This window comes from Chanos chanos, chromosome 8 (genome assembly GCF_902362185.1).
Source record: "Chanos chanos chromosome 8, fChaCha1.1, whole genome shotgun sequence".
In the NCBI taxonomy this organism is placed as follows: Eukaryota; Metazoa; Chordata; class Actinopteri; order Gonorynchiformes; family Chanidae; genus Chanos; species Chanos chanos.
In genome coordinates, this window is record NC_044502.1 from 10,123,711 (window position 1) to 10,195,799 (window position 72,089).

General features: G+C 41.5%; 1 protein-coding gene across 1 annotated transcript; it reads left to right on the forward strand.

The window, feature by feature from the left end:
• Positions 1–18,258: 18,258 nt before the first annotated feature.
• On the forward strand, positions 18,259–58,728 carry septin9b (septin 9b). Its single transcript, XM_030781242.1, has 11 exons — positions 18,259–18,313; positions 24,036–24,656; positions 47,787–47,966; positions 49,464–49,592; positions 49,836–49,917; positions 50,011–50,148; positions 53,526–53,643; positions 55,531–55,626; positions 55,913–56,009; positions 57,990–58,041; positions 58,148–58,728. Exons 1-11 carry the CDS (start codon positions 18,259–18,261, stop codon positions 58,314–58,316), a joined length of 1,737 nt encoding a protein of 578 aa, XP_030637102.1. The 3' UTR covers positions 58,317–58,728.
• Positions 58,729–72,089: the final 13,361 nt, after the last annotated feature.

The following is a 72,089-nucleotide window of genomic DNA, read 5'->3' on the forward strand; positions in this document are numbered from 1 at the left end:
AATCACTAGAGATAATTCACTGATTACCTTCACTGGTGCGGTCAAAAATTCACTAGCATTAGCAACAAAGTTTCCAAATTGGCGGCACTGATCACAATCAAGCCTTTGACTGGGCATCTGAAAATTTGTTGGAGTGTGAAAGTGGATGTTAGAATCATGAATGCAGATGCAACTTAAATTTCAATATATTAAACAATAGCTTGAGCTTGAATTCTGTTACTGATTGTAAAGTATATTGATTCCTCACATATTTCAAAATGAGTATAGGATGTCTGTTCCTAACCTTGCCAAGTGTACACACACTCACACATACATGTACACACACACACACGCACACACACACACACACACACACACACACACACAGACATACTTCTATCTTTGTGAGGACACTCATTGACATAATGCATTTCCTAGCCCTTTATCCTAACCTTAACCACCACCAGTAAATGCCGAACCCTTACCCTAACCCCAACCTAAACCTAATTCTAACCTGAACCCTAAAGCCAAGTCTTAACCCTCAAACAGCCCTTTGAAGAAGTGAGGACCAGCCAAAATGTCCTCACTCTCCAAAAATGTCCTCACTTCCAAGGTCTAAAACTCAAACTAGCCCTCACAAGAATAGTATGTACAAGTACACACACACACACAGACACACACACACACATACCGTAAGAGAGAGAAGAAAAACATGAGCTGTTTCTGAAAATGAAAGCTGCTCTCATTTTGATTCTTTCATTCCACCTAGCTAAGGAAATATCTGAAGAAAAAGCACACTCACCTCCAAGAACTGTCAGACACTGCACATGAGGATCTGCCACACAGTCATAGCTATGCCATACAGGGCACAGCCAGCCCAGTCTAAGCATCAGTCCAGCGGAACAGAGAAGAATCTGAATGATCTATCTGCACAAGCAGAATTATACCACTGTTATGCTAAAAATGCACTGAAGTCCTTAGCATCATTGTCAGAAACATGTACATGGTCAAAATGTGTTGAATGCAGTCAGAACACTGTTTTCATGATATTTGTCAAAGTGACAAAATGTCAATCCCCATTGACTCTCTCACTCTCTGTCTCCCCAGTCAAACATGTGTTCTGATGTCTTTTCCAGTTTTCTCCATCTGTGTGATACTTTTGGTTTTTCCTCTATTTTAAATGAAGCCAGTTGTACATAGGCATCCAAACTGCTCCAAAAAAAGGACCATGACTGTATGTGTACGTGTGTGTGTGTGTGTCTGTGTGTGTGTGTGTGTGTGTGTGTGTGCGTGAGTATGTGTGTGAATCAGACAGGTCTGCATGTGCCTTAGGTGCTAAAAAGTATTTTTATTATGTTAAATAAATAAATAAACAACTTTGAAAAAAAGCTTGTGTTGCTAAAGATGGTCTTCTTTCTTTGAAATTTAAACCACAGATGCCTCAAAGCAAAAGGTGTCAAAACACTTGCCATGTAGCTGCCGAGCAATGGATGCATTTAGACAGCAAAAGCGATAATATCATGAGAAAGTATTCCTTTTATTGTAAAGACGCCTTGTGGTTACATTCTCCCTGTCTGCGTCATATCCTGAGAGTTGTAATGCGAATGCTTATGAGATGCATGCATACTGTTTTTGAATACAACAACTTCATTAAATCTAACGTGAGATACATTTTTATTGCTTTTCAAGTCTATAACTCCTTAGTTATTTAGGGTGCTCTATAATGTTAGAAAGCACTTTCAAAGAAGAATACTTTCAGTTTCCATTAATGTCAGTCGGGGAAAACATGCCTGAAGAGAAAGCAGAAAGTGAAAACACTAACACATGCTGTGACAAATCAGCACTAATCATTTAGTTTAGCCCTTGGTCATTTCACAACACGATTTTTGTTTTATGCTAATTGTTTGGCCATGGTCTGGCACTGTTATGGGGATTCAGAAGAAAAGCTTTACTGGCAAGCACACTTTATGGGGACTTTGTCTAGCATTGGTGTTTACTGTCTAACACTGATGGTTACTGGCCTGATGCTCTGTGGCCAGTTTTTTATCGTGCTCTCTTCCTGCTTCCTGCCTGTAGTTTCATTGTTTCTCCTTGTGAAGACTTAAGGCTTTCATACTTAAATCTTGTGACAGCTTCTCTCTGTCTCTCTCTCTCTTTCTTTCTCTCCATCTGCCCCCCCCCCCCACACACACACAGACAGACAGACAGACAGACAGACAGAGAGAGAGAGAGAGAGAGATAAGCTATCACAAGATTTATGAAAACCTGAAGCATTCTATCTTACCTTGCTTCTCACTGTCTCAGTTGCAGGGTTGAACAGTTACCTGAAGGTTATATCTTCTGAAAGATGAAACATCTTACCCATGTTGCCCGTTTATTATTAAGTGACCAAAATCAACATTTTCTTACAGAAATGGTTGTAATAGTACGCTAACATGCCGCTAGAGGACAGTATACACCAGCCTGTGTCAGTGTCTTGATACCACTGATGTTATAACTCTCAGCTGGTAAACACAATCCAACACTGGAGGGCGCCAAAATGTGACGTTAAATGTGTGTCGTTACCATCCCTGCATAGAGGCAAGAATAAGAACACATTAAAAAAACAGTATTACCATGTACCGTGTTTAACAGAAGCAGAATTAGTCACGACTTTATAGATACATTCTGGACAACTTTAACATATTTTGTTTAGGAACTTGTATTGTACACAGCAATAATGACGTTACTAATCTGGTCTGATGAGCCGCAATTCAATACATATTGTATCCAGGGCCTTCTTTCCTCTGTAAAACACTGATATTTATTTTTTGATGATTTCCAGAAGGGTTGAATGCCTGTCTCCATATTTGTTCAGTGAAATTTTTGAAAGCTCTGATACCACAGGACAGTAAACATTAATTGTGGCGAGATATTCTAGTATATGGATAAAATAAAACACTGGAGTTAAATGTAAACTATAACACAACTTCACGTTTGTAGGCTTCATTACGCTTGTAATGATGCCAAATGTGGTAACACTCGAATCACTCACTGCTCTTTGATTCACAGACTTTTCCAGAGAGTTTTTCTCGTAGTGTGCCAGAGTACTGAATTACATTGCTGCTTACTGTAGCAGCACTGTGCTTTATTATTTTCTTTGTTGCTCATAGTTTTGAGGGACAAACGCTTTGATTTGGGTAATTACTGGATTCTGTCTGTCACCTACAGAGAATCCGTTCATTGTTAATTTGAACAGGAGTGATTCCATCGAACGTTCCAGCATCACTACTGGTAATATATGACCCCATGTAAAACTGAAATAATCTGCACAGACTAAAGAAGTGATGGTATCGCCTGAAGTAAAGTGTGCGTAAAAGGCACGCGTCCTTTTCCATTAGCAGTCCCCCCGCGCTTGATCTCATACGCACGCTCATTTTCCAGCTGAAGAAACTCTCCGTTCAAACCACACTCTATTTGAAGTTCCCCGCGTGCTTCAGTGGCAAGTGGATTTTTTACACATTTAAAATCAAAGCATTTATTAAAGTACTTGGATAAAACAACCTTCGGAGGTAAGAGGAAATATCACATCTTCAAGTTTACACAGCCAGAGACAAGACTTTAACATGAAGAAAACGACCTCTCAGTTAGGTAAGTAAGACCTCGCTGATATACCTTATTGCCCTGGAACATGAACTTCTCGAGTCATGTTGTGGGCTCCTTCAACATCGTGAGGTTTTTACTCTCTCAAAGTTTTTTGAATGATTAAGCTTACTGTTCTTACAAGCCGCACGTTCCATAAATTTCTTTTTGTCTTAATGTGTTTAGCATACGTTGTTGCAATAATGGAAACACGGAGAACTGTTAAATTAGTCATTTAAGGAGATTTACTCATTCTGCTATTAAATCTTGCCACAGGGTTCTAATCCCACTCATTGTCGTTTTAGTTACAGAACGCAGGTTGGAGATCGCAGATATTATGATACGAACTGAAGGTTAATTATCTTCATTGACTGTAGTGAATACGTTTGGAACTGCTATTTTGCCCCAAGTGTTTAGGATTAGGTGTGAACTGACTCTTCCTCATTTTGTAATAAATTATCATGTTTCAATACGACTACTGTAGGAGTATGATAAATTTAGTAAAGTGGTGCAAATAGTAACACAGCTGATCTGTATTACATATCTAAGTATTGATGGATGGTGGTTTTTGAGTCTGTTTGTAAATTAGTTAATTAATCGTTTATTTCGTTACCACTGATTTTTGAAGATGATATTTATCATAAAAATAACTTTTTTGAGTACTGTGTAAATTTTATGGTTTTTGGACAAGGATTAACATTATTCTCTTTGAAGGACTCTTTGGTTTGGTACTTAACTGTGAGTCTCAAAGAAACAGAGATGAACTATGTGTTCATTTATATCAACCACTGATATAATTAGCTTTTACTTAATATGAGAAAGAGACTCTCTCTCTCTCTCTCTCTCTCTCTCGCTCTCTCCCTCTCTCTCTCTCCATGCCATAGGGAACATCCTGAATGGTTGAGCCATTAAAGCTGTCTCATTATGGCCCACTCTCCTGCTTGTCTAAAGCCTGGCCTCCTCAGGCCAAACCCCAAATAGAAGAATCTCTATTAATACATGTACTGAGATGTTGCCAGCTGACCTGGCACCCTAAAGCACTGGGCACTAATGGGATCTGGAAATGTAATCAGCACAACTACAGGTTTATTTGCTGGCCCACAATGTAAAACAAACTATTCCGCATGCTAGGATGTGGAAGAACTGTATAGTCACAGAATTTGGAATGCTGCATATATATGTTTAATTATAAAGTCACATCATTTGGAATGCTGCCTCAGTTTTGTGTGAGAAATCTTGTCCTTACACACACAGGGCCCTGAGGACCATTCTGTGCAATTCAAGCACTGCTGATTTCTCTGTAGGTTTTTGACATTGTTGTCAGTACATACACTGACTTTTGGGCGGCTTCAAAGACAAGTGACTCTGTTCTTCTTTTCAGTGACCCTGAAATGACCTCTCACATTTCCACATTTCCAAGTTCAGTTCTCAAGACTTTGCTCTAGGCCAGCACACCCTCCACGTGTTAATATTCGTAATGGCAGTTACATGGTGTAACCTCTGTGTAGCGAAAACACTCTGATGTGGTACTCCTGATATATTATTCGGAAAAAAAAGATCAAGGGAACAGCATTTCAGTGGTTGGTTTTGAATAGAATAATGAGTCTTTCCTTTAGGGAATCCAGTTGCTGTAACATCTGTGCATTGCTAGACATTTAGCACTAGCAGCTAGTTTGTTTGTTCATTGGATACCTTCTTTGTGTGACCTTTTATGATTCTTGTTCATTGTCATGTAGCTTTTTCTATGATACTCATATTACAGGCTCAGATTGATATGTATGACAAGAAATTCGACTCTGCTCTCAAGGGACTGTCAGACCAGTTGAGTCCTATAAAATCAATGGAACCACCACTGAAGCTTTCTAACATACAGAATTGGGGAAGGGTCCAGAAAGGACTTTTACTGACTACTTTTTAGGCAAAAATCCCTTAATCTACTGTCTGCATCTTTTGTGGATCAAAGGCTTTTATTGACTACTCAAGTGCTATTTTTGGGATAGAGGACAAACATTTATGCATATGTGTGCATGAATATGTTGTCCATTCCTGCTGTGGTTGAGTGAAAGAATAATACATTTAGCACAAAAAGTTTACATTCAGGGCAAGAGTTGTTCAAAGAGGATATACAAACACTGTGAACTAATGGGCTAATTGGATTTTACCAGTTACTCCACTGAAATCATTGGTCTTTGTACATTCAGTGGTGCTGTATACTTTGACCGGTGCTGCCCCGTGCTCTTTTAGTCTGCACCCTGCTCAGAACCATCAGAACCATGATGTTTGACAAGACTTTTTTGTCACTTTGTTGTTTAAAAACATGCAGAGTGTTACAGACACATCTGATAAAGTGACCAGTGGATTCTTTGCTCTCACGCTAATGGTTTTCAGCCCTGCCCTAGATCCAACTGGAGGACTGAATGCTGAATGCACCATGTACGCATGAGTAGTCGCTTTCAGCTGCTAAAGCTTGATGTATTTGTTCATTTAATGCACCCAGTTCTAAATGGACCTTGTATACAAAAAAAAAGGCTCAAAGAAGAGAGATGTTAACATCCACCCTGATACTGAACAGTAAGTTATGGAAAACAAGAAAAAGCAACTGAGAGCCCTGATTAAGTTCAGTGGGAAGAATTTTATCACTACTACCTCTGTGCTTCCTAATATACAGTACATCTGCTACAGGAACCCCCCCCCCCCTTCTCCAACACCCCTGCAGCAGTCAGACATTAGTAAATTCCATCCGTCTCTTCATGACTGTCGGTAAGTATATGTCTGAGGTTAGACTTCAAGATTCTACACCATGACCACTGGACTTAATAAGCAGCTGGGCTGGAGTCAAGTGACTGCTTGATCTGTAGTCGGCTTCAGTTTTTAGATCCCAGGGAAGGCTTCCTCTGGAGTAACCTGGATGGTACGTGCTAAATTATAGGAACCTTACCTTGTTTCACCTGAAACAACTCCCCAGTACCTTCAACTACGTTTTCTGATCCCATTAATTCATCTTTAAAAGATAGAGACGGGATATTCGCATTACTTTGTATTAACGAAACAAAATTCAGATTTGAAAAAGGACAATAGAAAAAAAGGTCTTAACATCTTGCAGTGGTGATTATGTACATGACCGCCAAAGGCAACTGCTCAGAGTGTTTTTGAACGTTTTTTTTTTTTTTCTTTGGGTCACAGACTTTTGTGTTTCATCTTGGGAGAGTGACTCAGTCCTACAGTTTGTACATTCAGATTTGTTTTGCTGCAGGCCCTTTCCTTTCCATCCTTAGTATCTTAGTTGTTTATGTTTTTTTTCAGATTCTTTCTTTCCTTCCGCACATCCCTCTCTCTTTCTTAAGATCACCTCATGGATGTTTTGCCCTCCCACTGTCCTCAAAGACCCCTCTTAGAGATTCAACACAAAATGGCAGCCGAGCAGAATCAAAAGGCCTATTTATTTCTTCCTAACAATGATGCTCACAGTGCAAAGTCAAATTCCAGGAAAATTACTCATATCTTAGTCATATATAGTGTTTCCACAGAAGAATCTTCTCTGTTAAACTACCCTTTAAGGCAAATGGTCCCTTCACATCAGTTTGGTTTTTCCACTGAAATCCAAACAGTGATGAATTGATTCTAATCCTGTGCCAAGGAGCCCTCATTTTTCAGGTATTCAATCTTAAGGGGTATATAATCAAATTTAAATCACTTCCATATAAGAAAGAATTTTAGAGTGATACCCAAACCAAAGGAAATGATTCATGACTCATTAATTCCAATTAGCTGCTTACCATTGTGGAGATTCCTGAGGGAGATTAAGCACGAGTGTACTCGTTTTGCAGGAATGTGACCGATGCTTCCGACCAGTGACTCCTACAGAATACACAATTAACACCAAGTTCACCGTGGCAACTGTGTCAAAGTTTGTCTAAATATAGCACAGATGAGGCATCAGCCCCCCAGATGACGTTTCATCTCCAACATCTTGGAACAGATGGGAGAAAACAGGTCACGTCATTCCTGTTTACGTTAATTTGAAATAATCATGCATGAACGTTTCGCCTAGCATCGTTTAAAGACAACTAGGGATGTCAGATGCTCGTCAGAGTCATCGCTGGGATTTGCTTTTGTTTAAGTGTAAATCAGGGTCGAGATTGGCCAAAGGCTATGATGTCGTCATACTTCAGACATTTCACGATTACTTCTGGGACCATTTCAGAGAGAGTGCTGTAACTGAGAAAACTACTGATGGCCTTCCCAATTAATGCTTACATAACTCCCAAGGTCAGGCCACGTATAGCATATTTTATGTTCTCTGGCTTCATATTTAGAGCTGTGGACTGTGCCAAAATTTGCAAGGCTGTGGCCAAACTTCCTATGCGCTGAGGTTACCACAGTACTCTTGTGTCTGGAATTGGAAACCCCATGTTTGCAACCCTTTTAGGCTGCTTCTGCAGATTTAGACATCAGCAGTTTGGCATGCTGATTAAAGAGGCAAGAATTCCCAGTTTGCCGCAGTTTCCGCCACACTCCTGCATGTCTTCTGTACACGAAACTAAACCTTTTGCTTCGTTGCTCTCAGGCTGTTTAGAGCAGGGTCTGACACATTTATGCTTGTGCAAACTGTTCTTCTTTGTTTTCGGTTCAGATAGATTTTCTTTGAGGTAATATGATGCATTGGATGACAGCTTGAGCGTATTTACATCAAATCTGCAAACAGGGGATGTTCAGAAGTGTTTATAATTTATGATAATAATCGCTTTATCTGAAAATGGTCAGCAAAACCCTAAACAGCATCAGGTGAAGTGGTCATTTGAAGAAGAAACGCTGCAGTTATCATCCTCCAAATATCATATGCTAATGAAACATGAATATCAGCTAATTGTGTGTAAGCACTTGTCAAGTCATAGCCTCAGCTGTGGGCCAACATTCAGAAGTGTCACTAATGATATTTAGCCAGGGAAAGACTTGGGGTTGGGCCAGAGACAGCCATACAGATCTCAAGACTTGAGGATATCCCATTCTACTGACTCGGCTGCCAACTTCCCCTGGAACATAATGAGTACCTTATGGCAAGGGAAGTTCTTCAGAAGAGGACAAGCAATGGTCAAAGCACTTCTGCCAAAATTGATTTTGTCCTTTGCATTCTGTCTCTCTTACTAGGTCCTGCCCTGACAGACAGCCTCATGATTGAGTACTTTGCTGACTGGAGTAAAAATATCTGAACATCCTGTTGGATACCACCCAGCTATTCATTGTGAAAGGCCTTTTCAGGATTAAATTTTTTTTTGTTGCTTTATGAAGGGGCATATTCTGTGCTCCTCAGTCCGGGTGTCACTTTTGACATCTTTTGAAACTGTATTGAACAAGCAAACTCTTTTTTAGCTACTACAGAATGATGGAGCAGTGGGAAACCCAATGGGAAATCTATGTCATCCCTTTTGGTTAAATATGGAACCTGAAACTGACAGCAGTTTTGTAATCAGAATTTTCCAGAATCTGAGTTGAGGACCAGGTTAATTGCGTAGCTTCAGAGAAGGAAATGGCAAAGAAAACAGTGAGTAGGCAGAAGAAAGAAGAGGCAGATCCACTCATTGCTCGTTTCAATATCCCTCTGTGCATTTGGTGGCCATCAGCAGAAAGTGCCGGAGCATTTGGCAGCCATCACTGCATGAGAGATCAGAACAAATCAAAGGTTCAATCAGCTAGTCCGGGCAGTGGAGTAAAAGGGCTGATTAACTCGCGGTGTGGCGTGAATGTGAAGAACTCTACTGGTTGTGGTAGAGAAGAGTGGCAGGCAGCCTCGTGTCTGTCTCTTGGGGGAGGAAGCGTAGCGCTGAGATGAGGTCATTGGTTGTGAGCAGCTAAAGAACCGTTTCTGTTTGCTCTTTCTCATCACTCTCTCACTCTCTCTATTTCTCTTGCCCCCCCCCCCTTCCCTGTACCACTGATGGAAACAGGACTGACTGGCATTTATATTAATGTCTGTGCATATCCGTGTTGCTGACTCCCAATACCTCTTTTTAGCGTCTTTATATAAATTGTTTCCTTGTGTTCATTGGCTCCGCTTTCTCTCCTTTCACTACCCCTTCTCCAGACTCTCTTCCTTTTCTTTTCTCTTCTTGTGACTGTTCCCTTTGCTTCACTGGATACTGCTGCCCCAAAGTCATCCCTTTAGTGTTGGCTGGCTTGGTGGACAAGCTTATGTAATGTAAATCTGCATGTTTGAGTCACGCGTTTTGTTCATAGGTCATGCTTAAAAGCGACAGTTTCCATTAATGTGCACCTTTGAGGGCTTTCAAACGCGTGGCCTAGCTTGACTCATTCTGCTTGATTTTTTTTTTTGAGGCACACTATTTGTGGAATGCATGTGTGCATTGTGCATGAATGCACTTGCCCACGTGTCTGTCTGATGCTTTTACCCATCTGCTTCAATAAGGGGGAAAAAAAAAATGTGTATACATATGTGTGTATATATATATATATATATGTGTGTGTGCGTGAGTGTGTTTGTGTGCTTGTGTGTGCGCACGCACGTATGTGTGATATATGTATGTAAGGATATATGTATGTACGTATGCATGTATGTACATATAAGTGTGTGTGTGTATGTGTTTTTGTCTGTGTGTTTGTATCTGTGTATGTGTCTGTGTGTTTGTGTGTTTACAGGATGTACTCTCATGTGGCAGGAATCTGCCTGGAAAACAGGCTGAAGGGACTCAGGGGGTTGGCTTGTGCGCTCCAGCAAGCAGGTTGGCTTGATGGACGTGTTGAAAGGTATGAATGAGGCCCTCTCCAAGTGATAAAGACTAAGGGAGCCATCCTCTCCAGACTCTAGGCCCTGTATGTAGAATGGATTTATGGATGCAGTATTTGAATATAACTATATTGGTTATTTTGCCATTAATTTCAATGAGGTGTCTAACTGATACCCCTACATCAGGGCTATGAATCCTTCTAGAAAAATCTGTTTTTATTGACTCAGTGGTGTGTTATCAAACTTACCAGTCTTACTCAACTGCTAGATTAACCGGGATGTGGAAATTTTAGGGGGAAAAAAGTAGAAGTTTTGTTTGTGACATACTGTAGATAAATCAAACACATGTCAGTTCCTCCCGGTATATGAAATTCAATACTTATAATGTGTTTAGTATGTCTGATGTACAAAAATCTGAGAGACATCTGGACACCAGCCTGTGTCTTGTCTTGTCTTGTCTATGATATAGGGTTCAAGTATGGTGAGTTATTTATAATTTCCTGAGAATCATTCCGCTACATAAACTCAAATTTACCCTGGTCAAAATAGCTATTGGCTGCCCCTGTAGATTTAAATAAGTTATCTACATGTTGGAGCCATTTAAAAATAGGTGTCTTATCTGATATCTCTCTGTGGAATTTCTATCTGCATGCTCTCTTCTATCATGTTCTCTCCCAACCTCCAATGTCGCCCCCCCCCCCCCTTGAAGGGGTCCTGAGCTCCAGTTTTTGTCAGAAGACTGGATGGGGAGTTGGACATGATCACTTTAAGACAAAGGGTCGCACCAGGCCACATGGTTTTACTGAAACTCACTAAAGTCTTATAGAATTTTTCTATGCCAGTGAGTTTTACGAGGCCCGTAAAAGAAATGTTAAAAGTCACAGAGAGCACATTTGTGAGTGTCTGAATTGTTATGAGCGAAAATTAACATAAACATGCTGACAACAAAAAAAAAAAAAACCTGACAATTTAAAACTGATTTCATTTTTTTTCACGGAAAGCAATGAGTTTGAACCCCAAATTATCCCAAACAAATCCTTTTTCCTTTTTTCTTATCTTTTCTTTAGTTGCTGTGAAAAAAAACAACAACTTTAGACTCTTGATTGGGAAATATGGATTGGAATTTGGAGACGTGAATGATAAGCAAGACCTTGGACAATGTATCGCAAAACCATCCAGCTCCGTAACCGATAGCCAGACACACAAAGTGTATTGAGCAACGGCAACTGAATTAAAAGCTCATCTCTCTGTCTTAGGTATACAGTATGTCAGTGCACTGACCACTCAGGTCATGCAGGACCATAGGGAAGAGGAGGGAAATCGGATGTTTGGAGACTCTTTGAACAGACATGGCCTTGTTTGTCACTTACCAAGTCCCAGGCTTGCCAAACAACCTCTTAACCCTATCTGAGCGTGAGGGTGATGCTGCAGGTCGGAGGTCGTCGTCATTCCATCTTGACCAATGACGCGACAGGTTAGGGGGAGGATGTGGAATGCCCCGGGGTTTGTGAAATGATTCCGCTGTTTGTTTTGGCTGGTAAATGAGAATCACAAGGGCCCAGTTTTCAGATCTTTCTTGCATTTGAAAAGTGCCACGTGTGATCTGGGATCTTCATTGGATTTATGACTGCAGTGTAAGTTTCCTCCGAGCTGGGGGTTTTTTTTTCCACCCTCCAGTCACTTGCAGCTACCCCCACTGCCCAAGGCTAAAAGATAACCCACAGGAGATCCTGAGTGATTGAGTCTCTGGACCCTTCTAGCAATAAGCGAAGGAAGCTATTTTCAGATGGAGAATTAGCGTCACATGGTTGAGTCTCCATTTCAAAGACACAATACGGCTTCAGTGTGAGACGAGGTTAAAAAAAAAAAAGAGAGAGAGAGAGAGAGACAGAAACAGGAAAAGGAAAAACGACAGAAAGGAAAGTCCATATGATCAGCACATGGCCATGCAGTAATCCTGGATGTACTCATTATCACAGCACATTGAAGACATTAAACTCAGCCCAGAGAGAATAACAGAGACGAGACAGAGGGAGAGAGAGTTAGAGAGAGAGAGAGAGAAAGAGAGAGAGCATGCGAGGAGGGAGGGAGGGAGGGAGAGAGTGACTAAGTGCACACACACACACACACACACACACAGCAAAAGGGGAAGTCTCCAAATAAACGGAACGGTGAAGGAAAAGTAGATTCTACATGTGGCTGTTTGAGGCTGTATTCGAATTATGGAGAGAGACAAAATAGCCGGTAAGATACAACTGTTTTCCTTTGACTAGAACTTTCTGTTTTAAATGTAACGGTTAAAAACTATTTTTAGTTTTCACTGTGCGACTTTCTGTGAACTTTTTTTGGCTCTCGTTTGGTGACAGGCTGCTTGTACTCTGTCTAGGTTTTACTTGGCTGCCATCAGTCGGCAAATACTATGAATTATAGCCCTTGTTTCTTCTTTGCCAGTCTCTCTGTGCCTTTAACAAACCAGTTGCTGATTTAGCAAATGAAGTTCCCATATCGCCTTTTGAAATGAAATTGTACTCAACTTTCTTTGTGTAGATTTCCGTCATTTTCTAGAACTTTTAGAAGGCTATTCATTTTTGTGAATCTTAAAAAAATGAATGGCTAGTAATGATTGCGAGATGGTCGCATTGGCTGCTTTTTGTTTTAATGATCCGACTCGGAGAAGAAACACATGACATAAAATCTGGTTGTGCCTTAAATATGTTGATGTGGAAAGCAGCCCAGAATTGCATGCTCGGATTTTTAATCTAGACCATATTGTGTGAACTTGCTTATGAAGCACTTCTTTCTTTGACTTCTCTCTTTTTTCGGGCATTTTATGTTACTGCATTCATACACTTCTCTGTAGCTGTTAGCAAAAAAAAACCCTGCATACTTCTAAGGAAATTCGCCTGAAAAGCAAATATACGGCGTGTGTCAGCTCCACAGTTTGGGTTGGTCCTTTGTGAGATTTTGGAAAACACATCTTTAATAAAGAGCTCTCATTGGGTTGTTGTGTGTAGTCTACTTAGTCAGCAGAATGCCCTGATCATTAGGATACAAAGGCTGGGCACAGCAACTGCTGAGGGAGGGGCCACTGGCATGAGATGGCTGAAATCTTTGGGGGTCCTGTGGTTTTTGGAACAGATGTTCAGCTGTCCCTTGGCACTCGCTGTGTATGGGTACTTCCTCTCTAGACCTTCAGTGTACACATATTGTGTTTGAATAGGTGACTGCGCTCTGTTATAGCACAGGAAGTAGTACTTATATTGGACAATAACAGCGTTGACTGGATTAAATAGTCAATTATTTACACTATTTGGAGTAATAGTTGACTGAAGAATGAGGTTACTCATTCAGATAATCATTGTGCTGTAAAATCTCTTGGTCCCAAAATAAAGGAACTGCTGAGGTCTTTCATTTTACTGTAATTCTAGAGGAGGATTGGAATAGTAGAATGGTATGCTGCTGCATTAATTGTCTGACTGAATCAGTTAGGGACACCCCCCCCCCCCCCCCAAAAAAAAAACCCCAGTAGGGCTCCATCACCATGACAGGATCACATGACCATAGCAAGAATGTCATCTGTCATTCATTTTCTCCGAGCTGCGTGAGCCCAAGAATTACTCAATCAGTTGGCTGCTGTCACTCACAACATTTCTGATACATGTCCCAGTACTGCTGTCTCCAGCTCCCAGTGCTAATCTGTACTTATTTCCCCGGTTTAAACGAGCTGTAGCCGAACCGTCTCAACGCTCAATCAGATTTTTAAAAGGATTTTCGTCTGCATCCAGCTGATAAGTAGCTAGTTCAGCAAATTCAAGGAGATAGATGATATTCCAGTAAAATGCTGATTTAGATTTGAACGTGTCCAAATCATTTTTAAAGATTGCATGTACAGAGATGCCCTGTAGTTCTGAATATTGCCACTGTGTGGCATTGTGGGCTCTCTGTTGCAACCTCCTTAACGCTGGAGTTCTGAATAAACCCTTCTCTTGATATTGTGATGTACTTAACATTTAAAACATGCTGTTAGTTATATGGGGGGAGTTAATACTGTACTTAGAAAACGAGTGCACCTGGCACAACTCTGTGTGTGTGTATGTGTGTGTTTGTGTGTGTGTGTACTCTCGTGTCACAACCGGGCAGGGAGAGGTTTCCGAGGCTGAAGCTCAACACAGTTTAATGGGGGAAGCTGTGGGCAGAGCAACTTCCTGGTCCTCCTTTTGGTCTGGTTTGGAATGGTTGCCATGACGACTAACAGACGACTCTGTTTTTGAAAGTGATAAGGCAGAGATTTCTGAAGCTTTTTTGGCCCCTTGAGCTAGGCCTTTTGTTTTCCTTGGCCCTGGTACTCCCGCATGAGGGTCATCCACCATGTCAACACCTTTGTGGGATTAAGCTAATGCACACAGTTAGACGAATCATCAATCATCTATTCGTATGGCTCACACATCAACTTAATGTGAAAAAGAGATTACTGTGCATTCTGCGTTCACTGCGTATGACTGGTAAAAAAGAAAAAAAAAACCAACCTAACACCGTTGATACAAAGCCTGTTTCTGTGTAACATACAGCAGCAGTACATCCTTTGTGGGATAATTGAATTTTATGGGTGAATTGATAGACCAGATGGGTTTGACGTTTAGCGAGAGACACCAATTGGGATTAAGCTCACGTTGCACATAAAGTATAACCACATTAGATACGCATAAAACAGTCATAAATTTTCACAAGGCGCAAAAAACCCCCCCCCACAAAAACGGGATTACGACAGCTATTCGCTCGACACGTTTGTAAAGTGCTGTTTAAGTGATGATGCGATGAGGTGTGAGAAGTGGTAAACAATGTTAAGCTCCCGTTTAAACAAACAGACAAAAACATTTCCGTCAATGCCCCTGTAGCAGTTACTTGTGCTTTGTTTGCTTCATTGGTTTAGACTACAACGGTTTGTGTACGAAGAGCCTGAAGAATGAAAGGCCGACTAAAGAGATGAAAAACTCTAGAGCAAATATAAAAATAGCCTCAGATAGGTGGTTTTTAGTCTCTCAGCCTGGCTCTTCCTGTCTCTCTGTGTCAGTCGGTTGCTACGTGCAAAGATGATGATGCATCCTTGCTGGGCTGAAAAGAATCATTGCTCCAGTCCTCTGACTCTAATAGACAGAGAAAGAGAGAGGGGGAGAGGGAGAGAGAGAGAGAGAGAGAGAGAGAGAGAGAGGGAGAGAGGAGCTCCAAAACAGCTGTAGGACTGTACATCTGCACAATAACCACAAACACAAAGAGCTCTGTTTGTCTCTCGGTGTGTGCATGTGTGTTCGTGTGTGTGTGTGTGTCTGTGTGTGTGTGTGTATGTGTGTGCATGTGCATGTGCATGCATATGTTGTGCTGTTTATTTGTGCGTATGCACACAGCTGTATTCATGGGTCAAAAAGTTAAAATATTAGAATACTGTCATCCTCCATGATCCCAGCCATCATTGCATGTTTACTCTGTGAAAAGTTTCTGGAGTTGAAATATGTGCGTGTATTGTTCATGCCTGCGAAGGTATTCACGGAGCCAAACCGAACATTCTCCTCCCAACCATCACCTCACAGGATGCTGGACCGAAGTGCATGTTCCCTAAACGAAGCGTCTGGGATATCCTCTATGACTCATAGCTCTGCCCATTCTCCTCTAGGCTCTGAGTATTGCTCTATTATTTCTAACAGTATCAGAATAAGCTATAAAAGCCACTCAGGCATTGTCATGCAGGAAACCTGGCAGTATGGGCTTTTTGGAAACCGCACCTCTGGTGGTGAGAGTCACTGGAACTGTTATATGTTTTCTTAGTTATGGAAGGTAGGGAGAGCTGTTAGAATCAGTATAACACTAGACCTTATCTAAAGGGAGTGGTCACTTCATGTGTGAAAATATTCATTTTAAACATGATAAATGTTTGTTGGGGGGTTTTGTGTGTTTGTGGGTGTGTGTTTGTGTGTGTGTGTGAGACAGAGAGAGGGAGAGAGAGTGTGACTGTGTATTACTGATCTATATGACTTCACTACTCCACTGCCAGGCCTTTGTGTTCAAACAGCCATGCCATACAAAGACTTTTATTTGAAATGTCAAAATTTTTATTTTCGCTTTAATGACACAGTTTTCCACTACCCACCATGCTGAACTGATATGTCTGCTGATCTTTGGGTAGCATTTTAATACGGTGCAGTAACTTTGTCTCAAACTTAAAAAGGTCAGAACAATCAAGTCTATTTAAGTGCACTACTCAATAATAAAATCTATTCTTAAGTTTTATTAAACAAAACTAAAAATGGAATAAAGACAGACAGCCTTTTAAAAAAAAAACAAAAGAAAAGAGAAAAAAAGAAAAGAAAAGAAAAGAAAAGAAAAGAAAAGAAAGGAAATCCAAGGAGTGGATTTCCTTTGATGAGTTCTGTGTGCTATGTGTTCCAAGAGGTGAGCCCATGGTATTTAACCGCTGACAGCATAGAGGGAGACAAGTGATTGGTGAATGTCTGAAGCACCAGATCCACAATTTGTAGGACAGCATCCCGGTAAAGAGCGTTCACTCAGCTCATAACGAGGTGAAGAGTCGCCACAGCTACCGTTAGCCAAATTGGAAATCAAAATACCGCATTCTTTCTCTCTTTTTCTTCTCCTTTGACACCTAAACAATCAGAACTTTGTCTGCTTCCCGCTGCATTCTCCCTGGGTGGTGAAATGAACTGTTTTATTACCAGAAGTGAGTCAGAAAAAAAAAAAAAAGTTTCCTCGTGGCTACCTTTTAGTCTGTAATTAAATCCCTCACTGTTGAGACAATCACTCACTGCTAATTATCTTGACATTGTTTGCTTTATTTCACCGGCGATAACGTTTTATAAGGTATCCAAAGATTAGAAATCTTAATGGACTCCTAGAGGAACACATTCACTCAATGACAGGAAAAATGATCTTTTTTTTTTTTTTCATTACTGGGTGTTTTTCTTCACGCTGCGCTAACAGGTCACTCAACCCCCTTTTTGCTTGTCATTCCTCTAATTAAGACTCATGCACGGGATGTTAGAACACAGTTGAGCTCAGATGCTAACATGTCTGCAATCATGTTTTCAGCACTCTGTTATTTGTGATATCCACTGAACTGGACTTCCTCTGTTCCTCCTCAAAAGTCGTTTGATGGAAAGCCAGGTTACTCTTCTCACAATCCCCCCTTGGGCAAACAGGTTAAGGGAAAGGACTGGAGAATTTTAAAAAGGGTGCTTTTACAAAGCTGTTTAGACCTTCCTCATACACCTCTTGAACAGAAGCCAAGAAAAGCAATGTTTCTGTGAAGGTCTGGTTATGCAGTAACTCGAACGCACGCTGCTGAAGAGTTCTATTGAGGTTGCGTGTACCAGATGCCAGGTGTGGGCGTATATAATATCTCTCACTGTATGCATGTCTGTGTTAGAGGACCTGGCTCAAAAAGACTAGGGGTGGTGACTCTTATATTTGCCACAAGTGTTATGTGTGTGTGTGTGTGTGTGTGTGTGTGTGTGTGTGTGTGTGTCCAGGGTCACCACAATTGTTTGGTGCTCAGGCAAAGAATCTGATCGTTCACACAGAACAGTCGTGGAGGCTTAAAGAGTAAGTGAAGACAGAAGGAGAAAGGGAGGGAGCAAAAGAGAGCAAGAGAGGGGTGGGTGAGGTGACTGGGAGGGAGGGGAGGGGTAGGGGTAGGGGGTTTGTCTTAAACTCTCCTACTCCTGCTGCACTGATCAACTGAGCTGAGGAGTGAGTCAGAAAACACACGCGGCTCCTTTAAGAAAGTTGAGTGTGACTAAGGCTACATAGCTCTACCTTTTCTTCAACACACATTTGACTCCTAATTTGGGATTTGTTTGAAACAGAAGGAGAGAGGACACTTACCCTTTAAAATAGTCAACGAAAAAATGTCTGATTCCACTGTAAATCAGCACTTGGAGGGAATTATATCTGATTTTGAAGGTTTGTACATTTTCATGATTTAATTTTTGTATTACTCTCTCTGAGTCTTTATTATTGAAGTGTTTATAACTTAATATCTAGGATAAACCTGCCTTTGTAATCCAAAAGAACCTAGATGAGGGTTCTCTGATATCTTGACGCTTCGCTGTATGCATTTGTATGAATAATAATAATGTGATTAATATATATTTATCTTTTTTTTTTTTACTACATTGTTGTTGATATTATGAAAATGATATGGGTGTGTGAGTGAGTGAGTGTGTGTGTGTGTGTGTGTGTGTGTGTGTGTGTGTGTGTGTGTGTGTGTCTGTGCGTATGTCTGCTCCACCTGATCTCTGTGTCATTTTTAAAAGTGGACAGCATCAGGGCATTAGCATTAGCAATGATGTGTAGCCACGGGAAGTCCTCCTGTGAAGAATAAGAACTTTGGATAAGGATGGGAAGTGCCTCAGCTATAATGTAACATCTGCATCTGTCCTAGACCCCCTCCTCCTCCCTCCCCCCTTAACTTTACCTGTACTGTGATGCTGTGCATTGCTCTTTCATTTGACATGATGCTGGAATCTGTCTCTCCAGTCATTTCCTGCCATCATCCTCTCCTCTCTCTTCCCCTCCCCATTTACTCCATACTCAGTTTAAGCATCCACTTAAAGATTCAGACCCAGATAAACTCAGATTAAACATCCGCTGCTTCCGGTCTTCATAAATATCACTAATATAATAGACTGGTTCCAGACTTGTTTAATGTCATTGGTGTCATACAGTAGGCCATGCTTCTTTCATATCAACGATTGGTAGAATGTGTTGCGTAGTTTGGAAGATGACCTTGTGCATATGTACAGGAAACTGTTGCAAATTGTTGTGGGATGTGTGGTTTTGGTGTGATGGTGATCATACACGAGTTGGATGTTGTATTACTGAGCTTTTGCAGACATCAGAGCGCTGCTACTGTCTGCCTGTTGTTCTCATATGGGGAGAGGGCGTTTGGACAGGGAGAGGAAATTCCATGGAAAGTGCAAGTTTTCTGGTGCCAAGAATGGGCATAAAGAGTGTGTGTGTTCTCGTGCCTGCTCGGCCTGACTGGGTGAATGTGTGTATGCCTCTGTGTGTGTGTGTGTGGTGTGTGTGTGTGTGTGTATTAGCATAGAGCGTATTAAAAATGTAACTCTTTAAAAAAAAAAAAAGGCAAATGAATGGTGGTTCCATGATTGATTCGCAGGGAGATATCTGAATGAGTAAATCACATCTTCACTCTTATGAAACAATAACACAACAGAGACATTTGGACTGTGGGCTGGTTACATACTTTTATCTTGCCTGGCATGTCAGTGGGTGCCTGAAATTGATTATGTGACAAGATGTGACATTTTGTTGGTCTTTCCCTGACACAAAATGGTGTTCTGTCAGTCCACTGCAGACTTCATTATCTCTGTCATCTGTGATTTTGTCAGAAGAGGTGTCAAGCTGACATCATGATAAGGGCTAAAGTCAAGGAAGCGTCAAAAGAAAACTGATACAGTAGCATCACACTGTTATTGTCGGTCAAACCACTCGACTTACCAGTGGATCAAGTAATGCCAGATCAAGTAGCGCTCAAGTCACTTTCTGTAGAATTGCCTATCTGTTTCTGTTTTGATTTTTCTAAACAATCAGTGGACACGGCAGACTCCAGGATTTCAGTTTGTCACGAGTGTGTTTAAAGCTATCAGGATTCCAAGGAGAGAGCATGTCCTACCCGCTGATGAGCTGAGGGGGATTATGAGGGCCAGAAACCAAACAGAACAGAATTCCAACAGCTTAACTATTATCTTAATTGTACCCCTAGTTATCTGGGCCTGGCAGACTCTTGCTTGTATTAACTCTGATTCAGGCACGGTGAGTGCCAATCACGTTAAATGATGTAAACTGATATGAGGTTCATGTGTTTTATACGTATAATTATGTGTAGACTTGCTAGGTCATTCTCCTTAGGATTTATTAGCTTAAAAAGAATGTGAACCAATAAATGATAAATAGGAGTCACTGAGAAATCATATTGTTACTTGACATTTCCAATTTCGTGAATTGTGCTGGGCTTCTTACTAACCAATTTAGCCCTCCCCGCCCGAGAACTTCTTTTTATTTTCACTTTTCTCCCTGTGCGGGTTATCATGTGATATTTGTGGAGAAGCCAGTAGTGACATATTAACAGTGGTTATGGTAAACAGAGGAACATGATTGCTTGTAAAGATCCTAGAGTCTGCAGTTTGACCTTCCTCATTTACTCTGAGAAAGGAACAGTGCAGCAATGTTCACATGTAATTGCGCCCCATTAGGACAGTCACCTACATATATATATATAAATATAAAAAATAACTACTTTACAATGTGTAAACGCGCCCCCCACTCCCCCACCCCCACCCTCACACTCACACTCACACTCACACACACACACACACACACACACACATGCTTGTAAAAACACACACTCAGATTAACATGATTAGATGAACTGTGGCATGCAGACCCCAAACTCCACGGCCCCAGGGACAGGCCCTTCCACTCTTTCAGCTGTGGTGAGCAGTTGTCTGGGACTTCTCTTTAAGGACGCCTGCTCCACTGGTCACCCAGGATCCAGTTAGTGGGCTCTGTTAGCTGTCTGAGGGCCCCCGTCACCGTGGCGTCGCTCGTTAGCGCACATCGCATTTGAAGATGTGATGTTGACAAGCAGTGAGGTTGTGTTAGGACTCGACTGCTAGAGACGTCGCTCATGTCTCAGTGTGCTTTAATGTGCATTCAAGACACCCCCACAGATGTCTGCATGTCAAAAAAACTCATTTTCTTTGAAGCTGATGATCTTACATTACCCTGAGAATGAAAGAGGTACACCGTCTAGTCGATAAGTGACCTTTGGCAGTGGATCAGCATTACGTGTATACAGACAAGGATCTCGTGAAAGTGGCAGCGGATAAGTGGGTGGAGAGCTGAACGGTTCTTTGTTGGAAATCCGAGAAAATAAAACTCGAAGTCCTAAACACTGCTGGAAAATGGCAACGGTCAAATGTAGTTCACTTCTATTAAAAGCAGCGTTGAGTGTATTAGAGAGTGAAAATTACTCTTTCGTTTTTTTCTTATATATGGAGAGAGATGTCCCAAGTGATGGACTCTTCCTTAGGGAGACTCCCTCTGTTCCCACCTCATAGTCTGGGAATGCCGCTTCACAGGGGATAAAAAAAAAAAAGAACTGGAATGGTGACATCTCTGCAGATGTGTAAGAGGAATAAAAACGATAATGGCAGAACGCTCTGCTTAAAGTCCAGAGGTTGTCTTACTTCGTTGACTCTCTGAAGAAAAAAAAAAACACAAATTTACCACAGAGAATGCATTTCTGATCGAGAGCTGTTGGGAAAAATAGCATAGACCAGAACACGCTTAAACGTCCCAGATGTTGGAGTCGTGTTAAAGGAGTGCGTTTTTAAACTAGATTTTTAACGTTGTCAGTAGTCTTCTCGCGTTTATGTAGCGTAATGCACAGTATCAGCTACTTGATCTGTTGCATCTGTTAAGTGAAGAAGGTAAACAGGGTTTTGTTGGCCCTTATGAACCAAGCAAACTTCCTGTGCAGCACATCCGTATGCCTGGCTCCGCTTCAGAGGGAATTTTCCTTTGGAATCTCACCACAAAGTGATAAAACAACTGGGTGGTAGGCATATTGAGTTCTGAAGCACGAATGGTTTGGACATATGTAAGTTTATGCATAAATTTATGAGTTGTAACTTCTTCTTCTTCTTTTTTTTTTACCACACTTAAACATTAAGCTTTATTACAAATCTACTCAAGTCTACTGCTCTGTGGTGGCAACTAAGGTCATGCACAAAATTGAAAATGGGAAATGCAGGTTTTATGTTGTCGTTAAAAGCCAAGAACTGACTTTGTAACGTGTCAGAGATGTGTGCATGGGAAGATAGTTTCTTCCTCTTGCCCTGGTCGAAAAACAACACACAGTTCACTTAGGCTTCAGCTAAATCGTGAGTGCATGTGATTAGACAGATGCACTGAAAAGTACTCCTGCACAAGAGAGCTAGTCAGTAGTAGAATCCGTCTTCCCTTTTAGTGCAAATAGCTCTTCTTACTCAGCCTCTGTAAACAGTAGAAGTGGCTAGTCATACAAATTCATAAATGTGCATTATTTACCTATACTTGGTTTCATTGTGGTAGGTGTGAGATTTGTGTTTCTGTTTATTTGGTGAATTAGATAGGCAGTCATTGGGATAGGCAGTGGTTGTGATATTTGTCTTGTTCTATTTAACACTGAACATGTTTATCTCCTTGAAGTTGTGTTTCTATGTCGGTTAGAATTATGTGCTTCATTGACATAGGCATGATATTAGTTTGCTGACTCATAGAATGCATCTCTGTCTAACATCTCACCCCTCATAATAAAAGTAACAATTTTTTTTTTTTTTTTTTTACACATATAGTATTACTAATACCTCTGAAACTGATATTACTGCCTCCTAAATGAAGACAGTAGTGTGAAAGATAGGACCACAGACATTAAAAGACAATCTGGGCATCTCTCTGCCGCACTGTTTGTGCTTGGCAAGAGCACTATTTGTGCTGAGGAAGAAAAAAGTATCAAGTGTTAGAAGTGGTTTAAGTTACTGCTTAAACCAGTAAATTGGATTAAAACCGTGGCCAGTGTGGATTAGGGAACCCTTTGATGACATCGTGTGCAGTTGTGGAATCATTACAACTCTGGAGTTTAAAGAAAGGGCCCTGAGAGATGATACTCTGTCATTTCAAACAACACACACACACACACACACACAAACACACACACACACACACACACACACACACACACACACACAGACACACACACACACACACAAACACACACACAAACACACACACACACACACACACACACACACACACACACACACACAGACACACACACACACATGCACACACACACACATGCACACACACACACACACACACACACATGCACAAGGTCAAGTTCAAGCACTAGACTGTCCAAGAGCAATCCTTGTTTGACCCATTTCAGGACACTGTAACTCAGCGGTACAGTGAGAGACCCTCAAGCTTATTAAATTTGCCATTTATATCCTATATGAGTAACCTTCTACTTTTAGATCTAGGACGGCTTCTCTAGGCAACACCAGACATTAGGCGTGTTACAGAGACTGACAGATTCACACCCATAGGGGACAGCTGAACTTGAGTGTATGAGTGCATGCAGACCCCAATGTGATGTGAGTGCCTGCTTGAGACCACTTCTCGGTGTCAGGATGTGATGTCAGTCGGTGTGTAATCAAAGTTGCTGTCTTTGGCTGATGTTGAATTACATTTTCCACCTGACTTGCTGCTCTGCTGTGGAAACAGTACATTTCCTTTGTAGCTCAGCACGGTACTGGAGAGAGTTATCCAGATTCCTTGATAGTCTCTGGTTGGGAAAGTTTACTTTGATGTTGACTCGCTTTTGGTTGTGGTAGGTGTGAGATTTGTGTTTCTGTTTATTTGGTGAATTAGATAGGCAGTCATTGGGATAGACAGTGGTTGTGATATTTGTCTTGTTCTGTTTAACACTGAACATGTTTATCTCCTTGAAGCTGTGTTTCTATGTCAGTCAGAATTATGTGCTTCATTGACATAGGCATGATATTAGTTTGTTGACTCATAGAATGCATCTCTGTCTAACATTTCACCTCCCCAGCGTTAAAGAGGTCGTTTGAGGTGGAGGACGGTGACAACACCTCCACAAACTCCTCTCCCCACACACGCCGCACGCCAAACTCCCAGCAACGTCCGGCCATCTCTCCGACCAGCCAACGTTACCACGAGATAGGGGCACGGCCCGGTCACGACAGCATCCCCAAGCCGTCCGACGCATCAAAGCCCAAGGCCCGGACCCCGGAGCCCGTGTCTCGCCGCACTGAACTCTCCATCGACATCTCCTCCAACAGCAGCAAACCGGTGGACGGCTCCCCTAGTCCCGGCATCATTCGTTTTGGCCTGAAGAGACCTGAGGTTCTGGGCCACAGTAAGACATCAGAGACCACGCAAAAGCATACGGTCACCTTCAGCAGGCCCCTGGAGACCAACGTCCAACCCGCTCGTGCCCCCGCTGCCGTGCCCCACGCCAGTGCCAAACTCCCAGAAACCACCTTCAGGAGGAACGAGCCCCCGAGCCCCGGCGAGACGTCGAGCAGACGTCCGGAAATCAGCGTAACCAGAGCGCCGGACAGCAAAGGACAGGACAATCACCACAACCCCACTATCACCACGCGTTGCTCTTCTCCCAATCACGCCGGCCGCAAGTCGCCGAACGCCGACGGTCACAGTAAGTCCACGACCCACTCAACCTCTGCTTTTTATTGCTTTACTGCTTCATTTTTTCTCCGACACCACGTTTGTACATCTGGGTGAAGGCCTGAGACTGAGTTTGTGTGTAACAAATCAAACATTGTGACACGTTTTATAGAACGTTAGCAGGTGGGGGGAGCACATCCCGCCAAGTCTTTGCTCTGGCAGCTCGGTCTATTCGCTCCAATGTTTAGCGCGTTCGGCAATAGAAAATATTTAGTATCTTAAAACATGTTCAAACACAGCTGCGCGGTGACAGTCCCTAACTCTCCGGCGGGAACGTATTTGGGAGCTCTTTGTTGTCAGTACGCTAGCCTTCCTCTAAAGTTCAGTGTACTCGCTGGGGTGCGCGTCTCTATGGAAAGCAATCTCACGTTGAGCACTGTCACTCTCTTTCTCTCTCTCTCTCTCTCTCTCTTTCTCTCGCTCTTGTTCTCGCTCTCTCTTTCTCTCTCTCTCTCCCTTATTTGGCGCCTTGCCTTCAGAGTCATTTGTCGAGATTAAACCCAAAGCTAGAGGGGCTGTGTTTGATCTCTGCTGGAGATCGAGCGAAGTTGTGTACAGGCCATTGAGTTTTTGGCGCGGCCTCTTCCATGAGAAACTGGAGAGGGTCAAATGAGCCATGGAAGAGAGCAAGCCAATCAAGCAGCTAGAGAATTCTCTAACAACACGGGGGATTTGAGCTTGGGCCATTCTCTCCAGCTGTGCATCTGACATGCCCTCGTACAGGCACATACAGCCACATAAACGTTAACCACATAAACAATAAGCTAACCCTTGTGCTTGATGTAGTGAGACAATGGAGTGATACTGAGCCATAGTTGTAAACCCAAAGTCGTTTTACTGAAATGCGTTTGAAGATTAGGTGGCTCTTCCCAGAAACAAGATAAATCTGATTTCGTTTAAATGTAATAGCACATAGCCAGTCTAGCAGGATTTGATAAACGAGTGCCTTCAGGACTTAACAGTTTGCAATTTCTTCCTAAGTAACACGTGACAAGTGGGTAACATATAATTAAAATCAAATATTTAGGGTAGTGCAGCTGAGGTTTTACTGTTGTCTTGTGCTTAGTTTTGAAGTTGCTTTAACGTGATTTGGTTAGGAGGCTGAATTAATGGCAGAAACCTCAGTGCGGGGTTAAGTTGTTGCTATGGCAACGCATGTGAGTGGTGAGTCATTGAGGGAATATCAGCCCTTGCCACCATTAAATCAGTCCACATCTCAGAGCTGCCAATTCCAGCAGACTCTCTGTACACAGATGAAAAACTTGTCATTTTTACATGAGCTGAAAAGAGTGGGTTTTTTTTTCCCAGATGACCATATATAGAACACGTTTAATTAAACCTCTTGTGCAGGCGTAGATCCAGACTAGTGCAGCATATGTTCTAACCTTCTGTGACAACACAACGCCATCATTTTCATATGCACACAAACCCTTGGAGTACATGGTCCAAATCACTGTCGAGCGTGTATTTCAAGTAAGCGAGATGCATGACAGAGATATGTGCGGCGTGACGTCATGCATTAGATTGTCAGATTACATGTTAGACATGAGAAACTGCATTCTACTGAAGGATTAACAGTGAGTACGTGTTATGACCCTTGAGTGATCTCACACAGGGAAAACGGGGGTTCGCTCATTGCTCTGAGAATCAGTAATGGGAGCTGATTGTTTGATTAAAGCAGATTGGGTTCCTGTCTGTCAGCACTCCCCGTCCTGTTCAGCTCCAATCTGCTCCCCTGAGCTCAGATTTTCCTCTGCTTGTGTAACTTTACATGTGAGGAGGAGGAGGAGGAGGAGGAGCAGCAGGAGGAGGGACAGAGCCTTTTGAAGGGAGCACTTTTTGACACATTTGGATTTGATTACAGCAACCCCCCATCACACACACACACACACGCACACACACTCGCCCTATTCTTCTTTTCCATGAGCACATAATATATACATGCCCAAGGCTCACAAAACAAACACAAACACATACACAACGCTTTTTTGGGTTTTTTTTTTTTTTTTGGGTACATTTGTTCAAATAGACAATTGTACAGTTAGGACAGAGTATAGTTTTTTTGGCCCATACAGACGCATGCTAGCAGATGGAAGGTCTCGAGGGCCGCGTGAGGGCCACAGCCACGAGCCAATGAGGTTCCTGTAAACTCCATGGAGGAATAGAAGACAAGAGCCAACTATGATCTCATGCCTCAGCACTCAGCCGCGAGTGTCCGCAGTGTGAGGTCTGCTCCTCTCCATACGAATGCGTGGTAAGACGAGATCGAAACAGACCTGTTATTGTCACTCAAAGCATGACCGTGTATCACCGGCGTAGTCACCATTTGCTTCAAGAGGCTGATTTTGACTGAACAGTGGGCTTCCTAAACTGCTGGCTATGAGTGAAATGTAGCAGATCTGTTTTGAATAGGGGTCTATCCGTGTTTGTCACCATTATTATATCCGACAGTTCGTTGCAGACTGTGCGGCCAAGAAGGAAGGCAAGCGGGCCGAGAACACCTTGTGAGTTTCGCCTCAGTGTGAGTCAGATACCCTGTGTGTTGAATGACTGCACACTCCAAATTCCAGAGTAGAACTCTTAGAATTACTAAACAGAGCTCCAGTGTCAAATGTGGCTACATCATTTCAACAGTTTGATTGGCTATTTTTTCCAGTGCTTCTCTTTAGCAAGGTAACAGCCTGTTCATTCCATGACAGACCTTTCCTTAGTATGACTCATATCCCTCTGTGTTTTTCCACTCCGCACTGCAGGACCAGTCCTTCACCATCCAGGAGGTCGGTCCAGTTATGTGCCTGTAGGGATGTCTTTTATTAAGGCCACTTTCTCCCTAAATTAAGGCTGACCTGCCCTGCAGGCTCTTTGGCCCACCCTGACAGAGGAGCCTGTCTGACAGTGTTCGTGATCAGTATCAGTGAACCAGAAACAAAAGAAATGTACTACTAATGGCTCACCAGTCACATATATGTCATTTGCAGCATCAAATTCATTTAGATCTGTGGTATTACTGTCTGTTTGATAGTGCCCTTCTTCCTACTGGCTCGCGTGAACTGGATCACATCCAAATGTGTATTAGATCCGCAGCCTTATTGGCTTGCAATGCATGGAAGAAAGAAAAATGCGGAGGTGTACGGCAGTAAGAGCCTGGCTATACTGTTAAAGTCATTTACCAGGAGCCTCTCCAGCCAGGTTTTAGAGGCTGACATAACGAGGACTCTTTTTCCACTCAGCTATGAGTTTTACTGACTGTATTAGATAAGCTTTTTTCCTGTCCATTCAGTTTTTCTGACAGGAAATGACCTCACAGGCATACACATCAGTTTCCTTCGCTTCCTGCCTTCCGTTTGTTGCCGGTGCGATTGTTTCCCTCTCGTCATGACCTCCATGCTGCTCCCCTGGCCTCCGAGCAGTCATGTGATCACAGCAGAACATTCTCCCAGCCTTTGAGTCATATACACAGCCTTTCTGTATGACCCTCAGCTTCCCACATAGTGTGCAACCCCAGATGGCTTTATTAACACAGTCTGTTTGAACAGAACCTGCATGCATAGATTGCCTCTGTATGTAAACGTCAATGACTCTGCACGGCCGTTGTGCTTAAGTGCTGAACTGAGAATTTTACAGTCGCATTGGTAAAGACTGATGTCCATTTGTTTGTGTTTGCACTTAATACAACATCTAATCCAACCTAGTGATACTAGGGAGAGGGGGGATGATATTATAACTGGTGGGATGTATCCGCAGCCTTGGTTGACTGGATGACTCAGATGTCCTTTTTTAATATAGCATAGTGAATTCTCTGAGGAACAACCCCGACGCTGACGGGACCTAGATCTTACTGAGTGTCTGAATTATTTTCTATTTCAGTGTTTCCCAGTGAAAGAACCGTAACAGATTTCCCGCTTAAGCCCATACCTATCTGTAGATTCAGAGGTCGATCTTACAGTAAATAAGTGATATTTTAAATAAGTGAATAAGTGACTGGTGTGCTGTGTTGAGAGAGAGAGAAAGAGAGGGAGAGATAGAGAGAGAGAAAAAGAGAAGGAAGAAGAAGAAAAAGAAGGAGAGAATGACATAAAGTTAGAACTAGGGACAAAAGTAAAGTTTAAAAAAAATAAATCCACAAGCAGTTACTGTGGTTCAGCTCAGTTTAAGAAGATGGAGGAGTTTTCTCCATTCTCTGTTCCATGGCCCATAACCCAAAACTTGTGGCCTAGTAATTACTAGAGTAATCCCTCTCCCCCTCTCTCTGCTCTGGACTTAATGCAGGCAAGCAAGCTGACAGAACAGTGACAAAGAGCTCTCATCAGCCATGAAGTCTCCTCTGCTGCTCCAGGGTCACTCACACACTGCTCCAACTAGCTCTGTGTTTTGTCTGGCTCAGTGCCTCATCCTGTGTGTGTGTGTGTGTGTGTGTGTGTGTGTGTGTGTGTGTATGTAAGTGTGCGTCTGTGTGTGTGTATGTGTGTGTGTTTGTGTGCGTGCGTGCGTGCATATGCACATGTGTGTGTGTGTGTGTGTGTGTGTGTGTGTGAGAGAGAGTGTTAACCTTTTGAGCTTCACAGTTCAACCCAAGAGAGAGAGAAAGAGGAGGGGACATGGGAAGCAAAGCAAAAAGACAGAGAGATATTGTTTTGGTGCCTTTTTCGCCCCATAGTATTTTGTCAACACCTGGAACTTTGACATTTTTCACATTTGCGCGCACATAAACTACGAAGCAATACTGAAATACAAAATGAAGCACATTTTGATGTGAGTGAGAGAGAGAGAGGGACAGAGAATATCAGGATAGAGAGAGAGAGAGAAAGATAGAGAGAGAGAGAGAATTTACATAGAGATTTTTAGATAGAGCTTCTTCTGGAAACTTCTCAAGGACACAACACTGTGTCATAGCTATGAGGCATGCCATTTTCTGTCTCGGCAGTCTCACGCAAATATGCTGTCTCGGTCTCTCAGACATCTCTCATAGCCATCTTTTTCTTCCCCACTTTCACCCACTTGGTCCTCTCTCTCTCTCTCTCTCTCTCTCTCTCTCTCCCTCTCTCTCTCACGTGCACACACATCTCCAGACAGTAATGCCCAATAGCATTTCACCTTCAAAAGCCCTTCATTTCTAGTAAAGAGCTGAGTGAAAATGTCCTGATCAGTATCTACATGAGTAAGTAGCTATAGACAGGAAGATCTGGTTCCCATTATGTATTCAACGGGAGACTGAACTCTGAAGCTGGTTTTATAGACCTTATTGTCATGTCTTACTGTAAGCGAGGTTTTGAGCAGGGCTCTTAACACAACATGAGATTTTGGGGGATATATTTGTGTCCTCATTGGGTATTGCGGAAAACCTTAATTTATTCTAGGTCAGGTTATAGCTTACATAGCTAATTGTCTCATTTCAGAGATGTGAAAATAAGAGTAGCGTCACACATTTCAGCGGTTTTGGTATTTTTATGATAGCCATTATTTTTCGACACGAAAATAGGACTAAAATGTTAGCTTTGCTAACAGCTGTCTACTTGCCACAGTCTGCTGCTCATGGTTTTTGCTATTCTGATGTTATGAAATGCTATTTTCTCGTTGATGACTCATCAGAAGTCAAATGTAGAAACATTTTCTCTGAAATTCAGTCACTTTCTCTCTCCCTACGGTAAGAAATGGTTTTCTGCATAAAAGGCCACATTATTTTTTTGACCTCAGGCAGTGGTGTGTGCGAGGTCAGTTCTCTGGCTGTGTAATTGCAGGCTCCAGTGATCCATAAGCATTACTCAGTGCATCCTGTTGAGTAATTGGCCTTGCGGAGGTGGCGATAGGAAAGGGGGGGGGGGGGGGTGATGGAGGAGGGGAGAGAAGGCTGGAGAGAGAAAGGGGATAATTAAGAATGGTTAGTGGTAGGGAAAGGTTACCTGCGGAGAGTATGTCATCATACCTAATCGTGGTGTACTTTATGGCTCTACGTTCCCTTCAGGCTTAGTTCTTTAAAGAGGTTCTTGCTAGCGTTGGATAGTAGTGGTTGAGATTATGAGGTAACTACACCACGGATTTAGAATCACTTTCAGCTGTTGGAGATGTATGATTCAGGCTTGCAGTAGACCTGTAGAGCTCTGTATTGACAGTGGGGGGTGCTGTCACACAGGTGAATTATCTCTGGACAGGTTGTAAGATGTCTCTCACAGGTGATACTATACCATATCTGTTATGGATTCACTGCTTATGAATATATATGGTGTTTGTAAGCCTTGGTTTTAATTGAATAATACTCATATTTATTATATTTATCATATTAAACAGTATATGTACTATTTATTATACTAAAGCTTGGATATACCACTGCCTGAGGTGTAAAAAAAGTGGCCTTTTATGTACTAATATATCTTGCTGAATCAAACATTCAAAGTAAAAAAAAAAATGCGGTTGAATTTCAGAGGAAATGTTTCTACTTTTAAACTTATTACTTTTGAGCTGCCATGAATGAAGAAATGCTGCCGGGCTATGTGATTGTCCTGTCAATCACCTAGAGAGTAGCCACATGATTTAATCTATGGCGTATGATTATGAACACCCATAGACCAGGTTTGAGTAGGAGAAGATGAATGATTGACAGCATGTTGATTCACTGGAAACAGTAGTGAGGTTGGTGAAATTCTCTTTGCCTGTCCAAAAAAGGGGTTGTTGTTTAAAGATATATCTTGCATGTGCCTTTTCCCAGAACATATATTTACTGTGGAGCAACTCTTTTGTTGCAGTGTAGTACTCTTTTGTCTTTGAGGATGCTGAGTGACTGTAGTGGGTGTTGGTCGATTTGACGGATTTGATACAAAAGTAGTTCCAATAGGGAAATTGGAACTGTGTTGTTTATCATAATTCTTATTTGTAATTGTTTTATTTGATTCATTGTAGACAAAATATTTTTCAGTGACACGAATCTAGCGGCAGCTCATTAAATCGATGAAACATTAGGAATAAACAAGAAAAACAATGAGGCAATAGCAAGATAGTCAAAACGCTCATTGCTATGTGTATATCTAATGTCCTCCACCTATGACTTATACACTCTAGAAAAACAAAATTTCCACAATAAAATGGTTCATATAGTCCCTGCACGGTGTCATGTTCAAATATTGATAGCAGTACCAGTCATTCTGTGTAAAAATATTTTACATTTTAAAAGCAAATAGCTGTAGATACTGAAACACAAATGAAAAGCCTTCAGTCACATGACAGCTGTCAGAGGATGGGGTCTTCAAACACTGGGTGGAGTTAAGTCAATGGAAAGATGACAGCCTCCCTCAGATAAGGTTTCCGGAAGCATCTGTTTACTCTACACTGCGGGGGGATGTCTGTCAGACATTTCCCACCATGGTAGAAGACCCTTGTCCCCCCCCCCCCCCCCAGTGACAACATTTTGGGGCCCCTTACCCCCCTGTCTCTTTCCACTGGAATCCATTCCACTCAGCTTCCTCTTGAAACAGCCAGAGCCCCTCCAGTGAACCAGGCCTTTCAGTCTTTAGAGTATATAGCTTACACATTTATGGAGCTACAGAGCAGGCTGTGGTGAATGAAGTAGTCAGACTTCCTGTCTGATGTGTGGCTTTGCCCCCTGGCTTAATGGGTATCAGATCCTCTATATATTACACAAAATTATAATCTTTTTGAAGGTTCAAATTCAGTGCAAGGTAAATTTAAAGGCCCGACGGTCTTATCACTTCAAGTAGCAGACCAACTGCTGTTTCATACCACTTTAATCATTTGGTTAATGGTTTAAAGTCTGAGATGCCATACCAACAGGAGGTAATTACGCCCTTTGAAACTGGAGTCATGATAATTTAGTGTTTTTTTATGCAGGAGAGCTTCTGTAATTTTGAAACATAAACCAATTCCCATTGTAAAGAGATAGTGGTAATGTGTACACAGGGAACTGTGTTTCCCCTCACTAAGGCTGCAGTTCTGTTTTCTCTTGAGTAAACACTGAGAAAATGTGAAATTGTATTCAACATCCTTAAATATGACAACTGTAACTTGTTTATATAAAATCCAATAATCATGCCTCTATGCAATTTGAAGAGCTTCAAAGCTCACCTGACATATTGATACTTATATATTTTGGGTGAGCATGTCCTTTAATTAGAAAAATCAGGGAGAACTAGAGAGGAAAGCTTCAAGACAGCTCAGGGATAATCAAGGTGCAACAGTTTTTGGTTTTCAAACACAGTTAATTGGAAGGAACACACATATCACACCATGTGATCAGTTTATTCTTGGAGACACTTTTAAAGTATGACTTGTAGGCTCCATGGAGAATTAAGTTTTTAAATCAACTTACTTTTAATAGCAAGAATTTATTTTTTTATATATCAGAAGATAAATTTCATTTTAATTAAGGAACTTGCTGCCAAAAAACTGAATTCCTCAAAAGAACCAAACTCGGTCGCCTTTTAACTGAATCAGGAGGGGGAAAAAGGAACTGACATTGTATTCACACTGTTCCTCCATTCAAAAGAGGATGTTTGCTGGTTCACTCTGATTCTGAACCCGAAAAAGGTTATGCCACAAGAGGTTCTGAAAACAAACCAATTGGCAGAGTTTTGTGTTCACAACGCAAGCAAAAAGAAACCACATCACAAACTTAAACAAATGAAACTCACACCAACTCATGAGATTGCCTGAATTTTGTTCATTTCAGATGGCTCTCAGTTCATCTGGAGTGTTTATATATGTCTATAAAAAAGCAACCACTCTGAATTAGCAAAAAACTGATTAAAAGTGAGCCAATGTGAAAACATCATTGTTTGCTGAAGCAATGTGGGACAGTGCACTGTTAGTATGAAGCATGGAAAACTATGAGTCAAAGTCATACAGACCTGATGGACCCCCTCTTCCCTCACAGTGCTACATTTAAATTAACGATGGAGACTTTGGAACAACCCAGGGTATAATTTTAGATAACTGTGCACTTGCTTAAATGGTGGGTTTGAGGTTATGGGGGGCGGTAAATGCTATGTGTGTTTACTAGAGTATGGCAAATCTATTTATTGCACCCTCAACACTGTGGAATACAGATGAGAATACCTGAATGACATATGTTTCCCAGTAGGACTTCTCTTTGGCAACAAAAATTTGTAGACTTTTTAGTAAAAGAGAACAACATGTTTCTGGGTTCAACGTTAAACATTACATGTTTAACAACATAGTATTATAACCTCAAGGTAACAGAGTTCTTTAATAAGTTCTTCAATGCTTGACTGGCTGACCATTTTTGAACGCTGATATCTTTTTGGGGGGCAAAAAAAAATCTGAATTAGCTATTCTCAAGTAAGAGATACTGGCAAGAAAACAATTGTACAAATTTCCTCTTTGTTGTGCATTGATGGAAAATTGAAAGCAGAAATTTAATGTGCAAGCAGAAACTGCCGTGCAATAGGAAGCATGTGGAGTTCGAACTTTCTCGCCGTTGCCTGAAATTGTCTACAGCCACAACCTTAAGTACATGACAAAATCCCAGAAGGTTCTAGAAGGATTAAGACGAAGTGGTTTCATGTTTTCCCATTCCACTTTTAGTTAGCACTGCCAAACACTTTCATCTTGTCCCCCCTCAAAATTGGAGGATTCTATTTCCGATAATTAGCATCACAGAGGAATGTTTCTGGAACAACCACTCAGGGCTGTAATCCCAGGTTCCATCCCATCCCATCCCATCCCTCCCTACGCTGTGTTGAGTCTCTGTGCTCCCCTGGCTGTGTTGAATTAGGGGCAGGGATTCCCCCGGAAGGCCTGTCCATGAAGTTGAAGTGTTTATTGTGTGGGGGGCTGAAGGCGGAGGAACCGAGCTCTGTGTGTTCTGTGCATTGCGACCCGAGAGCTTGCAGCTGTCAGAGCCAGGACGGCAGAACAGCAGAGAAAAATCCTCCTCCTTTTTTCGGGACCGTCTCCGTTCTCCTGCAATCCGAGTAACATGGAACACGCGGCTGTTTGTGTCGAGGTCCGCAAGAGTCCTGATCCAGAACCCCTGCGTGAGTAACAGTGTCTATTGTTGGGAGACTTCAGCTTCTACAACTGGTTTGCATTAGAAGGCAAACATAGTTACAATACAGTGTGTCTTTTTTACTGTACCTTAGAGAGAGAGGAAATGAACAAACTGTCCCAGGATGCTTTTCATGTTGTTATCTTTTTGCTTGTTTGCTTCAAGCAGGGCCTCCATCTGGATATATATATATTATTTATATATATATATATATATAATATATATATATAATGTTTTCTGCCCCCAACCCCCCCACAGACACACACACATTTTCTCTATTTGTGACTGTGCAGCTCACCATTTTTCTCTTTTTCAGTCTCTTTTTCTCTAACCATGTTTTCTAGTTGCTTGTCCAGACAGAAGTTACAACAAACATTATCCACTTCACTTTTACTGTAAATGCCAAAATGGTTTGAAAATTGTGAGTGTGAGTGTAGTAGGTTCGAGAAAATGCTGGTTCTTGGCAGGAGATGTTTCTCTTCGATTACGAATCGTTTGCACAACCTCTCCCCCCCCCCTCTCTGTCTCTCTTTCCCAGTTTTTCCTTCCCCTTTCCCTTGAGTCTTGGGAGTTGGCTAGTGGTGGAGCTAAGCATGCCACAGCTGGGAAAGCTTCAGTGACTTAAAACTCAGCAAAATGACCCGTTAGAAAAATACCTCTGCTTAAACAAACGACTTTGCTGTTTCAACCACAAATTCCAACAGTTTATCTGCTTTTCAGTGGCTGTTCAAACACAGCACTCTGGTCTTACAAAAGCATAGAAAAGCATTTACAAAAAAAAAAGCAAACAAGTCTGAGATTAGTGTAACCTTAAAGAATAACAAGCCACTTGAATCTCTGAAATGTGTCAAAATCAACAAAAGATTGAATGGCTTTCTATGGAAACAGCCATTACCCAGGAGGTACTGTGTTAGGTGTGGTTAACTAAAATGAACTAGGAATCAGCTTCTTCTGAATGTGACAACAGTGTAACACTAACAGATGACTAACAGACAGTAATAGAATTTTATAGTTGTTTAGTTGTCAACAAGGAAACCATGGTGAAATATGCTTCAGTTAACTGTGGTTTAATGGTAATCTTTTTTCCCCCCCAAAAGATTGGTCCAGTTGACCACACTATCAAAGATCTCCCCTTAACAACTGGACCCAAATTTTGATAGGCTTTCAAGAGGCCTTTCATCAAATGACAACATCAAAGCAACATTTAAAATTCAACAAATGTAAAATTGTTATTTATGTGAGATTTCAACCATATCTTTTTAAACCAATTCAACTATTTCAGTTTGGCAAATGAGGGAGAAGAGTTGAGGCAAAGAGAGAAAGAGAGAGGGCAGATCAGGCAGACATGTCCCTTCTTCTCTTTGAGTAAAGACAGCTGATAGCTGTGGGAGGCCAAAATGTGCCTTTAAAATGACTCACTCTTTCTGCATCATCACTAGGATAGCAAGATAATCAAGTCCATATGGCCTAATTACAGAGTAGGCCTCCCGCTATCATACCTAATCTCACACATAACAGAGACTCCCCGTCGGGATCCCTTACTCTGCTTCTTCTCCACTTGCCCGCTGGACAGTTGATCCTTCGTAGATTGCCTCTCATCTGGACCGAAATGACTTCCAGGGTAGAAACCACAGAAACAAAAGCAATAACAAACAGTTCCATCCAGGACCACGGCCGTTCGAAGCAAAGGTTATTATCCTGGAAATGGCTAATTGGATTTTGAGGGCAGATTTGTTATTTGGATGTTTGTTTGTGCTCGCGACCGAGGAAGTTTTGCTGTGAAAGCTCCACGGACTCATCTTGTTATCACTATCAAGATAAGCAGGAAGCTGAGAGCATTCTTAACATGCTATCGGCATAAAGCCATTTTGAAGCAGGCTTGCTCTGTGATGGTAGTTGTCGATTTTAGCAGTGCATAAGCATAGCATAAGTATTTTCAAATGAATTCTTGACTCAAGATATCTGTTTTTCAGTCTCAGTGTGTAACATGCTCCGTTTTCTTTGAGGTGTTTAAAATATTCAGTATGATTCATCAGTGGTTTCTGATGTTTGGCCGTAGAGAACATTGTGCGGTTTGGGACAATGACAGTTTTCAAAGCAGCTGCAGCAGGAAAATCCGCATCTTTTGAAAAAAAACATCCTTAATCCTATGATGCTATTTTGCTAAAAAACATTATCAGAATGTGTAAACAATAAATTATTAAGGAAATATGTGCTTGTTAAAACAGACCGTGCAGAGAAACGAGAGGACATTCGAGATCCTCTGTTTAACAAATGGCAACACTGCCCTTGGCAGGCTTATGTCAGATCAATAGTAACATTCAAGCCCATGCATAGTTACTTGGTTTAGCTTGAGGTTCCTGTAATCTATCTTCTCTCACGTTGTTTACCATGCGTAAGCTGGTAAATAAATTCTTGATTAAAAAAAAAAAAGAAGAAATCAGAAATTCTGTTTTTGAATCGTAAAGCGTCAGACCGAGTTTTAAAACGCTGAGCGTTTCCCTAAGATACTTTGATCAGGCGGATGACTGTACTGCATGCAGTTTCCATCAAACAGATGTGACGTTTCTAAAGCCTAAAAAAAAAGAAAAAAAAAGAAAAAAAAAGAAAGAAAGAAAGAAAAAAACAACCAAGAGGAAAAATGTGTCGCTGTAAAGCGCTGCGTTGGTTTCCCGTGACCTTTTTTGCAGATGCTTCAGTGCACATCTTCATTTGCATTGCTTCATTTTTGGCACGTTTTTTTCTTTTTTTTTTCTCCTTTAAAGCTTACTTACGCAAGCCTACACATTTTTAATTAGACTGACCGATTACATTCTTAGGATGGATGTAAGAAGCAATGGCTACAGCACTGTTGTGCTAAAGAGTGTGTGGAGACCCAGAAAACAGCAGGAGTCTAAGAATGACTCAGTATTCTGGCAACACACTCAAACACGAGCAGCCCAAGGGACGTTAATAGACACACTTGCATGCACGAGCACACACACACACACACACACACGCGCACACACACACACACACTTACAGAGGAGACTCTAACATACACACTGAAGGCACAATGCATAGACATTGTCTGACACAAATCCACACAGAGAGGAACATCATTTAAATAACTCAAAATGTTTCAAAATGTTATTCACTTGCCAGCTCAAATTTTTTGACAGAGTTAGAGTGAGGCAGAGAGAGATTTCAGGCAAAGCTACTACCCCTCCATAATAGCCTCACAAGTTGCAGTTTACTGCCTGCTTGAATGAATGGGGGATGAGCAGTATCAGTTGGCTTTGTAGTCATGTGACCAGGAGGTGGGCGTGGTGTGTGAGACTGAGTGAATCTAGCTGGTTTTGCACGCTGACTGAGCCAGAAGGAGAGGGAGAGAGATAGCAAGAGAGAAAGCAGGAGAAGGAAGGGTAAGTCATTTTCAATGTTGTTTGTTGTTTTAATCTTACCCTTACATTGCGTTGTTTTGTTTTGTCCCCCCCCCCCCCCCCCCCCCAAAATGTCTTCCTTTCTGCTCTGGTTTCTTGTTTAGACAGGCTGGAATTTACAGAGCTTGAGAGAGTGCAGTACGTGTTTGATACATGTAAAAAGTTTCCCAGGTGTATTGGCAAGGATTTTGGCAGAGAAGTGAGAGCGGAGCGGATTTTGGCAAGTGTTTCTTGAACATTGTATGTAGTGCAGGCCTTTCTCTGTTTCTTGTTCCACAGTGCTCTGAAACAGATGATGGATTCAGTAAACTCCCCTCCTCCTGCCTCTCCCTCCTCCTTTCCTCCCTCCCGTTTGCTCCTCTGTTTCCCTCTTTTCCTTTGTCTGGGGCTCCCCTCCTCAGTTTGAGTCCTAACATGGGGTACAGGTTCCTCCAGTTTACTTTACTTCATAGATCTTTTGTTCTTTTGTCATTTTACCACTCTTTCATTAATAATTGTTACTTAGTTTCGACTTTGATTCATTGCAGCGCATTAGCAAATTCAGAGGCCAAAGAGCCAATGTAATTTGGTACTGGTGAGTCTCATACTCATCTCAGCTGAATATAATGCGTGAAGTTTAGGGCGACTGAGTGTTGTTAGACTTCTGTGAGACTTAGTGTTCCATATGTATATAAGATGTACCTGCTCTCGCATGTTTTAAGATTATGACTGAATCACAGAATCATTACTCTTCTATAGATGTCAAGCAAGCCATTTCCCGGAATATTCATCTTCTCTCTTATGGTACACAAAAGTGGTATTGCACAATTCTGCAAGGATATAATTTACGTAGCTGGAAGAGAGCCAATCATTTATGATCTCTGTGCTTATTTATCACTTTGTCTCTGCCTCTACATGGCTTATCCATCTTAAGATATTACTTGCTGTCATTTATTTAGAGTCGGGTGTAGTTGTGAGCTTTTGGATCATACTAAAGCCTTTCAGCACTGTAAGTTTACATTTTCAGGTTGGTTACTTTGAGTAATCCATCAAAGTTCGTTTCTCTCAGATAGCAAAGCAAGGTTGGCCAATACCCGTTTAACTGTCTTCCTCATTCTAGAGAACCACCGTTTCCTCGTATTGTAATCTTATCAAACATAGTTAACATGCTTGCACCCTTATGGAACAGACTTGCATTTGTTCCAGATACTTAAAATAATTTAGAAATATTTCAAATACTTTGCTTTCAATACATTCATGAAGCCCATCTGAGTTCTTAAACGAGTCTTTGAAACAGGTTTGCTTTACTGTAAAATGAGCCTTTTGGTGCTATGCCAGTTCTTGATTCGGGCAGCTGACATCCTTGGAGCACAGTTCACCACCTTAGAAATGGACTGCGGGTATGTTGTAGTCCAAACACCAGCCCCGTGTATGCGAAATCATCTGTAAATACAAGGCAAGCAGACCTCTACTGAGCCGTTGTTTATGCCAGCTTGCCTTGTGTTTGATGGCGGCATAACTGAAGCCGTGAGTGGGAGGAGGTGAATGAGACGAAAGAGTAACAACAGACGTGTCAATTCTGGTCAAAGAGGCTGGTTTGATGTTCACAGTAAGGCCTGTACTAGCATGTGGCCCACCTTGCATTCTGTCAGATTTTTTTTTTTTCCACGAAATCCGTACACACTGCATCGTGTGCGCGCGCTAAAATGGCAAAGCCATGTGTTGATTCATTTTTTTTTCCCTTTATCACCAAGGAGGTTATTTATTTATTTTTTTTAGCTACTCAAGGTGTAGCCATTTCTGCATTAATGAATAACCCAGTGTTCCACCGTGAAACACTATGTGTGAAACTAAGGAAAGATCTTTTTTTTTTTTTTTTTTTAAGATTTTGGTTTATTTTATACGTCGGCGTGAGGTTACCTCCAGTGATGATGTAAAAGGTACACTGCTCATTAACAGTGAAAAGATATAACTGCTGCTATTCCTGGCAGTGGGAAAAGCGTCTTAATGAGACATGAGCAACAGTTTGATTGATTTCCAGACATCTGCAAACCTTTTCGTGAAACCCATATGAATGCTTTTAGGAAAAATCCAGTCTGGTTACTGTGGCTTTTGGACAGACTCTGATTGCTCAAGGCACCTTTTTGGATCAAATGAGGTTGGTACTAAATACCGTGTTAGAATTGTTGATGGAAAAATTAACTGAAAATGTTTAAATGCCTTGGCGAAGAAATGATATATCTTCTGTATGCGGTGTTGTCAAGTCCTACTACTGTTTTGGTAGGACCAGAGTCAACAAACCATCAAACTTTCATGTGTTTGTTTATAAGGCGGTAAAGATTTATCCCACACTTGGGCTAAATCAAAAGCGATACCTAAGGATTTCCGCTTTGAGGACATCCAGTGAATTATTGAATAAACATTCATGTCACTGGCACTGCCACATCTGCTCCAAAGCAATTAAAGCCCAACATTCATTCAGTGTAGCCCATCACTTTTCAGTTTACACAAAACTCTTCCATCAAAGCCACATTTTCAAACTAGTGTTGTACAACCGCTTTTTTGGGTGTAGTTTTACCTTGATTTGGGCCAGGGCATCCGGACCAGACCACCCGATACAGGTTAACGTTGGTCTTGTTATGTTGAGAAAAAAATGCTTCCGATTCAGGTTGGCACATCTGGTTGAGCACAGCATGTACAGCGGTGCATAACCACCATGTGACATGTCATGTGGTGTTATAACTCCTGAGGGGCTATCCTCCTTCTTTAGTTTTCTCACACTGCTCCTGTCTCTGGCACTCCAAGACAGGCCATTATCTTTCACCTCCAGAAGTTTCTATGCACAAAGCTGTATTTTAGCACCCAGTCACACCATCTGCTTTGTAGCATTTGGTGGCAAAGGTCACATTCTCTGGGGGCCAGAGAGTGTAGAGTTGAAAGATGAAGTGGACCAGTAGTATTCGTTTACTCATCACACACACACGCACACACACACCCAAAAGCTTTACCTCCTTGTCATTCCCTCACTGAGATCAATGCAACAGGATGTCAGAGTGATTCTACGACCACAGTTTCACATTCTTGTTCATGTTTTGGTCCTCACACAACCAACTGTTAGTAGCAGGTGTTTTTTTTTCGGATCCAGTTTTTAGTGAACAGTTTGGCCTCCGTATTAACCCTGTGTGTCGATTTCCCCCTTTCTCACGCTGTGTTATTCACGTACATGTGGAGAGCGCATGTATTAGTCTCATGATGTAACTTTTGCGTGAATGTCTGGTCTCATCAAGCCGGGGTTCCTCGGCAGCGTCCTGTCACGCTCCGTGCAATTCAACCTTCCATATATCTGCTCGAGACAGCGTAAGGCATAAAACTTTATCACCATTTCCTCCTTCAAGTGCACCCAAGGAGTTGTGGAAATGTCATCTTCTGCAGACTAACTGAAAACTACCCACAGGAAACCAAACAGGCTGATTCAGACCTGTCTCGGAGGTCACCCTCAGGGAGACCCAGTCCTAAGTGCCATATGGTTTTATAAGCAGTCATAAGAGGCGGATGTGTTGTCCCACATTGAGTAATATTTAACCCGTCTCACCCCGCTTCTTTTAACTGATGAATTTTGACTGAATTCTATACCTCTGCTGTACCTAACCTCAGGCTACTCAGAGTTTGCTGAAGATATCTCGGAGACTTCCTGCTACAAGAGCAATAAATCTCTGAGCATTAGCATCTGCCTCTGGCCTAGTCTCTTCAGCTAACATGCATACAGTTATAAGACTGACCTGATAAAGCGTCAGTCAAGATTGGTAGATACTTGAAACACTACTACACATTGACCAATTAAATCAAGTATAGCGATCCTCATGCATAATTGATAATTGATCTATAACACTAACTTGCTCCTCCTCGAGGGTCTAGCCCTGTATTAAAGATATTTTTTTTTGCCAGACCAGAGATCCAGTCCCACAGACCACACTCTGTGGGCAAATCCCCCAAATCGTATTGCATGGTATGAAGACGGTGCAAAATTGTATACTGTGTGTGGAATGAATCATCTTTAGAAAGCACTGTTTCATGTTGTCCTTGCTTTTTCTGAGGTTGGCTTTTTACCCCAGAGGAGAATATGCAAACTTACTTTGTTCTTCTTGAACTGAAAACAGGAAATCAACAATGTGGGACTTGGGTTTAAGGGTGGAAGAAGTTCTTTATGCTGCATTTTTGATGGAGAACCAAGTGCTTTGGAGAAGAAATATGATGATATTGTGGTATACTGGTTTGAGGACTGTGTTTCAGAATTCATAAATAGTTTGAGTTGCAGAGAGAACAGAGCAATATCAGATTACATGTCCATTCTCGTTGATCAGTATGTGTTCAGTACAGACTGGATGGACTGTCCTTGAAAGATGCATCAGGTTGCGCTGCATGTCTCTGAGAGACAAAGATGTTAGAAAACTTAGTTGGTTAAATACAAAGTTCCTACCATGTCCTCATGTTTTTAGAGTAACCCCAGACATTTTAGTCTAAACAAAACCTTGTTAAGTTCCTCTGAAGGAGGTATAGTTTACTTATGGTTGAGCTTACAGACGATTTCGTAGCTTTCAGCATTTTAGCAGGTCTAACTTTTAACCACTAACCCATGAGAAAACAGTCTTGTCATTTCAAATTATTTGTAGTCATTTTTACTTTTTGTACAAAGAACACAGACGTTAAGTCTTTTTTTGTTGTTGATGTTTCATTTTGCAGACGAGGCCCTCAGTTGCTAAAAGAGTAAAATATTTGCTTTCATCTGAAACTTTGTCTCTTGCCTTTCTCTGTGATAACAACATCACTTTAGTGGTAGAGTCATAGTTTCCTGTTTGTCAGTGCAGTTCAGAATTCATGCCTGTGGTATCTACAATATAGGTCATTTGCTGTATAGACCAAAAAATGTAACTAAATATTGGAGAGCAGGCCTAAACTTTACAAGCATGACTTTTTTTCAGCACAAATATGTACCTCTGTGTACTGTTGTCTGTTTTCCCAGTGTCTATAATGCAACATGAGAATCATGAACCAGGAAGAAGTGGATGTAGGTAAATTGCCTCGTTTGTTTGAGCCCAGCCTTGTATCTATGGAGAGAGTAGTGAAAAGATTCAGTGTTCGTAATCTCAGTAGCATATATCACTAAAGCATTATCAATCAGTCACCTGTAAAAGATTTTCACTGGAGCATATTTGTATGACACATACTTCTGTCTTTTTTTTTTTTATCTATACATTCAGTGCTTAGTAGCAGGGCATAACTGTCCACATTTCCCATGCTTATCCAAGCCTGAAGGTTTGGCCAGAGAGACGTTTTCGGTGTAACGTCCCTCTTTGATTCTGTCCAATCAATCAAGATTGCTGAAACACATGACTGCACAACTGGATGTCGGTTTGGTTTGATGGCTCTGTGAAGTGCAATGGATTCACTTTACTTGAAAAATACATCTCTTTTCCCTATTCCTTTGACTCATTGTCTCTCTCCCTCTCTCTCTCTCTCTCTCTCTCTCTCTCTCTCTCTTGTTTCAAGAGATACAGTACAGCAGATGGCACACAGCAGGTGTTGGCAGGTTACCAAAAACTATGTAGCAAGACAATCATGTAATGTATAGCATAGAGGCCAGTTGGTATTTGTGTCTTAACCATAGTTAGCATGCCCACACAGCAGGGCATGCCTCCACACACAGGCTGGCATGAAAGCACCAGTTCTGTCGGGTTATTAAACCAGCAGATACACAGACCAGACTGTTGATCAAGCAAAGCTGCATTTGCTATCGTGTCACGTAAGTCTTCTGCCAATACTACTACATAAAATGTCGACACATGTGTACAGCGTTTCCATGATATGTGAAGATAAAGCAGTAATAGGGGGGTTTGGGTTTGGTGTAAAAGAATATGCAGTTCATTCAAGGCCAGGGTGGGGATTTCATGTTTGATTGAGTGCCCTACTTTAAATGTTGGGTTCAAGGAGCACTGAACCATGAAGGAGTTGTTACATGAATGGAAAATTTCATATACAGCGCGGTGAGGTTTATTGAGTGATTAGTTTTAATGGAAATGGTAATTTTTTTTTTTTTTTTGGTTATATTGTCAAAGTTTTAGCCAAAACTGCACTCTGAGCTGAAAACAGCATTAATCATTCGGAGTCTAGAGGATGAAGAACGTATAGTTGAGATAGCATCTGGAAGTTGGAGTTTCCCTGTCCTCCTTTTTGTCTGGCTGATTCAACCCATTGTCTTCTCTGGCTTATATTTATGGAAGAGGGAGCTCAGTCAGCCCCGTGGAGTGAGTTTTAACAGTCATTCCACAACATCTCATAGGAGCTATTGGTGGGTGTGTGCATGTGTGTGAGAGAGAGAGAGAGTTTTACAGGAAAACTGCCCCAATCAGACTTTGAATTAGAGTTCCTCCAGCGCTGCTAGTAAGAATCTGTGGTTTATGAACGGGTCAGTTCCCAGGATTGAATGGCCTAGGAAAAGAGGAAGACTGCAGCTCCCAGACTATTAAAGAAGAATAGATGGAGCACTTTCAGTTTTTTGTCATTGTTCTGCTTCTCTGTTTGTCTCTCTACTTTTTGTATCAAAGTATTTCGTTTAATTGGATTAGGATTATGAGAAAGACTGGTCATATAAAAATGTAAATCAGTAAAATATTGTTGCGCTCTTGTGGTAGCATGTCAAATTCCATGGGTATCAGTTCTTCTTGCTGGTGGTGTTTTGCTGATGCTTTTGCCCACTTGTGTGTGTGTGTGTGTGTGTGTGTGTGTGTGTGTGTGTGTATGTGTTTGGGTATGTGGTGTATATATGTGTATGTGTGTGTTTATGTGTGAATGTGTCTGTCACTGACAGGAAATGAGGTGTTGAGTGAAGGAAGTAAGTATGGCTTCCTGAGTGCAGGAGAGACTCCAAACTAAACAGATTTAGACAGACAGACACACACACACACACACATTCCAACTTTGCCTATATGATATACGTAAGAGTTCAACTTCCTGTGCCCATTTACCACAAAAATGTCTTTTGACTTCTGAGACACCGGAATTAAAAGATGATGACTGGTTGGTTAAATGTACAGTGAGATGACATTTGACACGTGCAAATTAGCAGCGTAGTCCTGCGTGTCGACAAGTCCATTGTCACAGTTTCGGAGTGTTACTGAAAGACTGCAACGTCTGAAGAGATTCTCCAACAGTTTAAAAGTTACCCTGAGGTTCTGTTTACGTTTTCAAGGCATACTTGCAGATCTTCACATGTCTACATTTAGCAACAGGCTTTGTCACTGTTCTAAAACATCTCTTGATGTTGGGGTTGTTGGAGACTGATGATAATAACATTGTTCATTGTGTTGGCCTTGCCACAAAGTTACTGAAACACAACATTTGATCCCGAGGCATTTGGCAAAGTGTATTTATAGTTCTTAACTGTTAATATGTGCTCACACATGTCTTTTCTATTTATTATTGTTTGCTCTCTGGATTTTTGTGTGTCTTTGGAGGTCTGTTTGTAGTTATGCAGCTATGTAGATGTGCTAGCTCTTTGTCTCTCTGCACGCGGTAGAAAAGGAAACCTAGAATCTTTTGAAGAAAAGGTAGTGTCAATGTCTTATCCCCTCCCGTCTTACTAGTCTTCAGTGTGTGTGTGTGTGTGTGTGTGCGTGCGTGTGTGCGTGCGTGCGTGTGTGTGTGTGTGTGTGTGCGTGTGTGTGTGTGTATGCGCGCATGCGGGTATTTATCAGACAAAATGCTGCAACGCATACAAGTGCAAACTCTTCCGTTGTCTGTCTAGACCGCCTGTTAGATTGCTTTTCACTTCCTTGGGAGTCATTACTTCTTTTTTTTCTTCTTCTTTCACCCAGTCACACAAACTTTCTCCATCAGGTAAGGCTGTAATTACCTATAACCTGTTTAATTGAGTTGTTTTTCATTGTCTAGACGAGGTCTGATGGAGTACCTCCGCAAACCATACATGTGTTGAAATCCTTCATTCTCGTTGTTGACTGTCATATAGAGCACACAGAACTTGCAGAATCTGAACGCATGCTTCATAATGGCTTCAGTTTGAAACATACCCCATATGGTCATGATTTGGCTGATGCTTTAAGACAGCAAGTGAGTTTGTTTTGAACTTGTGTGTAATAAATTGGACTTGGCAGGTTTTACCCTTTGGGATTTTGCTCCATCCCCCCCCCCCCCCCCCCCCCACCCCCCCTCATCTGACTCAACGGTTTCTGGCACACTACCAGTTTCACTTAGTTTGCGTGTGCCCTGACTGACTAGCCCACAGTACATGTTGTTGTACAAATAACCATCGGTGCCTTTGTGGTAGATGATTTTGTGTTGACCAGGGTTTGCTGTGATAGTAACTCAGGTGCTGCGGTACTTGAACTGAATTATATGTTGTTTTATGGAGCTCTGAGGCATGTAATGCCAATGTTTTCTTTTTTTTCTTTCTTTCTTTCTCTTATATTTTTTTTCTATTCAGTGGTAACTCTCCATTAATGATTAATCTGACATAGAAAACATATATTAGCTGTATTAATAATGATTTAGAGGCCAGATCCACTCAGCTACAATATCACTTTCTCTTGAATAAGCACTGTAACAGAAAATACCACTCCAGTTAAAAGATTTCGTCAACATGTGAAAAGAGATATTTAAAACTAATATGCTGATCAGAGTCTTTCTGAATTGGACTGTGACTAGAATTTTTGACTGAAGTTCCAGTACGGTCGTAGACAGAAGCAACTTTAATACCTATTGAAAACTGTTCGTCTGCAATACGCTTTGACATATAGCTGAGTAGTTAAACTTCATAAGGATAAGGACAAGGTTAAGGATGTTTTTACTGTCATTCCAGAACATGTTATACATGGAAGGGAACGAAATGAGCTACTCAGGACCCAGTTCAGTTAAAAATAAATAAAAACAGGTAATAAATATATAAATAAGTAGAAGATGATAAGTATAAAGTGAGCAGTGGGTGAGGTAGGAATATTAAAATCTAAAAGATAAACGGGGTGGCCGGGTGGGCCCAGATTGCAGCATGCCCTGATATGTAATGATGGTAACAGTGCAACAAATTGTTCAGCGAGAGGAGTGAGTTGCACAGCCAGGGGAGCAGCACCTTGTACAGTGAGAGAGCATTACGGTGTACAGTGAGAGCGGCACCTTGTACAGTGAGAGAGCATTACGGTGTACAGTGAGAGCGGCACCTTGTACAGTGAGAGAGCATTACGGTGTACAGTGAGAGCGGCACCTTGTACAGTGAGAGAGCATTACGGTGTACAGTGAGAGCGGCACCTTGTACAGTGACAGAGCATTACGGTGTACAGTGAGAGCGGCACCTTGTACAGTGACAGAGCATTACGGTGTACAGTGAGAGCAGCACCTTGTACAGTGAGAGAGCATTACGGTGTGTAGTGAGAGCAGCACCTTGTACAGTGAGAGAGCATTACGGTGTACAGTGAGAGCAGCACCTTGTACAGTGAGAGGGCAGCGAGTTGTACAGTGAGAGAGCAGCGAGTTGTACAGGTCAGAGGGCAGCAAGTTGTAATCTAATGTGAAATGAAAAGTCTTGTCCAATTTACCTTCAACCGAAACTTCACGTGAATTGATTGGCCTTGAATGGCATCTAATGTGTGTTTCTCGCTCATTTCATCACCAGGGTCAGAGGTCATCACAAGTTTTTACGGAACCATGTCAGACGCAGCTAAGACGCCCCCACCCGTTGCCAAGGCGGAGAAACCCGGCACTGACTTCAGCTATGTTGGCATCGACGCCATCCTGGAGCAGATGAGGAGGAAAGCAATGAAACAAGGCTTTGAGCTCAACATCATGGTTGTCGGTGAGTTCACGCGCATTCCCAGATCCCAGCTGATTCATAAGTGAGGTTTTTTTTCTGTGGATTTGTGTATGTATTTGTCAGCGATGCTACAGAGCCTAGTATAGCGTCATATAGGAAAAAAAAATGTTGTATCCAACGATCCACTGAAGCATCTGTGTGAATTCCCCACTCAGATTGTTTTGTTTGAGCTGAAGAGGTGTCTGGTATGACTCATGTTTGTGGCTGTTTATGGAGAATGTGGAGGGTAAAATATCGTTAAAAATATAGTATACGGCCTGACACTAACATAACATGTTCTCTTTCTGATACTGTGCCCATGACATGGTTATGTTTTGCCAGTGTCTTTAGCATTGGATTCATGACTTTCTGCAGTCTATGGAAAACATTCATTTCTTTCACTTTTTGTTTTATTGTTTTACGTGCCTTGGCGACATGAGTTGATCTATCTGTGGGGTTTATGATAAAATAAAGACTTGTATATGAGCACATAACAAAATTAACAAAGCAATGAACATTTTCAGGTCATAGTGCTTTAACTTTTGGTTCCCGGAACTTCCACTTAACCTTTGGTTTTCTCTCTTTGTGTATTTGCTTATTGAAGAGGCCTCTCTCTTCCTTTGAGCCAACTGAGGCTTTGTAAACAGTATTTGTGCCAAGGAAGTTTGTTTACCTGACACCATCTGATGTTGTTAGCTTGTGTTTGCTTTCATTGAGTTACGGTGCCCACAGGAGATCTTGTGGAATGCGGCCAAGTGTTGTGTCGTGGAATGTGAGAAAAGCTTAGAATATGTGTGGGTTAGTCTCTCGCACAGACAAATAAAGTCTGTCCTGTAAATGGCAATGCCATGAAACAAATACTACTGTTGTCAGAAGGTGCCTCTTGTTGGCTCTGCACACTGAAAACAGAGAGAGTGAAGAACTAGACAAAGCATTTTGGATAAGGTTAGCATGGTTAGTTTAGCTAGTTGCTTGTTGTGGATTGAACTGGACTCAATTCAGCTGCCTTTTGTTTTGGCTTGGTGATGGATGTCAACATAAAGCTGAAGCTGGCTGTTCTCTTCAGTGTCCCTAAGGAACACTATGTCTTTTATGTCCACAGTGTGTGTGTCTGTGCGCGCGCACAAGCTTAGCCTGTCCATCTGTGACTCAGTCAGAAGACAGGCTGACCTTCCAGCTGCCCCCTGGTTTTATTCACTCACTGAGCACACACACAGTAAAGCTCTGTAACGGTGCTTTTTACCATTGTCTGTGAGACACCTCTGCATCAAGGGACTTGCTTTTCTCAGCGCTAGGAAAGAAAGGAACCTGGGTTAACAATTAGCGCTGAAATGGTCATGAATGTGTGCAAGTGGTAAAGACCAAACTCTTCGGTACACCAAGAATAGCCATCTGTTCTATAAACCACAGTTCCACCAGAGTGTTGTTCTGAGCGAACTGATAATGGCTTTGTTGTTTTGGGTTTTTTTTTCCCTCCCCTTTGCTTTTTTTTCTGAGCAGGACAGAGTGGGCTTGGAAAATCTACACTGATGAACACTCTCTTCAAGTCTAAGGTGAGCCGTAAGTCTGTGCAGGCTACGGCCGAAGAGAGGATCCCCAAAACCATTGAGATCAAGTCCATCAGTCACGGTAAAGCACGTTCTGAATGCTCACCTATTCAAATACTGCATATACATATGGTCAAATTCATTTAGTTTTATATCACACAGAATGGCCTTTAGGAGCAGATTCTTGTTACTCACTTCAAACAACTTGATTCCTAACTTAACAGAATGAAATTTTAGTGTGTTACATGATTGTTCATTGCTATGCACTGAGGAAATTTGTCAAAGTCTTAACTCTCGTCTTTGTTCATGTGGGGTGGCCATTTAGACATTGAGGAGAAAGGCGTGAGAATGAAACTAACAGTAATCGACACCCCTGGATTTGGAGACCAGATAAACAACGAGAACTGGCAAGTGTCTCTATTAGCATTCAAATGTTATGTTATTTTAAGGGTGTTTGTGTGGTATCAATAGTCACGTATCTTGCTCTGTGTTCTTCTCAGCTGGCAACCCATCATGAAGTTCATCAACGACCAGTATGAACATTACCTGCAGGAGGAGATCAACATCAACAGGAAGAAGAGGATCCCAGACTCACGTGTGCACTGTTGCATATATTTTATTCCACCCACTGGACACTGGTGAGTTACACGCATTCACCCAGTCATCTTAGATCCAAGCAGTAATGCACTCCTATAACCCCATCTGTCAGCAACCATGGTCTGTCGGCGTTTGGGCTAGCCTTGTTACCTACGTGGCGCTGGTAGTAAATTTGGTCCTATACATCTGGTATCTGACAGAGGGTGTTATGGGCATCTTGGGACATTTTATGACCCCCCCCCCCCCCCCCCCCCATTGTCTGTGTCATAACCCTCCATCCCTCCCCATAGGCCACATGTGGAACTCATCCCATTCATTTCGATAGGCACTGAGCTGAGAATCAGGTTTCACCTTGTCGTCTTTCATCTTCCTTTTACCTAGAGCCTAGACAACACCACTGATGGGGATGTGAAAAGGAATATGAAATATTTCTGGTGTATTTGCAATACAGTTCCTTTTTTTGTGGTTGCAATGGTCCAACCACTTGGATAGATTGTGGTTTTCCTCATCGCTGGAGGCTAATCTAAATAAACTGACTGCGTGTATTAACTTTTTTTGTTGGATTTGTAGTTCGCTTACGTAAGTCAGTCAGCGTTCATTTCAAAGTCATACTACATGTAATGTTTTCACACTTTAAAAAAAAAATGAACATGAGCCACAAACTTTCATTGGCTCGCCTCATCTGTCACTTACTCCTCCCTGACAGTTGTCAGTATGTGCGCATGTTTTGTGTGTGTGTGTGTGTGTGTGTGTGTTCATGTTCATTAGACACGCTAACTCTTCTTCCCTCTGTCACTCACCACAGCTGCTGCTGTAAGGGGCCTGGATGGGTTTTGCAGTCCGCAGGGCAGCTGCATGACCAACCTCGTGTCGCATGTCTTTAGCTAAGGCTTTTATAAACTTCATTCCACGATTCTTTGCTTTCAAAACACAGCCTCCTCTTTTTACCTTGAAAGCCCCTTTACCTCTTCACTGGCAGTCAGTCTGTGCTCTCACCTCCTGGGACTGCTGTATAAAATGTGGAAACATTGGAAAGAGGAAACGGATACTTCCCTATAGCCACCTGGAGACTTTATGCAACCATTCAGAAACCAGTGACTCTTCCACGGCTAAAATGATTTTTTATATATATATATATATATATATATGTGTGTGTGTGTGTGTGTGTGTGTGTGTGTACTGTAACATATATGTATATGTATGTGTGTGTGTATGTATGTGTATATATATATATATATATATACATACACACATATATACAGTTGAACCTTGACTTTTGCAGGTTTAATTTTTGCGGATTTGATTATTCGTGAGTTTGCCATCAATAATTAAATGGGAATTTTTTTTGAGTTTTTCAGCGTACTGCGGAAAATTGCAGATGGCGCGCGTAGACTAGATGCAGTACCATGTATTGTTTTACTTTTTGTGTGTGTGTGTGTGTGTGTTAAATGTGGTCAACAGTTTTAAGGGTTACGGTTTGGGGTGGCCTAGATAGATATATATATATATATATATATATATATATATATATATATATATATATAAATTGGAAGGTTATATAGATATGTGTGTGTGTGTGTGTGTGTGTGTGTGTGTGTATGTATATGTATATATAATCAACACAATATTACAGCAAATATTGTGTTGAATAAATATGTGTAGCAAATATTGTAAGTTTTTATTTGTATACTGACAATGATTTCTCACTCTATAAAAGATCCTTACGGTGGGTGTAAACAGGCTTACCCTCCTGTAAAGGTTCTAGAACAGTCTGTCTAAAACCATGGATCGCTATTCCTCTTTAACACTTTCATTCCTCTTACAAATTATTGCTCTGCCTTTTAAAGTGTAAGCCTGCACCAATTCCTTGCACACTGAGCCAAACCCATATATTTTTGTGGGGCTTGTTGCTTTGCCATGAGTCTACATTGAGGACACGTCATGCAAAAGATTATTACAGTATTCTTAATATTAGGGAACTCTTTGCTGGCTGTGTTAGAAGTAAGAGATATGTTTTTTTGTATAGTCAGTGGCTTTGGGGTTGTTTCAGTATCAGTCGTTTTAAAATGTATTACCATAGACCACATTACTCACGTCAGCATTTTGCATGCTGTGTAGTTTGGAGGTATTTAAATCATTTTAAACAGTAAAAGGCTGAGAAAGAGAGAGCGAATGGGAGGCTGGCTATCACAAGCTGTCATTATCGATGACCTGAATTACCACGAAACTCCTTCTTTGACAGGCGACCCTCTTCGTGGAAAGTTAGTTGGAGAATCCCAAGGTTGTTCTAATCAATCTAGCGCTGGGAACTGCTCTTGATCTTAAGAGTGGTTTATGGTGAAAGAGGAAGCGAGAGGAAGGTTTGGATGCTTTGTGTGGTGTCTCCTTCCTGTTCAAAGTTGCTGCTATGCGACCGCAAGACAGTGGCCAGAAGTAAACCTCCTGTTAGTTTGCCGTTTCCCCTGCCAGCAACGAACCCTGTCTCTCCATATAGAGTTTAACGATGAGGAAGCGAGAAGGTTTGAGTTACAACTTGCGTCTGAAGCCTTTTTTTTTTCCCAGCGTATTTCTGTCTGGCTGTTGAGTATGTACGCCAACATGCGTTTGAATCTGTGAATGTTCGGTGTTGCGTGGCATCGTGGGGTTTCGACGCTTATATGTTCAGGGGAACGTTAGCATATGGTTTTTACACGTCTGGTTATTAACGCTTTCTGTGTTTGCCTGTGTTGACTTTGTGTTCACACAGCTGTAGACCTGTCACCCTCCCCTTCAGCCTGGCCTTGAGTCTCCATCTGCCAAGCCAGAGTGTTGGTAGGCCTACCCTGGGCCCCACGCGTTTCTGTCACCACACTGGTACTGGGTAGATGTTTGCTCTTCGGAGTGTGTGATGTGCAGATTGACTGGGTGCAGAGCAGTGTTTCTTGTTTCTGTCCAGTTATGCAAATAATACAGAAGATCTTGGAGTTGTTTACCATTTAAATGCTGAGGCCTGGCATCACAAACATAATTGGAAAGGAGTTGAAATGAGGACAAGCTGTAACCCAAGGCCAAGACAACGAGAAGCCAAGAAATTACTCTCTACTGACAATTTATAAGCAGTTTGTGACACAGGAGATGGGAGAAATTTATGTTTTTTAAATCTAGACAAGACAGATGGAGCTCCTCGTAAGTGAGCACACAGACTCACTGGGTGCAGTATTGGAATTATACTGCCCCCTGTTGGTTGACCATGGAATCATATGTATATTTCAAATACAACTCGTCACTGAAAGACAGCACAGAACCATCAGTCCCTCTTTCATATAGTATATAAGCAGCTCCATCTGTTGTTAGTAGAACATCCATCAACAAGGACTAATAAGCATCAGTTTACCAGCATCATGCTTTAATATGAATTCCTGTATTTTGTGTGTTGCAGTCTGAGGCCCATTGATGTGGAATTTATGAGACATCTCAGTAAAGTGGTCAACATTGTCCCAGTCATCGCCAAAGCAGACACTCTGACCCTGGAGGAAAGGGACTTCTTCAAACAGAAGGTAACATGAACTCTCCCACAAAAAATATATAAAAACAAGTTTGTAGCGTTTAGGTTTGGAGCAGTTACTGCAACTCGATGGTAGTAAACGCATCTGACGGGGGGAAGGCTTGGCCTAGTTGTTTTGCCAGGGAGGAAACTCACTCTCTTTACCTTTAGACGACTTGGGCAGGTTGTTTTTGTTAAGCTGCTGCTTGAGCTACAATAACTTGGCAGACACTTCAAATGTCTGAACCTGACATACACACAGTAGAATGAGTAGGATTGCTCCTGTTATTGTTGCCAGAAGAGAAACATCTGGTCAGAACAACGTGTTAGTGCCTTAGTGTTGTTGAGTCTTTTGCCCAAGATCATAGAATAATAGCTTTTTGCAATGAGTACAAAGTCATAGCAGTATCAATTCATATCTTCCTATCAGTTGCAAAGATTCAACTGAGTGTTTATCTGAATTTTTCACTCCTTATGATCCAGTCATATTTTGTTGCTTTAAAGAGGAATAAGTTTATCTATTCTTCTACATCCAAGTTAACAAGTGGTCTATCTTGGCATCTTTACCTGAAACATTCCTGAGTTCCACACCTCTCAGCTTAGGCAGCTATAAGGATCATTCTCGTAATTCACGTAGCATGTCTTGTTACGCATATTTAAAAGCTGAGGAGAAAAATTGAAACTCCTTACACGATTACTCCTTTCCTGTTGGACGGCACTTGAAGACGTCAAAGCCAGAGAGGAGCGAGTCCCTTGGTCTTGTATCCTGGTCTCTAGCCTTTGTAGAACCTTAGGGAGGAAACACGCTGGGCGTCTTGGCCACCATTTCCTTCATGCTTTTACCTTGTCAGCCAAACAGAGCAAACAAAGAATCCTTAAGCTCGGTTTAGAAGGTCTGTCGGTTTTAAGCGGTGTGGGATTTGCCACCTTGGGAAAGGAAAATACCTCTTTTACTCTGTTCCTAACCGCAACTGACCTGAAAAGAGAAGACACAGGTTTATTTCAGGGCAAACGGCATCTTTTGTATTCCAAGTTCGTCCTTTTAAAGTTCCTCTCACAATTGATGTGGCTGTGGAGTTTTTTTTTTTCCTAGTTTATTTGTCTTAATGTTCAATGCAGACATGAAGAAGCAACAAAAAAAACAGAGAGAGGTATAAACTCAAAAATAAAACTCCTTTTTTGTGGAGACAGAAAAGGCTCCTCGTTTTAACAAACGAGGACCATTCATTTAAACCTGCTGTTGGCAAAGAACTCTGGGTCTATGTTCTTTTCATTATAGCTGTGTTGGGCGCCTGCCCATTATAGCTGGAGGTTTTAACGTGATTCTGGGTTTCACTGATGCTTTACACACCACTGCTTCTGGAAACCTCCATTGAACCTCACAGAATGAATCATTGCTCATGTATTTCTTACCAAGTCTCTGAACTTGTTTATAGTGCTATGGTATGGTATTATATTTAACAGTTATTATCTGTTATATTTGTCGTTATTTCAGAAATAAATCAAATTCAGCTGTTGACAGCAGTCTTTGAGTTCGGAGTGCACACTGTACTCAAAATGACCACCTATTTCCTCCAACAGTATACAGGTTTTAAAGCTATGAAATAGTAAGCTCTGTTCCACAGAACAAAGAACAGAATCTGTTTGTCAGGAACACGATTACAGAGCTGGTTGCATTACTGGGATTAATCGTCAATTCTATCCAATCCTGGAAGATGATTTTATTTCTGCTCAGTTTCATTCTTTTCTGGTCATTTTTTTATTGTAAACGCAGTCGCGGAACCGTCTAGTTGTAAGAACTGCCATTTCTTGCATAGTTTTCCTGCTTTACTCAAAAACTTTTTTATCTTTTATATGCTGTCATACACTGAACTGTTGCTATTTGATTGGATTATTGCAGATAAGAGAAGACTTGAAAACCAACGGGATTGATGTCTACCCTCAGAAGGAGTTTGATGAAGATGCAGAGGACAGGGCGATTAATGAAAAGATCAGGGTGAGGGAATGCTACAGTATAAACCCCCAAACAAAGCACCAGATGTCGAAGACTCTAAAAGCCATTTGTAGTGCATCAAAAGCCCTTTGCAGTGCAGTGTTACTGTTTGTATAAGTGTATCCATAAACACTGATTCGTTCAGCAGACGTTCTTATGCAGGACGGTTTTCTAAAAGTGCATTTAGGATATAGAATGCTTCCCACTCTGGGTTCCTCTGTTTATTTTTGAAATTACTTTTTAACGCAGGGAATGTTTTAAAGTCTGGTTATGTGTGTGGCTCAATTAGGAGATGATTCCCTTTGCTGTGGTGGGCAGTGATCAGGAGTACCAAGTCAATGGAAAGCGACTCCTAGGAAGGAAAACAAAATGGGGAACAATAGAAGGTAAAGGCACAATAATCTCTTTTTACACACACACACACACGCAGGCACGCACACACAAACACATACACACACACACACACACGCCCTGGCAGTGCAATAATGGAAAATGGAAAAAGCATATAAAGGGATTTTTTTTTTTTTTGCCGATGTCTGAGTCTCAGTGTCATATTGGCTCTGGTTGCCTCAGCCGGCCAGTGTATTTGCACTGCTGCTTAAAACTTAAGTCTCTTGTCTTCTCACTCTGTGCGTGGGCCTATCATTGTCAGCCGCTTTAAGTTTGCCAATTTGCATGATTTAACAACCTCAGAAGAGAGCGTAAGATTTACACGACCGAATGCTTTGCATTCATGACATCACTAAGAAATAACACGCACATATTATCATGTCTGCGGAGCGTTTATGTTTTTGGAACGTAGCTCCGGCTTTTGCTGCCAGGAGAGTTTTCGGTGCGTGTGTGTCCCCGAGTCACCCGGCGGGGGTGGGGGGCAAGAGAGGGATGAAATAGCAGGAACAGTAAACAGCGCAGGGGCGAGCGCGGTGTGGAATGTAACGGCGTCTGCTTAGCAGCAAGCTGTTCCTTTTCAGTGTGTAGGGAATTCCACCTATACAGTAGCCCCAATAAAACACGGAGATTATAACTCATATTCATATTTGTATTGCTCTTTTGTACCAGGTTAGGGTTTACGTTATCAGCTGAGACACGTAGACCGGCTCACATTACAGCCTTTTATCGCATTTTCCAAATCAGCATTTCACGTAAGGTTTTCAGTTCTCAAGTCCTCTGCAATGATGAATAGTTTGATGGTATAGCTCTCTGGGCAGGATAAAAGTTACAGTTTTAATATGTGTGGAATGAGTGACAGAGAGGGAAAGAGAACTGCTTTAAAAACAAACCCGTAGACAATGACCGTATTCTAGTCCGCTCGGTAAAGTCGTGCTGTGTTTGCAGTGAAAGCTGACTGCTGTGCATATCACCTCACCGTCATAAATTAAGCAATAAGGCCCCGTTCTCTTTCCATTTCTCCCTCCCTTCGCTTTCCCACAGTGCTTTCAACCCTTTGTTGTCTATTGCTCTCCTATAATATTGTGTGCTTGTTGAGTTGTTAGAAAAAATACATGCTGCTGGCATGTTTATAAAGAGATTAACCAAATATTTCTTCTTGGGACTTGCAGAATTTTCACAGCGCTCTCCAGGCGTCTCTGAAATAAACTTGAAACATCAAATAGGATTAAATATAGATGACACACAAAAAAAAAAAAACCCAAACATATTAATGTACTTTTGCCTGCATGCTCATGTGCATGTCATGTTTAGGGTGCACAAAGACACAAGCAGTCTTTTTAGCTCATATGAAACTAACACCACTAATCAACAGAGTAGTTAGTGTGGTTTCATGGCACCTTCTGCTTCCCCTCCATGGAGCTCAAATAGAATTTAATTTCCTGCTGGGGCATTTCAAAGCGTCTGCAGTCACATAAAGACTGTTCCTTTTTCTCATTTGTGGTCCTGACATAATCTATAATTCATACACGTGCTCCCCCTTAAAGGCACCCACAAAATTGTCACCATGAATTTGTTAAGCTCATTTAATACTTTTTGAAACATATTATACGTCTTGAAGTGACTGCCGCTGTCTGGTTAAATGGTGTCTTTTCTGTTACCCTTGGTAATGTCTCTGTTAATGTGCTGCAACCTAGTGGCAATTGGGAGAATTGCACAAATTCTGTTGCACCATAAATAAAAATAAATAAATAAATAAATGAGCTCCTCTAAGAGACATGTAACTTTTTTCTGTATGATAACATGCACTTTTAATTTAGAGTAATAGTCCTTAGTTAAACATTACATTACATTTTTCTGAAAACTGAATGCACAGTTGTCCATCATTTGTTGGAAAAAAAAATGTTCCAATAACATAAAATGACTTCTTGTGTTTTTGTTAAATAAATATTTACCGTAAATAATTATCTTTTTTACAGTCGAGAACATTGCACACTGTGAGTTTGCCTACCTGCGGGATCTGCTTATCAGGTGAATGAATAAACAAATTTTGCACGTGCTTTGTATATGAGCTTTATGCTGCAGATAATGTGAGAGAGCTTTGTTTTTTTTTAACTGAATTTGTTATCCCTCACAGAACCCACATGCAAAATATCAAAGATATAACCAGCAGCATCCATTATGAGATGTATCGCGTGCGCAGACTCAACGAGAACAACACACAAACAAACGGCCAGGCTAACGGGCAACCCGCAATGCACGCTAACGGAGTGCCTGAGCACGAAGTCCTTTCACACGAAATGTAGACATCCGTCACCTCCGTCGCCCCTTCCCATATACAGAGTGTCTTCGTAACCCCGGCCTCCCTCCTTTTTCTATTGTGTCTGACTGGCAGAACTCGGCTCGCTCTCGCCCCAACTCCAAATAGTACATTTCAACACGGCTTTTGATCATAACCGAAGGCACACGTGACCATTTAATGTATAGACTTTCTTTATCCCCTCATGGTCATAACTCTCTTGTAACAGGCAAATTTTTAAGCAACTGTGAGAACTGTATGAATATGCAATGTCCTTTGTTTTGTTTTGTTTTTTCTTTTAATGCAGCGTTCTCATGTCAAGAGTAAGGTTTAACCTCTTACTCATATGGCCTAAATATGTGGTTCTACCATCTTATGCCAAAGTCATATGACACCTTTTGTCTCTCTGAAATAGCAGACATTTTACATTTACATTTTATTGTATATCTTGGAGCTAATATCGCTTGCCAAATACAAACTACTCTGAAATAATATTGGGATCCTACTAATGCAGCTCATGTTTATTATGTTTTAAGAAAGAAATCTGACTGTTGCCATGGGAATGCTTTGTATAGGTTTGCTTTGGTCTGTCTTCATTTCACAGAGACAAAGGGTGCTTGGACATAGTTGGAATATTAAGGGTACATTTTTTTTTTTTAATCTAACAGAGAGACATTGTTCTCACAGGTGATTTTTGTCCATAGCACCAGCATTTTAAACCGCCAAATAAAAGTGCTTACTTGTTTTAACCACATGTACTTTGCCAAATAAAATTTCACTTTGTCAGGTGTTTTCTTGTCGAGAAACATGATTTGATTTAGAAAAATGACTAGCTGAAAATGAACGTGGCCTAAATAATGTTATTGTTGATGTTGATGTGTTGTGTGTTGTGGAGATACATATTGGGAGAGCATTGAAACAAGATTCTGCATTTAAATGGGAAAACCAAGACTCATCCACACTGCCCTTTTTACAGCACAATGCAGTGTGGAGCAGCCTCTGTATCCCTTGTTTTTTATTGTGACAACTTTTTGTTTAGACATCAGCCAAATCTGTCCTCGATATTTTAATATGTATGTTCGGTGCTGTGTTTTGTGTCCACCTTTTGTTTTATTTTGTTTTGTTTTGTTCTTTGCCCCCAAACTGTAGTTCACATTTATATTGTTGATGTTATAGTATTTTCTTTTTTTTTTTAATCATGTTGTTTATTTTTGATAAATTGGTTTGTGGAGTACAGAACTGTCAATTCCTGGTTACATCTGTGCTTATGTAAACCAAATAAATGTCCATTCTGTTTTAAAGAGAAGCAAATATACAGAATTGATTTTAAAGTAAATAAATAAATATTTATTCATATTATGATATTAGATTTAAACATGTACTCTGTCAGTTCAGTCGGTGATGTTTTTGGAAGACCACAGTGTGTGAGCCTCCATTTCTTGCCCTAAAGGAAAATCCATATGTAACTTAATGTTGCTGCATTTCTGTTCCTCTATCTCAACTCTCTCCACATTCGTTCACAAGCACAAGTCAGATGTTAGCTGTTCCTTACACCGTATATTAGTGAATGTGTTGATTAGATGGTAAACGTATTTTGTATTTATTCTAAATTCTCAGTGAATAAGAGTGGAAACGGTGTCATTCCTGTACGTCTATAATGGGACAAAGTAGGTTTTTGAGCTCAGCCATTGATACAGCGTTCATCTGTTTCGAGGAAAAAAAAAGTACAATACATTCTCTTTATCTGACATCCCAGTTAACAAATGTGTTAGTGGCCCTACCAGAATGTTTGCTTACAGTGGCTTTTGAAACGACTTCAGTTTAGTTTGAAGACAAAACCAAGGATGTAAGTGAGGACAGTGTCATGTGAAGGTGATTTGTAGTTTGGTCTTAGATCTTAATGCAAGGAGACATGCTATATCAGATTCTTGTTCTTTGGTTACAGGCCATTCAGGTCATATTCTCTCAGTGGTGCCTCATTGTGTATTTTCTTGATATAACATTTTACCCATAATCATCTCATTTCATAAGGGGCCTATACCTAACGAATAAGAACAAAATATCTCTCACTGACAAAAACATTAAATAATTTTTTGTCACCATACTGAAATATGAGCAGAAGAGCATAACTGAGAGACCGCATTTTCTGTTTTTTGATGTTGTGTATCCAATTGTATTTTTGTTCTGATATTATAAGTTGAGATTTACCTTTATGCAATTAAGGAAAAAAAAATAAAGATTGCTATTTTTATTGTTGAGTGTTTTTCTGAGTATATTTTTTCACATGATGGAAAACAAAATTGGCATAACTTTACAACGTGTAAATATCTTCAATTATGATTTAATTGAAATCCTAATGAAATGTAGTTAATATTTAATCAAAAATTATGTTCCTGGGAGCAAAACATGAGCTATAGCTAAGCTGTAGCCTGCATGTCCACAGGTGTTTCTTTCATTAGGCAAGGGCTCCATATTAATAAGCACTATATGTTCTCCTGTATTGGTTGTAGTGATGTCACTTTGGCCTCGGAGTGTTGTGTGGTGTACATGCTAAATCAGTATCAAATATACGTTAGTTAGCGCAATTTGTCCGCTAAATAGTGCATCTTCATCTTTGTGTAAATATAAGAGTATTAAAAATCACTTCGAGGCAGAGTATGACAGTTCAGGTTAATACATTTCAACCCACCAGTTGGGCTAACTGTACTGGCGTCAAGAAGATTTTTGAACCCAGAAAATAGCATTGCTGACAAATGATCATTGTCAAGATCCCACCAGCAATGTTCATATCTCAGGTAATCGTTCATAATTATTTGTTCACTATTTCTCAGAAGCTTTTTTGTGGAATGAGTAAAATCCATGCTTATAAATGCCATTTCTGTCGAATCTTGCAAATAGTGTTAGCTAGCTAGTTTGCCTGACAGCTTGCTTAACTGACTAGCTATGACTTTTCCCCCCTTCTGGTTTCAAAAGACTTGCACAACCAAAGAGCCATTGTGGTACCAATTCATCTTCCTGACCTTTTATTTTGGCCGTGTTTACTTATTTTCTTAATTAATTTTCCAAACTGACGTGTAGTTTTAAGTTCCATGTAACTTCATGATGTCTTCATAAGACATAAGTCATATTTGTTTGTAGCTAGTCCCTGCAGGGACTAGCTACAGACAAATATGTCTTATGTCTTATTTGTTGGAAACAGTCTATGTCTAGATTGAGGTTTACGGGGTTTGAATATGAAGTCTCTATGAGGTCTGAAATTACCACCGTCATTTGAATAAACATGAAGCCCGCTCAGCAACATTTTCTACTATACTTTACTTTCTACAGTTTGTTTCTCACTTTTATTTTGAATTTAGGGTTAATTATCCAAGGTGCTACTATTTTGTTCGTTTCTGCTTTTATCTGTTTGTTTGTTTTATAGGATCTCTGTCTCTCTGAAGCTGAAGAATCAATGGTGTAACTATGTTCTTCATTTACTTTAGCAAAAAGGTGTTGCATCTGTCTGACATCTACTTATTAAGTTTGTTAGAAAGAGTACAATAGACTGAAAAGTTATATTTATTAGAGTTAGAATACTGTAGGTGTAGCTATAGGTTATTTTATATAATGTTTCACATGATCTCATGAGCCTCACTACATTCTTCGTGAGTGTAACTTAAGTGGTTTTTATGAAATCTGCATAAAGTAAATCCGCGTCATATCACTCAAATCAGTAAAATGGATTGAGATCAATGGCGTTATATCCGTGCTTCGCACGGGTTTATTTGTTCGTCTGTGTGTGTAGGGTCAAGTACCACTGTCCGCCGCATCCTTTATAAAATGGCGAAAGTGACGTGTTCACTCAAAATGGCGACCGCCTCCGTTTCACCTGTACCATTGCTGTTGCTTCCATTCCTATGCTACCCTCCATTCAGTTGCCCTTTGATCTCACATGGCCTGGGTTAAGAGCCTTTTTGTTTTTATACTTGTCGCTGTTTGCCGTCTTCAACTTATATCCCTTAGAGACGTGCACACAAAGGCGGGAAAAGAGAGAAGGAGGGCTACGGGCAGAAAGTGAGAGTTCTTATGCAGAACCCCTCCCTAGTCTCTCACACACACACACACGCATAACTCTACCCACCCTTGCATACAAATGAATCGCTTTTGTATTTCAGTGTAATTAAATTAATTTGCAGGTCACTGAAACTCCATTCACTCTTTAGATTCAGAAAGGAGCCAAATTGGTCTGCTGAAACACGATTTTATTCTTTGAACGTAACCGGACTGGCATGAGCGGGAGAAGCTATTTAGGTTTTGCCGTCTTTGTTGAGAAAATGGTCGTAGCTCTTGTATCTTTTCATGTGACATTGGCAAAAAACAGTGGTCCACCCTTTGATTTGATTTGATTACTTGTTGAGTCCAGGCTACATGTGTCGTAAATGCTATCAATCAGGTATTCGTCTCTCTGGCACCAAACTGGCACCCTCTATTTCAAAATGGCAATGAAAAAAACCTCATAAGGAAAAATACGAACAGTCCGCCACTGAAGTTATTTAATGGACGTTTTATCCAAGGTATGGGTAAACAGCAGCAAGCTGTGCCATCTTAAGCACTGCTGTGAGTGTGTTTGTGTTTCTGTGTATGTGTGTGTCTGCCCACGTCTGTGTGTGTGTGTGTGTGTGTGTCTGTGTGTGTGTACGTACGCATACGTACGTGTGTATGACCAGTCTGATAATACAAGGCAGAATTCCACCCACAGTCCTACTTGATCTCTCTCTCTGTCTCTCTCTCTCTGTCTCTCTTTTTCTGTGCGAGTGTACACTGGTGGCAGTCTCCCATCTTATAAGAGCTTTTTCAATCTCCCTAAAGGTATAGAGCACAGGACAAGTCATCCCCTGCACCGTCACATCGAGCCTCGTCTGCGAAAAATCAGTCCGATCCAAAACAAAAGATTTCCGTCCCTCCACTTAATCGCACGACTGGCGAAGCATCTGTCCAGACCCTTCTACAACAAGGTAATTTGCGACTAATTAATCGTAGTTTGTTAAATGGCTCCGAATTTTAAACACGCTCATATTTGTAGCCTGTTTTTTTTTTTGTTTTTTTTCCTCCCCGTTAATTAGCCCCGCGAAATCTCTGATTTCGGCGTTTTGTGTAATAGCCCTGAAACCATGGGGACTGAAGCCCCTCCTCCGTCATGCCCGCCGTACCCTTGAGCTGTTTTTACAAACACATCCCTGTTTGTTGTTGATCTATGTTAATTCCTGCTATCCATCTGTTCGTTTGCGGGATTTTGATTTTCCATGTTCGTTTTAACCGCCCATCCCCCCCCCCCACCCATCGCAATTGCCACACACACACACACACACACACACACACACACACACACACACACACACACGCACTCATTCCCCATTGCGTCCTTTGGCTCTTCCCACGTCAGGAAAGTCTCCTGGCTGGGAGCCAACCCTTTAGACAGTGAGGTGGGGCAGTACTGCAGCCCTGCCCATATGCAAATTGGCCTCGTTTTGATTAAAAGACAGCTGCAAATTTAATTAGATTCGGTGACAGAGAGAAAAAAAAATACAACAGGCTTATCAGGAGGGGGATGATTTGGTTAGATTAATGTTTCTCCATCTTGCACTCGCAGTAAACACAATAGTGAGAACTGCTGTGGTAGCATATTGGGGACACTGGTCGCTGAGAATTGGGCGTTTGCCCAGGCCAAAGAGTTGGTAAACAAACGACTTGTAAATATTTTGTCTCGTTTGCTCGTTTCCTTTTGAATGTTAGGAAAATAAACGGCGACAATTTTGTCCTGCAGCGTACACGACTTGTGTTGAATTATGAAAACGTTTTAAGCACAGCATAATTTTGATTTTTCTTTTTTTTTTTTTATGTCTGACAGGACAACCGCAGTGTTGTTTTTGGTCGATTTTGTTATCTGCACTATTGGTATGTAGTAACCTACTTTTAACTCTTAGCACGGTCCTGCCTTGGCACTGCATGTGGGAATTTGTTTTTGTTTCATTTTGTCGTTGAAACAAGAGGAAAACATACAGTTACCTTGAGGATAAGACTCGTCGGCAATGTTCAGTGCCTGAGCAATTTTTTTTTTTTTCAAACGTGTGTCAAAAATATGTCTGCACGTGTATCAAAAAAAAAGAGTCAACTTGAAGGACGCCATTTTAAAAAATAGAGCGGACATCGCAGATAATAGACACTGTTTTAAAAGCGCAGAACTGCACTACGGTATTGTTGTGAAATGTGGAGTAAACAGTATGCGTGTGTGTGTGTGTGTGTGTGTTGGGGAGGGGGGACAACAGACATTTCTGACATATGGTACTCTCCAGGTTAAGTACCAACTGTGAGTAGAGCTCAGTCTGGTGAGGAGGCTGTATCAGGGTGTGGGACTGTAGACTTGGGCGTGTGTGATGGATGGGTGAGGCATAATGTGAGAGCCCAGAGGGGGGCGGGACTGCTGGCATGCTGCCAGAGCTCAGTGGAATGCTGGGAAGAAACCAAGGAGGAACCTTCAGCATCCTGCTGTTTATTCATATGGGTAAAAGACCTGGGGTGGGCCGGGGGGGGCGGGGGGGGGGTAATACTGCTTATTCACACCACTACAAACTGGGTGTGTGTGTGTGTGTGTGTGTGTGTGTGAAATGAACTGTGTCCATGTGAAAGTGTGGAGCAGGTGCACATGTTGTGAAGTGTCTAGGAATGAGTCATAGTTTAATGTTGCAGATACTAACAGTATTCTTACTGCTGTCCATTTTTTTTTAACTCTGATTATATGGTATATGTTTTATACAGAGCATTGTGTATTTGTGTCACGTTTCTGTTTGTTTTTACGCATTTTAAGATTAATTCTAAATCATGAATAATTACATTTATTGAAGTTTAACTGCCTGCATTTTTTGTATCAGGTGTAAAACTATAGAGTATGGTTTGTTGTATTTACTTAATTGATATTTACATTTATTAAATTGGTAACGCTTAATTTCACGACCTGATTGCTAAGAAATTAGGCTGTCATATCATTCCAGATAAACTCTTTTTTTTTTCCTTTACCATAACTTTGCTCTGGTCTTAACCCCTACATCCACACAGGAAAATGCTATTAATGCTCACAGATTTCCTGTGAACTGTACATAAACACATAGTCTAGATCTATGTACTTATATTATGTAGGGGAGGAAGTGACATGAGGGCCTGTGTATTTCTGCATGCAGAGGGATTTGCTGTAGTGCAGCACTGACCCCTAGTGCCTGCATGTGGAATCTCTCCTGCCACTCAAATGGCTAGTGTTGTGTACAAAGGCTAATTGAGCCATGACACTTTGGCATATCATATCAACAATGCTCTAAAGCTTCCTGTACTCTGGGACCTCACTCCCATCCTCTCACTCATATTATCGACTCAGAGCTTTTTAAAGGAAAACATACTCTAAGCTTCCCTTATTTACATTTATATGATCAGATTTACCTTCTTATGGACAGTATGCAAATATGCCCTTTCCCCAGCACTTGGTCACCAAGCACACACTCACAGAGCAGAAAAACATAATAACATTGCCCTCCAGGAAGAAACAGAGTCCAAGTTGACTGCATTTCTGCTCCTCATGAATTTGGTAATGACAAATTTTGTTTAGGCCTATGTGGTCTCTACTGAGGCCTTATCAGTGCATTCTGAGCTGTGGCTATTTCATATCGAAATATACTCTGTGAGAAATGTCCATCTTCTGCATTTAATGCCCATAATTTTCTTTACTGGTTTACCCGCTTCCTTTAATGCGTTCTAGTCCTTCGACGAAGACTTGGAGGTTGTAGAAGGTTGTGTATGTGTCCAGCAAGCCAAGAGCGAGTCAGGCTGTGCATTTTAAACCATCCCTTGAGAACTGAGAGCTTACCTGATGAATTTAGTCAGTTTCCATTTTGTTTAAAAGCATTTGGCTGCCTGTGCTCCGTTTGAGCGTGACTTCTTTGAATGGACATGGATGGTGCAGGTATGTGCGTGCGTGTGTGTGTGTGTGTGTGTGTGTGTGTGTGTATGTGTGTGTGGGGGTGGGGGGTGCCTGAGTAGCCCAGCACTGAAGCAAATTGCTTTCTACCAGCATATTGCCAATGCCAGTCTTTATTCCTGCGGATGGGGGAGCCATGTCTGAGGCTATTACGACTCCCAGCCCCTGCCTTCCCTCTCTGCCCTGCCCTGCCTGTCTGGCCGCTGAAATGCTGATGTGGAATATTTAAGAGACACTCCAAGCGAAACCTAATAATATAATCAGGTAATAAGAAATTAATTTTCTCCTCTGCTGCACTTTGACTTGGATGTTGATTCAAGGTACGGAAGTCAAGGCGATGGATTTCAGGTCTCTCCCCGACTCCCCCCAGACTGTTGATGCCCTAAAGCACGCTACACTGCTACTGGCCACACACACACACACACACACACACACGCATACGCACATGCACGCATTGACACGCTACTGTCCCCTGTAACCTGAGCATTTACCCTTCTTGATTCCTGTCATATTGCCCACTAGATTGGTGCCATTAAAGGCTGATTAAAGGGACACCACTATCAGAGCGTTCAGGATTAAGACCATTATCCTCCCCAGACGGCAGACCATCTGTGTGCCATAAGACACAGGGAGACGTGTGGTATACTGGAATCATCTTTAATATTGTGTCCATGTTGCTCCACTCAACCTCACGCTATCGCCCGTAACCCGGCCGAAGGGATTCGGTCTCCGCATCTGCTTCGTCTCTGCATTAATTACGTTGCAGGGGCGGTGTGGTTAACCGTACCCGGCTCTCTCCGTCTCTCATCATCGCTCGCGCGGTCTCGGTAAGCTCTCTAGCAAAGCTACCTCAGTGCCAGTGCGCCGTTCTGCTCCTGGCTGGCACCTCAATCCATCACCCCCACCTGCTTCCCAAACACCCCTCCTCCCTCAGCGCCATCCTACCTGAGCGCATTTGTCAACTACCCCCCCCCACTCCCCTCTTCTCTTCCTCCTCCCCACACCCCCACCTCCATCACCCCAGCTCCGCTTCACGGGCCCTGTCCGCTCGGTAGGGCTGATGGAAAAACTAGCGGCAATATGCAAAAAAGATGCGAAAGGTAAACGCGGGTTGCCCTGGCAACGGTGAGGTTATTTCCAAACGCTGATGGAAATCAATGTCATGTGCCTGGCTCCTCCGTCCCGAGGAAAATTAGAAAAGGAGGGGAGGAGGGGAGCTAGAGAGGAGGAGGAGGAGGAGAGGCGAAGGGAGGGCAAGAAGGACAAAGAGAAAGCATGGAGACGAAGAGAAAGAGAAATTACGTTTCTCTGTGATCCTTAAGGGCTCCTTGCTGTTCTTCATAGGAGACGACACACTCTCCCATTTCATTAGGGTCTTTTTTTTCTTTTTTTACCCAGTCCTTATAAATTTTCTGCCTTATTTGTTTATGCACAGAGAGGGGGGTGTGGGGTGGGGGGGGGGTTACGCTCCCACTTGAAAGTTGCAGCATGTAAAAGATGATAAAAAAAACAAAACAAAAAAAGCTCCCTCAGTGGAGTGTGAATGGGCTTTTTAACTAATCTACTTTCCAATACGAAACCGCATTCCTCTGTCATTGTGTTGTTTTCATTGTGTGAATGGAACCAGGTGATGAGATGGCTTTGAGGCAGGGAAGGTGTAAGGAATGCACGGATGTTTGTATTTTCACAGGTGCCTTTTTGTAAAATGGCTCAATAGTCATTCATTTGTTCATTTGTTAATTCTATAGAGGCAATAATGTCACCCCCCCCCACCCCCAGGAGCTGAAATTAAAATAGTAATTTCTCACATTTTGTTTGGGGCAGTTTTTATTTGAAAATTGATGAATGTCTAGTTGTTGCCTGAAGTTCAATCAAAATAATATCACCCAGAGCATTAAAATTATTTTTGACATTGTGTATGCATATGTCATCAAACCCCCCCCCCCTGAGCAGGAACATCAGTCTGTGTCAGCATTGCCTTTGGTCCCGTAGTTTTCTATTTTACCTACCCATGGGCAATTCTGAACCAGACTGGCACCTACGCTATCAAAATGCTGTCACCCGCTGTCAAACACGTCGCAGCGCCGGGTTCTCCTATGGCTGCCTCGAAAATGCGTGTGGCGGTATATTTCTGACACGAGCGTCACAGTTGCGTGGTTGCCGGTCTCTGAGAAATAGATTTGGCCTTACCAAGCCCCGGTGTTTCATTTGCATACTTAACACAGCGTTCACACTCCAGTTGACACATTTGCAAGCCACTACTTATCCCATTACGGCATGTCCCTCTCTGCTCTATTGTTTGCTGTGTCTGCACTATGTTTTCTTTTGCAGTTTATTAGCCAACGTGGTCCTGGGTGCATACGCTGATGTAGTGGCACCGTGCGTTTGAAGGACAGCGTTTGTTTTTTTGTTTTTTTCTGATGGCTCTACTGGGAGAAGACTGGATCATTGGCGGTTCATTTTCCTATTGCATTTTCAGTTAAGCCTCATTTATGATTAAATGTTTTCAATAAACTTGCCTCTCGTTACTGAGTGATGAAGATTTTTGTTGGAGAGATTCTTCTCGCTCCTTCGTTTTCGCCAGAAGGCCTGTGTGGCCGCGTGAGAGCCGTGTAATCAAGCGCTTCAGCCTCGACACTGTTTGTCCTTCTGGAATTTTCTATATGCTTGTATCATGTTAGCCAGGCATCTGGTAGTAGATTAAATGTCAGGGAGGCATTGGATTTTCTAGTACTGTATTTTCCTCTCTCTCTCTATACGTATGACATTTCAGTTGGAGTTTTTATCAGTGGCCTGATGTTGGAAACATAAACTCGAGTTAGTATTTCAGCTCTTGTTTGATAAAAGTGGCTTGGAAGGAGACGCTTCTCTCATGTCTCTCGTTCGTGTGGTTTTTCTGATAAGATCTTTTTCTGCCTCCTGCATTCATCTCTCATTTTAATATTTATTGATAGTAAAGTGATGTTTTTTGGTCTGCATCTGCTTACAGCGATAGAATGACATCACATTGAGCTGATCCTATAAGAAAGCGAGGGATCAGATGTTGTTCTCTGATGATTCGGAGGAGAATAAGCAACACGCAGTGCGTAATTTTTTTTTGTGCTTGTCACGAGGATGTCCCCAGTTGATACCCTGACCACATGGCGTGTGTGCCAAGGTAAGAGTTCATGGTACAGGAACGTATTAACATCAGGAGAGTTTAAACTGATGAATTTAAATATATAGAATTGAAATCAAATTTGACTTCAAATACTGTTTACTATTACTGAAATCATGCAGAGGTACAGGGAGAAAACCAGAATATTCTAGGTCAGCCTTGAACTTTAAACGTCGAATAAACCGCTGCTTTGGAGTGTCATTCATCAGCTGGTCGGTCTGTCTTCGTGAACGAGCTACATTATGTTTTATGGAATTCAACGGATTCTGTCAAGGGGTGTTCACAATCACACAGTGCAATGAAAATACAAAAGAAAAAAGAAAAAAAAAAGTGACCGTCGAGTGACTGTTTCCTGCTTTCGGAGAGTCGTAAGACAAGCAACGGAACAACCTTGAACCGGTGTCAGCATGAAACAAGACGACTGGAAAAGGGAGAAAAAGAGAGAATGAGGAATGTATAGATTGAAGCAAAGTGTGAAAAGCCTTTGTGGACCCCCTGACAGTGTGGTGCTTTCTACAGCCAGTGCATTGCTGTCATTCCTTACATCTTCTGACATTTTCTATTATGTCTTTCACACATGGCTGAGTTCTTTTTTTTCTTTTTTTTCTTCATCATCGCTATGCTCTCCCTCTTATTTTTCCTTCTCACCTCCATTCTATTTTCTTTTCTTTCTTTTTTTTTTTTTTACTACATACTCTCTCTCTCTCTGTTTGTTTGCCATGCCATTAGATGCGTGAGGGTCAGATTGCCTTGGAAACCCATTAATCTCGCTGTTCTGCAACGGAAAGCAAAGAGGAGAGAGAGAGAGAGAGAGAGAGTGGTGTGTGAGAGAAAGAAATATGGGGTGAGGAGGGGACACCCACCATTGGTCACATGACAGAGGTTGATGTTCATTTTTTTTTTTTGCAGGTGTTTTAGTCAAAGGTGTGTTTATAAAAAAAAAAAAAAACAGCTTTAAACTTTCATTATATAGGCAATGAAGTCATTTATACGTGTTCGTAAACAACTAGATCGTGTTTATTTTTTGATTAAAATGAATGAAGATTAAGAGTCATTACTACAAACATGACAAACATCGCCTTTAATTCTTAACAACTGATTTACAAAAGACCGTTGGGTTCATTTACCTAAGTATAATAAACAGCATAGCCAAAGCAGAGAGCGTGTAACACAATATTGATTTATAAAAACCACTAACCAAAGCCCCAAAGGAATTTTACAGGGAGAATCAGCATTTCATTGTTTTCCACATGCTGACAAAGAGAATAAGTGAGAGAACAGATCTAGACTGAGATGTTGTCAGTCAGTCAGTATCTTACTTTCCTGTGGTTTCCAGCTGCGTCCGCCTGCGTTTTATCATCCTTTTCAAGACATTACTACCTGACATAACCCTCGTATTGTTTCATGTAACGCCGGATACCTATGGAAGCGTGATACACGTTGTGTTAAGGAGCCATAAAATTTGTTGACTGTTACTCTTTACTGTCATAAAGGCAGTCTTTTGCAGGCTCTTTTCCGTGGACTTAGAGAACTGCCCGGCATCGTTCCATCGGCCTGAGCCGCGGAGCAAAGCGGGTGAGGTCATATCGTACCCCCAACACATTAAGAGCTTTATTACACCTCGGTCTCTCGTTCCACTGTCCAATATTACCTTCTGTCTGAGAGTGGTAAAAACGCTGGATCTGCATGAAGAGGAGATCCGAGGGAGTCGTAGAGGTCTGATTAACGAGACTTTAATTTAATCAGTGACTCTCATCTCTGTAGCGGCTTATTATTTTTAACAGGTCTGTGATGTCTCCCTATTTTTCCCCCCCTCTGTCTCTCTCTCCCTCTCTTTCTCTCTCTTTTTTTTTTTTAAGGGACCTTATCTGTGTCAGTGCTGAGAGTGTGAATAGAAGGGCAATGATTAATGTAGATTTGAGGCTCACAGAGTGTGTCTAATCACTCTCTCTCTCTCTCTCTCTCTCTCTCTCTCTCTCTCTCTCCCTCTCTCTGTCCCCCTTTAAACAAAGCTGACGGTCGCAGTGCCACTGCACCACAATGGCCTCCGTCAGGAAATGAGACTAGCAAATTAGGGGAAGTGAGTTTCAAGAAGGGTAGAGATCCTAATCTTCTGCTGTCAAATACCACTTTGTGTGTGTGTGTGTGTGTGTGTGTGTTCATGAGAACATGTGAATTCTGTGCTCATGTATAGAGACTCATTATCTAAACGCATTTCAAAACTTTTGCAGGCCATGATAATAGATAGGATTTAGTCTACGATACATATGTCACCTTGAGATGGAGTTGGAAATAGAAAAAAAGTACCTTCAAAGCTGAAGAAATCCCTCGTAAATGGAAAGTGAACTAAAACAGTAGGGATTCATATTTTCAGATGCTTTATCCATGAAAATATCTGAGAAAAGAATAAGGGTGTTTTTTTTGTTGTTTTTTTTGCTTTGGCCTTTCCAAAAAAACCTCCAAAAAAACAATGTTTCAGTAATGGTGGACAGAATTGAAATGCTGATGGTAAAAATGGATTCAGCTCTAGTCTCTCTCTCCCAGTCTGAGAGAATGACATATTGCACATGAACTGTGGCACGGACTCATCTGCCCCGGCTCCGAATCATTTCACATAGGTC

Coding starts and splice junctions, on each gene's coding strand:
- septin9b (XM_030781242.1), top strand. CDS start 18,259: ATGTCTGATTCCACTGTAAATCAGCACTTGGAGGGAATTATATCTGAT. Junction 49,593..49,835: donor GATCAAGTCCATCAGTCACG/GTAAAGCACGTT, acceptor GTGGCCATTTAG/ACATTGAGGAGAAAGGCGTG. Junction 53,644..55,530: donor GGGACTTCTTCAAACAGAAG/GTAACATGAACT, acceptor GGATTATTGCAG/ATAAGAGAAGACTTGAAAAC.